The sequence below is a fragment of the Dermacentor variabilis genome, chromosome 1 (genome assembly GCF_050947875.1).
Source record: "Dermacentor variabilis isolate Ectoservices chromosome 1, ASM5094787v1, whole genome shotgun sequence".
Taxonomy (NCBI): Eukaryota; Metazoa; Arthropoda; class Arachnida; order Ixodida; family Ixodidae; genus Dermacentor; species Dermacentor variabilis.
The window spans coordinates 128,300,372-128,372,460 of record NC_134568.1 but is presented as its reverse complement, the minus strand read 5'-3'; the positions used below and the strand labels follow the sequence as shown (position 1 = coordinate 128,372,460).

General features: G+C 47.0%; 1 protein-coding gene across 1 annotated transcript; it reads left to right on the top strand.

Annotated features, from left to right (window-relative positions):
* The first annotated feature begins 17,627 nt into the window (after positions 1-17,627).
* LOC142584709 (glycosyltransferase 25 family member-like) lies at positions 17,628-63,212 on the top strand. The gene is made up of 6 exons (XM_075694940.1): positions 17,628-17,653; positions 18,116-18,190; positions 51,172-51,229; positions 58,653-58,774; positions 59,421-59,624; positions 62,020-63,212. Exons 1-6 carry the CDS (start codon positions 17,628-17,630, stop codon positions 62,246-62,248), a joined length of 714 nt encoding a protein of 237 aa, XP_075551055.1. The 3' UTR covers positions 62,249-63,212.
* Positions 63,213-72,089: the final 8,877 nt, after the last annotated feature.

The following is a 72,089-nucleotide window of genomic DNA, read 5'->3' as shown; positions in this document are numbered from 1 at the left end:
TGTAATTACTATGATATACACTGACTGGTTCGGTTACAAGCTTAGCCAGAATCTTGGCCAAAGTTAAATCTATTCACGACCGTGGTTGAGGAACTTGGATTGGTGTGTCACTTCAAACCAAGCTCTTCTAGCACTAACTCGGTCAACCATTTCTTATCTGGTTTGGAAATGTCCACATTGAAGTATCCAACTATGATCACAGGGTTACTGTTATCACGGCTAACCCATGCAAAGTGCGTGGTCAGGAGCCTCTCGATATCACACTTTGGTGTGCCTGAATATATATAGACAGTGGATATCACAATTCCGTCTTTCGTTTGTACGGCACAGGCATCCGCGCAGTCGGTGGCATTGTCCTCTTGCGAGTCAAGGGTGTATGGTTTCACACGCATTTTCTCCTCTGCGTATATGGCAATGCCTCCTGCTCGTGAGTCGATGAAAACACTGAAACGGGAAAACCTACGTAAAAAAAAAAAAATGTTAGAAACTTTGAAATCAGACTACTGTCATACGGGTAAATATTCCGTTTCAAATATTTTTTTGCTGTACGAAAAGAACAAAATGTAATTTTTTTCTATTTCACAATTTATTAGTTCGTCCTTGTTGAGCCCTACCAACCAGTGATTCTGCCGCAAGACGTGGCGAGACTATGCAAACCCCCTATTATGTTGTGCGGAATGGCGTTGCTTACTTGAACGCGGCGGTTTCATCCGGGTTTCTTTATTATTATTATTTCCTTGCGCGTTTGTTCAAGGTGTGACTTGCGCTTCAGTTCAAATTTTGCGTAACCTAAGGCACGGCATTCATTGGCGAAAGGTGTGAATGCAGATCTTTTGTTATCATGCAAGTTTTTTTGTTATCGTGCAAGTAAACGCTGCAGCATCAGACGCTCTATGTCTCGCCGTGACGATAAATGCGGAATGCTCCGCGAAGAAACGTCGCGCTATGTTCCTTGACTCTCCGTAACATAGGCCCTGAGTGTCCGACGGGCCGCAAAATTAGTGCGTTGAATGTTTTCTAAACAATAATGTGGGGCAATGTTGTCTGATAACTGTTAGTTTATGAATAGATGGTGTCGCACGGAATTACGAATGATTCTGTGAAAAGCTTTCACATATGTTGCTATTTATTACGACTGTGTGCTGGCCATAATGCCTTTCATCCATTGAAACATGTTTTGTCTTGTCAATGATATTGGTAGCATTATTCTAGGAGAATAAAAGTAAAGTTGCTTTTGAAACCTCTGTGCCACTGTCCATTATTTCCATCGTATTCGCTCGCCTTCCTAAGGAACCTACTAGAGCAATAAGCGCCAATAACAGCCTAATTATGTTCGCATTAAGACATACCCCATTCTTATATTTAAATGACACGCTGGTGCTTCAGCTGAGGCTAGTCGCAAGCTCGCTTCAGGCTCAAAAGAAAAACTGCTGGTGCAGCGGTCGAAATGCCGGACGCTAAAGAAATTTAAACACACGCGTCAAGCAGCCTAAGATTTTGACGTCACAGTTATTTCCGGTTGTGACGTCACTCTTTATTTTTATTTTCAACTTCCTGTCGGAAACACCACGGAGGCACGCAGCTCGTACACTGTTATGTGAATGTTTGTTTGTTTATTAAATGCCTGCAACGTCGTTCTGGACGAAGTGTCTGTTAAAGCAGTTTGTGGCCGCCTGGAACTGTTGCAGCGCCATTTGTGGATCAGGAAGAGACACGTCTTCCATGGCGGTGTCGGGGTATAGTTGGCCATCCTCATCCTCCACTTCGCTTGAATGACTTGTACTTGCTCAACTTGCCGCGGCAAGATGGCGGTCACGGCGCTTCCGAGCTTCATTTGCCTTGGTACCCGGAGATGCAGCGAGTCGCTTCAAACGCATTGCCTCTCTTGCGTTGGCTCGTCGCGTCCCTGGACTCTGTGGTGTCGGACGCGCCTCGCCGCCCTGATGCATGCAACGTATACGCTCAGCCTCTCTTGAGCGCCGCTTGCGTTCAGCGGCTGCCGCACGCCGCTTGTTGGGAGACACTGGTTTGGCGAGACGAGGCATCCTTCCCACACGATACCACAAACTGCCGCCACCGCCGCCGCCACACCACACCCAAGCAGGCGGTCGCCACGCGTGCCTCGCGGCAGTGATGTCATGCCACACCGCGCCCAATCGGGAGGCCACATCAAGCGCCTGACGACAGTGACGCCAGGGCGCACCGTCGAACACACGTACTCCACGCGTGCCGATGTGATGAGTCATCCCGCGTGGCGCCGAACCACCCCGACATCCGCACTTGACGACAGTGACGTCACGCACGAGAGCCAATCAGGAGGCGCACACCTGTGCCTAGCGACAGTGACGTCACGACACAGAGGAGACCAGTCAGGAGGCCGGAAAGCTGTGACAGTTTCTGCTAACGGCAGATGTCCTTGGCAATGAGCCATTAAAGGCTTCCGCCTTAATACCCGGCCCCGGTGGCCGCATTTCGATGCAGGCGAAATGCAAAAACGCCTGTGTCACGTGCATTGGGAGCACGTTGAAGATCCCCTGGTCTTAAAAATTAATCAATGAGTCAAATTAATCAAATCGTGGTTTTGCCACGTAAAACCCCAGAATTAATTCATTCACTATTCGTAAAGGCCAATATTTTTCTAATACTTTTTGAATATTTCTAAGCATGAACTGCGCGCAAGGAAACATAAAATTCTTGCGAAAGTATGGTAAGGTTTCAGCCACGTGGGCACAGTATAGACATAAAACATGAGAGCTTGCTTAGTAAAGGTGGCTTCGTCACTTAGGTAGCCATACTTTACAAGCTGTGCAGGGATCATTCGTTTCTCTGGAGAACCATGTACTTGTAGATAAACCACTGATTTGCTCTTAATGCTACATTTGTGCTTTTAATAAACAACGCTTCATAACGTACTAATTACAGAAACTTGCTAACTTTAAGAATACTGGAATGTGAACATCGCTTCATCGCTTTGGCCATTCATTATCCGAAAACTAACCGAAAAGTATTCGATATTTGATTCGATTCGCTTCTGGCGCCGTTCAATTCGTATTCAAATCGCTCTCAAAAACCACTATTCGCACGCACACCCCTACTCTTTCGCGGTAAAATGTTTGACATCATTTTGGAAATTTCGTATACGTGCATGCGCGCCTAAAGCCAAAGAATAATTTTGTAACGAAACTTTAAGAAGGGTCACTGAGAAACGATTGAAAAAGAAATGCAGTACAGCCGCTTTAAATATTAGCTGGAACATGCCCGAAGGGGCCCCCAAGACAGCGCTGCGGCACCCACATACCAAGTATTGAAAAGATGAACACTGTTTCGATTAGTGGTAAATAATAAACCAGCATTTCGTGCGCCAATGTAGCCGTGCGGCTTTGGGGCTGCTTCCACCATTAGCGCCACGTCAGCGCCCATATTTAACGCGACTGTACGTATGTTAGTGTTGTCCCAATATCCCTGTATTTTCTTCTTTATGTCTTAACATTAGACATTCAAAATATATTCCGCAAATCACTCATCACAATACTTCTCGTTCTAGCGCACATGTCTGTGTTGCTCCACCTGTTACAAAGTACTGAAAAAAATATCCAATGCTTTTCCCCAGGCAGCTTTTTTTATTCCTGCTAACGCCAGGAAACCGAGCCTGACGCCACCAACGCTCAGAAATCTAATTGGGAGCGCGCACAATGTTCTCGCACACCCTGTGTGATGTACCCGCTGAGGTGCTTCTTGTATAATGTAAGAGAATCAGTTGTATAGGTGGAAGAGCACGGTTGCATGCACATGCGTTTAAGCTGACTAACTTTATTTGCGCCAAGATAACATGCCCGAGCTTTCACACTTGTTCTGTAAGGCGCTTACAACAACATCAACACGCCGGCTCTTTGTAACTGCACCAAACAAATATATTAAATCCATGTAAATCTCGGTGACATCATTTTATATTCGAGTGTTGAAATTATTAACCTCTATATACGGAGTAAGTTGAGCAGTTGTTTGCGTAATAAACGAAGCTACGGTAATGAAGTTTTCAATAATTGATCTTAGGTGGCTAAAGCAAATGAGTAGTTTGGAGCCAGTCCTCGAGATTCTGTAGCTAAGCAAATAAATTTTTATTAGGCATGCTTCTGTAAGAGCCACACGAACAAATATGTTGCAAATCACCTCTTTGAACGCATGACTGACGCAGAAAGACGTCTGTAAGGTCGACCTGAAAGCGCCCAGCCTTTTCTGATTTTGTCATAAGTGGTATGGTACCGTGAGCATGTTCTTTGAGGCTAGCCCACTTTCGATTTTTAGTGGCACGAGCATCGAGTGGCACTCTTGTTTCTTGCACAGCACTTCCAGTTCACCTCCTGAGGCGACCGGGAACGAAATACAAAGTAAATCAGAAAAAAATAGAAGAAATATTGCAGTACAAAATTGAAGGGTTTCATTATACATATGATATCAGAGCATAAGTCTAGTTACAAGTTGAGTTACTGAAGTGTCTGGAATAATTAGAATTAATTAAAAGTCACTGATTACCGCACACCAAAGCACCGAATCGTAGATTTCAGAGACCCGCCAGGTGAGCACGACTTTGGCGAAATTCCTGGAAACCCGGAATTAGAAAATGGTAGTAATGACGTCACTAATCACGTTGCATACAAGAAGGTGGCGTGATATTTAAACGGCTAATTAATGGAAAACTGTAACTTGTCATGGACTGAACATATGCCTAACAGAGCGCACGTAACGTCACTCCCTCCTCTCTCTCTTCTCCTCCCCCGGCGCTCACCTACTCGCTCGCTCGCGTTCTCGCAACAGCTGCGCGCGCGCGCTCGTTACTTGCTCTGACGTCAGCACCGGAGAGCGCACGTAATGCACGCTACGTGCGCCGCTGGCTAGGAGGCTACGCCCCGCAAGATGGCACGCGCTGCGCTTCCTCCTCGCCCTTCCTTGATCCTCGCCCGCATATCGTGCCGGGGGAAAGACCTTCGCTAGCTTAACCTGATGAACACCAACGCCCAGGTGCGAGTGCCACTGAGAGGCACCTAAGTCAAAGGCTCGGGTCGCCTACAACTTTTTTTCATTCATGTTGTTGTTTGGAAGGCAAGCAGTTTAAAATTCTTATATCGATATAGCAGAGAACATGTGCCGCCGAAAGCTTGCTTGGTCGCGAAGCGATGCACGAGGCAATGATGCTGCAGATTTGGCGCGTCGCTGGCATCAAGACAATGCGCTGCCGCCGAGGGAAGGAAGTAGCGAAAGTGAACAGCTAGACAGCGCCGATTGTGATTCTGCCATTGTGACAAAATCTGAGGCCGCGATTTTGACGCCTCAGGTGCTTTTTTCGCCTGGGTTTCGCTTTAAGAAAGAGATTATGTTTCAAGTGCAGTGTGATTTGTTGTCTCGTGGAATTATGTATGGGTTCAAATAAACTCTATAAACTGCACAATTTGTATCGGAGAGTAGTTATAAGAAAGAAAGTGTACATATACACAAACACACCCTCACACACACGCACAGATACGCACGCGTAGGCACACACACACACACTCTCCTCTAGAACGTACTCATGCACACTTTCTCTCGTACAAACACACACGTACGCTCTCTCCCTCGCACGCACGCACACTTTCTCCCTCCCTCACACATAGATGTGAGCCAGCGGTCTGCATGTTCCATTTGACAATGGAGCTATCTATGTACATTGTTCTCGCTTATTTGAGGTTTTGATGTGCTATGCTTAACGTGGGGGTTTCGGACATTTGCATTTATTATTATTATTATTATTATTATTATTATTATTATTATTATTATTATTATTATTATTATTATTATTATTGCGATATAAATTATACGGAAGCGCTAAGGGCACTTGCGCCACCTTTGTCACGCTGTCCCGTTGACGGCGCATGCGCCGCTCTCCCGCGGAGGTTTTGAGGGTCTTGTGTGGAGAGGGCAGAGTCCGCCTCATCTCTTGCGTGATCGAGCTGCGGTTCCTGCAACCCCACCAGCGGCACTCATCACGCCAGCGTTGTGAGAACGCCTGGCAGCCGCCAGTGCGCTGGTCCTTCTGCCCAGCAGGAGGCTGCCTTACGTGCTGCGTCGCACATATCGCACCCGCATATACCGTCCGAGGTGTCCAAGCGCAACACTAAACCTTTCTATCGTTATCATCATTTTTGCTTCGGCTGTCGGGCGAAATTGCCATTTTTTTTTCTATATGTATTATTCAGCAAGCGAAAAGTTTACCAACGTGGAAGCCGATCGAGCTGCTAAAAGGGCTTGCGGGGCAACTTTCTCTGAGCCAGTCGTTCCCGCCGTGTGCGAAGCCGAAAATCGGCACACGAGCCCCTTTGCAATGCTGATCAAATCTGTGACTTTCGCATGCTGCGTATTCTCGACAACCGCAATCGCGCGCGCTGCATTGCAATTCGCCCTTAAAGTTGCTCTCAGCGAAACTTTTTATGTAAAACCCAGTGCACACAGTGGCGCACTTCCCCGCATGTCGATATGATATATATATATATATATATATATATATATATATATATATATATATATATATATATATATATATATATATATATTGACACGTGTACTTACATTTATCGGGCGACCACGTTTCGCCACCTAACAAATGTTATCGCACAGCGCGGGACGCGTCTGCAAGTATCCGAAGTTTCTGGAAAGTTATCCATGCTTCTATCCGCTGTCTGTTGTCGCCGAACCTTGTGTTATCTGATTTCATCGCGTGATTGGGATGGTGTGGAACTTTTTGGAAGGCATGCGGGTCCCAACGATTAGTCTGGAACGTTCGATGACTGCTGTATAAAAGCCGACGCGCTTGACCCGCTGATCAGATTTTCGACGATCGCCGACCGTGTTCGCCGCTATCGTTGTGCTATAAGTGTAGCCTGTTTTTGTGGGCACAGATTCGCCCACTAAGACTTAGTTTTGTCTTTCACAGTATTGCTACTGTGTTCTTCAACGTCAGCACCATGTGACAATATGACAATATATATATATATATATATATATATATATATATATATATATATATATATATATATATATATATATATATATATATATATATATATATATATATATATGTGTGTGTGTGTGTGTGTGTGTGTGTGTGTGTGTTTTAATTCGAAGCGATTTTTGTAAAAATTGCATGGAGCATAGCGCAATTAAGCCTGTTCAGGTGAATTACGCCTATTCAGGAGGACACTGCAATTCGCGACAAATCGGGATATGCATGTAGCTGCATAAAACAAATTAAATTTAACTTAAAATATTAACTTTTAGGCACATGTTCAAGTTGCGAAATTGAAGTCAAGTAGGCGGGAAGTTATATTTGCTTAGTAGAAATGCTAAGCCTAGCATCACTGCCACTTGCCGGTCTTCGTCGGGCAATTAATTGGTCAGGAGCCCGCGCCGTGGACTCTGTAACGGTACGCTGTATCACTTGAAGTGACTCTGGCTCTGACTGTGGCTTTGGCTGTGGTTTTTGAATAAGCTCTTTAATAAGCTGAATACTCCGTCAGTGCGAAATGCTGTGCAAGTGCTGGATGTTCTCAATTAAGCGCTTGCAATTCTTGAGTAAGCACCATGGCTCACCCGCAGCGTTCTATTCGCGCTGAAGTTTAAAAGGCCACGGTTTGCTTCAACGATATACTGCCACGTACTGCAACGTACTGATAACGACCACTGGTCCCTGGGTCATCCATTGGGACTTGAACGAGCATCACCTGCTATGGGAAAGTACCAAAATTAGCTTCAAGCTGCAGAATGACTGCAGCCCAATGTATCTTAGGGGCACTTGCTTTTATTTGACTTTGGTTTCAAGCTGCTTTGCTGCACGCAGTGCATCGTGCGCACACAGTTTTCACTCTCTCCGCTTTCCCTGTTTATATTCACCTTTCCCTTCCCCCAGTGTAGGGTAGCAAACCGGACGCTCGTCTGGTTGACCTCACTGCCTTTCTTCTCCTTGCTTTCTCTCTGTAGAGCTAGCCCCACTTTGGGCATATCAGTCCTTAAAAGGTGCTACGAAATAGGTTTCAGTTCCAGTTCACCTTTTTCAAAGTACCTCTCTATCACTTTTGTACGATATTAGCTGTAACACCATTGCATATTTTAGCAGATTTTAGAGACGGATGTCCTGAAAGTGGTGCTTCTCTGTTGAGTTCCGCTAAGCAGACATGACTTGACTGTTCTGAGCTTCAATCTCGCAACTGAACCATCCAACCTAAAGTGAACAAGGAAGTAGTTCATTAATGGTTCATTTTTAAGCAAAACCAATCCCTTCACGTCTTTACGTCGATTTCCTCCTACGTTGGCTGACCGAATATTTGCATCTCCTGTTCCTTAAACCCTGTGAACCAGAGACAAAGAAGGCAATGCGTCCGAAGGGCGTGCGCTCGTGTTTTATGAACTATTCGTGTGCGCGGTCGCAGATGTGAAATCTATTACTGCTGCTAACCAGACTGCGCTAACCAGAACGAATCACAAAGGTGGTTCATCACGAAGATAATGTAAACCCGCACGAAGATGCTGCACGCAATAAAGCTAGAGGACGCAACATTGACTAACAGTTGACATATTCTTTTCTCTACGTCGGTAGTCGTAATACATACTTTAGAAAACAGAACAATTGGTAGAGGAAGAGGGAGAGAGATACTCGCTTTAATCAATCTGGAGATGTTAGCCTGGCTAAATGGCTGTCACGCGACACGAAACCACTTATATTTCCGGCTCTTGCGTTCCATACCAATGCGGCCGGCCTGCACCAAGTCTGGTAACGAGACTGGCGGGATACTTCGCTCTCTCGGAGTTTGATGCGTGCATACATGCGCCCGCTGAAGTGTACTAAAGAAAATTAATAGACAGCGTGCTGGAATTTCAACAAAAAGGGGAATTACTGCACTTAAACACGGAGCCGAGGGCGAAAGATCCCCTGAATCTAGCGAAAAGAACAGAGTGAAGCTTTGAGCGCTTTTGTGTCACCGTGGCTTTGCATTGCGGCTCACATGAGTCATATTTCTGTGCACCTTAATCCGTGCGTGGAACTGTGCCGAACACAATTTTACGTGTGGGAGCGCAGTACGGAAGCGTGTCGAATATCTGACGCGTCACCTGACCGTGCTTTGTCGTTGTGCGCCCCGTGTGCAACGGCCGCTGTTGCTGTCGCCGAGCTTGACGGTCAAACCGGGTCGTCGTTAGGCTCTCGGCTGTTTCTTTTAGTCCCATGAATACGGTTCACCACGGCATCCTCGGCTACACGGAAAGTCGCTAGCATTACTCATATATACGGCCTTTCAAACACCGTATACAGGCTTTTGCTGGCTTTCCGAAACGCACAGTGCCTTGAGGCAGTACTGTTCGGCAAGAATATTTATTGCAGTTGAGTATTATTAGGGAAAGGTAATGAGGCGGCGCCACGTCCCCATCCATAATGGAACTGATTGACTGCATGGCTAGTGTGCAATCAGAGAAGGGATGTATGTATTCCTGCAAGGAAGGACTGGCACTTTCATTACATTCTAGAAAGGACGCAATTAGAATATATACAGCGGGCCTACAGTGCAATAAATATGGCCTTCAACGCGTTTTTTAAAGAAAGTGTCAGGGCATTATGTGACATGATTGCACGACTGCGCATTGTGTCCTCCTCCAATATGTTTACACGACGAAAGTCGTTCAGAGCTCGCAAAATGGGTTTGCTTTGTCCGTCCGCCTGGTCCTTCCTTTTACGTACACTCTTGAAACTGTTGAACCCTTTGGGGTTTATACTTGTCCCACAACTATAATCGTCATTTTGAAAACTCCATGCTCTTTCTTGAAAACTCGGTGCTCGCTACTTTCCTGTCGAGAACGCTGTGTCACACTGATGCCGTGCATCATAAGAAGCCAACAAACACTGACACCAAGGACAACATAGGGGGAATTGCTTGTGCTTAATAAATGAAATAATGAAACGATAAATTAATGGAAATGAAAGTGGATGAAAAAACAACTTCGCCGCAGGTAGGGAACGATCCAACGCCCTTCGCATTTCGCGTGCGATGCTCTACCAATTGAGCTACCGCGGCGCCGTTTCTCCGTCCGTTTCTCCGGCGCGAGCCGTTCGTGACTAGGAAGTACCGGGCGCGCAGCGTTAAAGAAAGGAAACGCGGGCACGACAGAAGACCATTATCGTTGCTGGACAAGATAAGCCCCAAAGGGTATAAATTTTTTTAAGAGTGTGGACGTCGTGATCGTCTCCACCGTGCCTGATGACCGTTACGGGATGCGTCTGTCACCGAAATCTGCAGGGCGGTTCTTATCGTGACGCTCCGTTTTCTCTTGTCGGCTGCTCAAACCTACGCTTATACACTGATTCCCACAGCGCGTAAGATGAGCACGACGTTTTTATTTATTCATTTTTAAACCATGTTATTTCAAAATTTATTCTAACTCTATTCTCATTTATTCATTTCTTTTTAATTTCTCACCCAAGTATAATTTCGGTATAACATTATTCATTTTCAAGGAAACACACTTGCAAAATCGTCTGCTTCTTGGCCAATCCCCCTTAGTGGGCAAGAGCTATTGTTTGCAAACAAAACAAAGCAAACATTTGATCTTGACGAGATGGCGGTGTCTGCTTTGAAAGCCTGCTTGATTCGCAATAAATGAGTTCAGAGCACTATGAATCGCTGAAGTGTGTAGTAGCGCTTTGAATATACTCACAGTATTATTACGAACGCTTGTGACAGCGGAAATTCTTCGGCGAATGTGTTCGCAATTACTGACTTTTTATTATTGTTCTTCTCTTTCCTTCTTGTCTGTTCTTTCCCCCTCTGCATGTGTAGAATAGCTAACCAGGCACATCCTTGGTTCACCTGCCTATCTTTCCCTCTCGTTTCCCACCTGCAACATGTGACTTTCACGCAGCGTTAAGACAGTAAATTTAGGTTGATACAGAGTAAGGTGAAGGTTTCCTTCTGGGGGGGGGTCTAAGAACTTCGGTTTCTTTCGTTATAGTAGAAGAGTGTTTTAGCTTCGCGTGATACGTGATACGTTATGCTCACTCCGCAAGGGCGCTCCTCTCAGCGAAACCGCGACGGACATGCCGAGTCTAAAGAAACAGCTGATCTCAATAACAACTATAAGACGTCGCTAACACTTTGTCCTCAGCGTAAGGTATGGCTAAGTGATCGCTGATTGTACAATTTATTTCTTGCTGTCACGACGGAGTGCAATATTCGGATTGAAGTGGGTGGCTTGAACGCTGCGAGGTTGTTACGCAGTTATTGTAACCAAACTATCTCCGCTACCGCCTCGCGGGAATGTATCGTGCTGGCATATCACGTACCACGAAAAGCTAAAGCTGTCTCATGATATGGCAAAGCCATACGTGTCATATTACAGAAGCGTTTTCTGAGGGGTCGATGCACGGAACTTCATTGGACGAATATATAATTCGTAGGAGTCTAGTGGAGACCAAACACACCGAATTTGGGGGTGACACGGGGCCGGATTCAGCTCGCCTTGTTTTTGCCTACTTCTCTTACGAGCTTTGTTCTATGTTCTTTATTTTTTTATTATTTTATTTTATTTTATTTGCGTTCCAGTGGCTGTGTGAATTTCACATATTGAATTGCATTCGTACTATGACGTGCCGATGAGAAATGTGTTAAACGGTGCTTCTCTATCGTTGCATCCAAACAAGGCAAGAGTTCACAGGAAGAGGCTTCCAGTGATTAACGGTGGCATGGAACAAGGTGTGTTGCTGGAGCCAACGTGCCAACAAGGGGACTTGCCTTCGTAAAGGCCCCAAGAAGAAGAACAAAACTTTATTAGTAGAAAGAACTTCGTTGCCCCTAAAACGGGGTAACGCCGTGTGGTCGGGCCCCTATTCCAAGGCACCGCTGGCCCTCGCCATCCTTTCTGCCCTCCGAACGAGCCTGAGCTGATCCCCGAGGGCGGAGCTGGATAGCAATGCCTCCCACCTTGCTCTCGTGTTATTATCTTCCTGTTCTTCTGTGTGAGCTGTGCACTCCCATGTGATGTGGTAGAGCGTTGGTGTGCTCCCACACCACGGGCATATGTCCTTGTATGCTGTTGGGTAGTATATGTGCAACTTATGTAGGTTTATGTATGTGTCCGTTTGGAGCCTGCGTAACGTCGCTGAGTCCACGGCTGAAAGGTTCCTATGCGGGGCTGGGTAGAGCCTTCTGAATTCCCTGTAGTGTTGCAAGATCGCTTTATAATTTGGATCGATGGGTGTCGGGTCCTCTACGATGTTGCCATGGGCAGCTCGGCAATGAGTGAAACCTCGAGCCGCCTCATCTGCATGGAGGTTCCCAGTAACACCCTCGTGTCCCGGGGCCCATGTTATCGTTTGGGTATACCTGATGTCAAGGTCTCTGTTGATTTCGGTAAGTATCCGGCGTGCCTTCGCGCCGATTTGTCCCCTCTGATAGTTCCTACATGCGGCCTGAGAATCCGTGACTATTGTTAGTGGAGCATTGCGCTCTATGCCTTCTCTTATAGCTAAGGCGATGGCTATCTCTTCGGCTTCTAAAATGGTTGCTCGGGAAACCGAAGCACAGGCCGTGATTTTCCCTTTACGGTTTACGACAACTGCCAACATGTTCTTTGCGTTGGCCTGATATGGTGAAGCATTCGTGAATCGTGCAGTGTCCAAGTATTTTGTAGTTTTGTCTATGTATTCTGCTCTAGCTTTTCTCCTTCCTGCGTGTAATGTCGGATCCATGTTTTGTGGTATTGGTGATACCCCATATAAAGCTCTAATCTGGCAGGGTAGAACTTTGGCGTTTTGATATATTTGTATGCATTCTCCAAGGCCGATTCTTTGAAGAAGAGCTCTGCCGACTGTCGTTTGCGCCAATCGACTCCTCTGCGCTATGAGTTGGGCTTCAGCCAGCTCATCAAATGTATTGTGGAGGCCGAGGGCTAGAAGTTTCTCATTTGAAGTGTTGCGTGGCAACCTCAGGGCTGTCTTATATGCCATCCTTATCATTTTATCAGCCGTTTCTTCTTCCTCCCTGTTCATGGTATGGTAAGGTAGAGAGTACATTAGTCTGCTAATGACCAGGCTTTTCACAAGTCTGAGGGTGTCTTGTTCCCCCATTCCTGTCCGATTATGAGCCACACGGGCTATCATCCGGTTAATTTGTTGCGTTGTTTTTCTGATCGTGTTTAAAGTGTGTAAACATCTGACATTAGACTGCAGCCACATCCCCAACACTCTTACTATTGACCTCTCAGGAATAATTTTCCCTTCCAGCCTGATCTCGAGTTTGAGTCTCGGGTCAGTTCTTTGTTTTTTGGTTTTTGTGAGGCGAATGAGTTCTGACTTCTCCGCAGAGCACTGCAGTCCTCTTTGTTGCGTATAGTTTTCTATTATATTGGCTGCCCGTTGGAGCTTTTCCTCCTTCTCTCCCAAGTTGCCCTTGGTTATCCATATCGTTATATCATCCGCGTACAGGGAATGACGGACGTCGGGGATTTCTTGGAGTTTTTTAGCTAGTCCAATCATGGCTATGATGAAGAGTGTAGGCGAAATCACCGCACCCTGTGGCGTTCCTTTGTTAGGAGGATGGATGACTTCAGATTGATCGTTTCCTACTTTGATAACAGCTGTTCTCTGGTTGAGGAAGCTTCGGATGTATTGGTACGTCCTTTGACCGCAGCTGGTCTCTGCAAGTCCATCCAGTATCCCTTTGTGACTTACGTTGTCGAAGGCCCCTTTTATGTCGACAGCCATGACAATGTGTTCTCCTGCCTTGGGGACGTTCGTCAATACTTCCTCTTTTAAAAGCAGGAGTATGTCCTGTGTTGACAGATGTGGTCTGAAGCCAAACATGGTGTCAGGCATTAAGTTGTTTTCTTCAAGATGACGTTGGAGTCTAGTGTTTACTAATCTTTCGAACACCTTTCCTAGACATGATGTAAGAGAGATGGGCCTAAGGTTGTCTAAAGTAAATTTCTTCCCTGGTTTCGGAATCATGATTATCACAGCGTGTTTCCATTGCTGTGGTATCGTTCCTTTGACCCAATGGTCATTTATAAAGTTCGTAAGGGCTGTTATGGTTTCATCATTCATGTTTCTAATCATGGTATTTGATATTTGGTCCGCCCCTGCCGCTGTGTTCCGTTTTGTACTGGCGATCGCTGCTCTAACTTCTGCCACCGTGAAGAGTTCATCCATTTCTGGGTTTGGGTGTCCGGTGTAATCAGCTTGGTATGGGGGTATCGGGGCTTTGTTACCGAAGCATTTTCTATGGACTGCCTGAAGGAGTTCTTCTTTTGTGCCTGGGTACGAGTGTAGCAATCTCTCCAAGTTCTTTTGTCCTTCGCGTCTGGTTTTGAGCGGGTCAATCATTCCTCTGAGGATGTTCCACGTTTTTGCCGTCCCTAGGGTTCCATTAAGTGATCCGCAGAAGCGTTCCCAGTTGGCCGTTGTGAGTTGATTAGCGTATTCCTCGGCCTTCTGGGTTATTTCTTTGATTTTCATTTTGAGTTTGCGGTTGCATTTCTGTCGCTTCCATCTTTTGGTCAGGCTTCGTCTTGCATCCCACAGATGCAATAGGTGAGGGTCCACTTCAGGTGTTTTGTCCGTCCTGGTGATCGTTTTGGTATGTTTCTGCTTTATATTTCGTATGCGTTCGCACCAATTATCTAAATCATTTATGTCCGTGGTTTGTTCTTTCAGCGATTCTCTGTACGCCCGCCAGTCTGTTATTTTAGCTGTACCTATTTGTTTGCGGATTTGAGCTGTGCGGATTGTGGTACTTATAATGCAATGGTCACTTCCTAGATTTTCGAGGGTGTTGCACCACTCCGCATTTGGACAATTTTTGGTTATTGTTAGATCCGGACTTGTGTCTGCGGAGATACTATTCCCTGTTCTTGTTGGCATTGCAGGGTCTGTTAGAAGTGTCATTCCGAGTGCTTCTATTTGTCCCATAATATTTTTGCCTTTATTGTTCTGGGTTGGATACCCCCAGCTTGAGTGCCTGGCATTAAAATCCCCAACTATCACTAGAGGTCTCCCCTTCGCCATTTTTGCTGTCTCTTGAAATAGTTTGTCGAACGTTGCTCTTTTCTGACTCGGCGGGCTGTAGACATTAATTATGAAGGCACTCTTTCCTCTGGTGCCTTTATATGTGATTTCTGTTATTATATGCGGAATGTCCGTTCCTTCTATGGATTTGTGACATATTGCTGTGATTTTCTTGTCGACCAATGTTGCGACCTTCCAGTTTTCACCTTCGGTATTGAAGGTTTCGTATCCCTGTAATTTTGGGTTTGTTCCGGCTTCTTGCAATGCAATGATAGCTGGTGACCTTTTTTGTGTCATCACCAGCTGCGACAGTTGTCCCATTTTACGCCGGAACCCGCGGCAGTTCCACTGCCATATTTCGCACTCTTCGGAAGCGTGCTTTTGATGTTTAGGCATTGTGTGTCGCCTGGGTCATGGCCGACAGGCCTGGCCTGTTGTATACTTTCTCTGCTTTTTCTCTTATGCTACTGCCTGTGGCATGTTTTCTCAATGCTTTCGTAAATTCTATTTGTTGTGCCTGGATTTTCTTGTCCAGAGCTTCTAGTTTTCGATCTACCTGAATCATCACCTGCTCTATGATTGTGGGTATAACTTCTTTTATGGTTTCTTTCAATATCGACAAGGTAATTACGGTGTCGCCTTCTAAATTCGGTAGTTTTTGTCCTTTCTGTCCTGTCTGGACTGGTTTAGGTTCTTGTTGTGGTTGCTGCTTTTGTTGCTTTTTTAATTGCCTATTTTCTCTTTCTAGGTCTCCTATTCGCACTCGCATTAGCTCTAGTTCGCGTTCTAGGCGTGTGAGTTGTGTTGTTTGGTGTGGGGGTTGGGAGGCGATTGCTGCCCAGCTCACCTTGGTTTTGCCTTCCTTGTTCAGCGTCTTCTTGCTCTTCTGCTGTTGTTTTGTTGTTTGGCCCCTCTCTTGGCCACTGTCCCTGGAGTTGGAGTGGTCTCGGGAGCTGGACCTGGATCGGGAACTGGATCGGGACCTGGAACGGGCCCCGTCTGGTGATGCAGAGCCCTCACGGTCCGTGCTGAACCAGCGTCTCTTGAGGATTCCGTTGGCTTGTGGTCGGCGTAGGCGTTGCGACAGTGGTGGCCTGCCCCTTTGGGGGACCCGTTTGAGTTTCTTGGTGCACTCCGATGCCGCCGTGGGATGAGCCCCCCCGCACAGGGCACACTCTGGCTCACAGGTGTGGTCCTCAGGAGGGTCCCTTAGCCAACAATTGCTGCACGCCTTTGCCGTGGGCGTTGGACAAACGTCCGTTCTATGTCCCTTGCTTTTGCACAGTTTGCAGTATTGTCTCGTGGGCTGATAAGGCACACATGGCATTTCGCCACCGTAATAGTAGACGAAGCGTGGCACTATCGGTCCATCGAACGTTATCATTGCGGTTTCAGACTTGCCAAGCATCCGGGCTTGGACAATTGTCACTCCTTGAGTGCGCACTCGGAGATGACTTAAAAGTTCATCTTCTGGGGTTTCGCGTTCCAGTCCGTGTACCACTCCTTTAAGGTACCCTTCAGGGGTGGTTATGTAGGTGTTCATCGGATGTTTAGTGCCATTGAGCTCCAGCGTTTTGATCTTCACGATCTTCTCCGCCACTTGTTCGTATGGGGTACTTACAATGATTATGTTTGACCCGTTGCGGAGGCGAAGCAGAAATTTATCGCTCCTGCAGGTCTCCGGGTCGCCGCTTGCACGTTCTATCGCTCGCGCAACATCGTAGATTTTAAGTTCTTTTACAATTAGCCCTGGCTTGGGACGCATGATAATTTTCATGTCATTTCTGGGCAGCGGCGCGGCGTGCGTTCGACGTCGGGCTCTTATAGACGCTACTCCGCGTTTAGCTCGCTCTCCCGCAGGCGCCTTGGCGTTGCAGCTGCTGTTGCCCTCACCGCCGCCTCGAGCTCCGCTGTCATCAGAGGCTGCTCGCACTTGTTTTCTTAAACCTTTTCGTGCTCGCAAAGATAGTGCAAGTTGCCACTGACCGTTCTTGGCTTAGTCGTCTTCCCTTGCTGATTCTTTCTCCTCGTTCTCGTCGGCGTCGCTGGTTGATTCCCCCTGTATCACCTCGTCAGGTGAGAGGAAGTCCTCTTCAGCGTCGGCCGCAGATCTCGCTTGGTGTTCGATGGCTTGGTCATCCGTGTCCATGGTGTCCGGGGCTAGTTCCGGGTCGTTGTCCGTTGGAAGTTGGGCCGTGGCGGCGCTACGCTTGGGCCGGGAGCTGACTGCCGGGGGTCCGCGCTCCGCTACGCCGTTAGGCTTAGCGTGGCGGGCCGGCATGCTCGGGCGATGGTCTTATCTTCTTGGAAGAAGCCGGGTCCACTTGTCAAAAAAGGGGGTATCAGCGTGTTCCCGGTGTCTTCCTACACAAATCCTGGGAATTCCGTGGTGGTCACATTATTTTGACCGCTACTAGGCAAGATTAGTGACGGAGCCGATGCGAACACGTCTGTACTCCTCGGCGCCACCTGGCGTCTCCAGGCCCCAACAACTTCTCAAAGACAAATCAGCTCGGCTGCTGCTCTGACAAGTTGGTCGCAGACCCCAGACTTCATGCAGCAGCAGAGGCACGGAATACGGCAGGCAGTAAATTAAAGAGAAATTGCGATGAAAAATGAACATTGGGCATGCTTTTTGCAGGTCTGATGTACTCCGATGTGCACGTTCAGCTTGAGGACACTGCATCGGAGCTACCCCTCTATGCCGTACCAATTAGTTGAACGAGCAATACGAGCAGCAAATGTTGAATGAAATGCGTTTGCTTTGGCGTTAGCGCTGTTTGGCGCGATTATGCTGAAAAACCGTCGCTGAATTTTTAAGAGGATAGATCGCTTCCTATGGGTTTTTTTTTTACCTTCTCCCTCTTTCTCTCGCTGCAGCTTCGCACACAATGTGACCCTTAGCAGCTCGGGCAAAAGCGCAGAGGGAGTTGAGTGATCGCTGCTACATTGTTGCTGCTGTGACGTCATGTACCGATCTATGGGCATTTCGGTTTCTTTCTGCTCATGTTGTTTCTTTCGCTTGTTTTTTTTTAACTCCAGGAAACTGAACGAGAGCTACATCAAAGAACACGGCATCCGTATGCTGCCCGAGTACGCAGACCCCTATCACAACAGGTGAGCTCTTTCGTTTATACCCTTGCTGTATTTTTCTTTTCCTTAATTATAAGAAATGCGGACGCGTTGTTGTGAAAGCGCGCCCGTAATCGCGGAGCATATTTAAGACAAGCCATCTTACCATGTTTTTCTGAGGAATGAAAGGCAAGGAAAAAAGTAGATCGCTGAAATTGCTCTGCACGTTTTCGTTTTGTTTCTCACTGCTGTGAGGCAGCATAGTAATGCGAAAGCGCGTGCCTACCGTTGAAAAGTGCTGAAACACGATGAAGGCAAATATAGCTAATCCAGCCACCTACATTCCGCAGGGAATTGCGACATTAAATACGGAGGAACGACAGTGTAAATACCACCTACTCATTGGAAACGGTGTTCTTCAGTAACATGGCTTGGTGGGTCAGTTGGTAACATGTTGATTTGAATACAGTGAAACGAAGACTAAAAGGAGCCAAACTGGGACAAGCACCGTATCCTGTTGTGTTCTGTGGTTTCCAAGTCTTCACTTGGCTGGATTCCACTCAGGCGGAGCTCTATAGAAGCTGCAACACGCTGCGGTCAACAAAGGGCTTATTTTCGGCCATTATTAATTCGGCCTTTCACGATGATTTTGTGGTTATCTGCAGCAACCATGCAAACTGCACTATCTGGCAGAGTGGAGAGCCACGAATTAATTTTTACGAAGCGTGGCGTCCTTTAGCAGGCACGGAAATCATTTGGATCGGGTATACAGTTGCATCCTGCTCCATCCGGATGCTGACACCGGGGCCGGACAACGAAATTGGGCGCAGTTTGTGGTTACCAAGTTTACAACGCAACAAGTGATTAAAATAATTGAGGAATAACGTTGTTTAATTACGAATTTTGCAGGTTATGTTGCAGTGCTGGAGGAGTCGACTTTTCCGAGGCAATCTCGTTTTGTAGAATTCCAACGAGCCAGTGCTTCGAAATATCGTGTGTCACATTACGCAGGCCTTATTATGAAGTTTAAAGCGATGGTAAGCTTTCGGGATGGGTCCACACGTGGGCGCAATCTCCGAAATAGCAAGGGAAGGCACGCACGCTTTGATCCGTCACATCGCGCGGGTAAACCGAGAGCCCATTATGTGGTGGCCCGCTGAGGACGCTGTCGACTCCTGGCGCGAATATAATTTTTGTTTGCTTTCTTTTAAAGCATGGTTTTTAATAGGAGCGTCTGCCTTCCTAGTCTGAGCGCTCAGGTGTTTCATTATATACGAAGGAAAACACGGGGAAGGCGGGGGATGGAAATTCAAGACGATGAGAAAAACGAGAACAAGATAAAAGCGGGAGCCAATGTTTCGACAAGTGGACTTGTCTTTTTCAAGGCGACATGTGCTTTCCTCGGCATAGTATATATAGGTAGGGTTCTTCTAAAGGGGAGCGGGGGTGAGGCGTGTGCGCCAGCCAACAACCGAAGGTGTGTTAGCGGCGAGGGTGTAGAATTGAAAAAGAAAGGTGTGCAATGTGTGCAATTCAACGTCGGTGGAAGAATGTGAGGCACCGCCGTGTGTCACCCAGTTGACGTGTCCCTGTAGGTTCCTCTTTTCATGGAAAGGGCTTGGACGACGGGGGAGGGAGATTATCTGCAACGCTGAAGGCCAGTGAACTAGCCTCTCTGCAAATGCGAATGAAAGAAGTAGCAGAAAATTGGGCTCGTGGATAAAAAGGAATAAGTATATAAATAAAAGATCGAAAAAAAAGGAGGAAAGAAAAGGAAGACCAAAACAATAAGCAACCCAATGAAAAATAACTAAGTGATGTTGCCTATAGCTTGAAATTTAGCAGAGCGAATAAATTCTAAAGCTCCATTTGAAACGTCTATGCATATTGCTTGCAATCTCGTGAAATTATGCATGGGGTATGTTTGTCTGTATTTTGTCTCGCACAGAAGGGTAATTTTACTGTAGGATGCGGAGTTTTTCGTCAATGTTATGACCTGGTTGGTTGAAATGTCCGGCGATGGCTTCGGGAAGCTTTTTAACTGTGTCCATGCGATGGCCGTTTAAGCTGACGTTAGTTGATTGTCCCGTTACACCGACATATTGTTTCCTTATACAGAAGGAACATTCAAGCGTACAAATCACATCGTAACTAGTACAAGTATAGCTAGTTTTCACTTCGTGCGTATAGCTATATACGGTGCCTTTAACTTTAATGTTGCTTTGAAAGTGCCTGTAGGTTTTGCAGCTGGGGCGACAGCATGCTTTCATTACGGGGGAATGATGTTGGCTGACTTTTGCGTGCACTAACACGTCTTTAAGATTTCTGTTGCGGCTATAGGTCACCCTTGGTACCACCAGGACCGCTTTTCACAGAGGCTCGTTACTTGATAATATTGGCTGGTATTTTCATAGGACGTTTACGTTTCGGAGGGCATTAGAATACTTTCTTATGAAGGCTGCTGGTCTCTCAGATTATGGTGTAAGCTGTTCCTTAGCTAATTCCGACTGCCTCTCCAATCGTGACGCGACGTCATAAGCTCTGTTAAGAGAAACTTATGGATAGTTTCTTTCTGCTAGTGTTGCATTAAATTCGTTTAGGTGGTGGATATAATTGTTGTCTTCCCTGAAGGTTCTTCTTATTCGTTTCGCTTGTCCGACAAAAATTCCTCGCTTCCAGCGTCGCGGGTGATGGTTGCTGTAATCTAAATATTGCTGGCTATCCGTAGGCTTCCGGTAAAGTGTCGTTCTCAGTTTTCCATTTTCTATATAGACCGTTGTGTCGAGGAAGTTGATGTGACTTGGAGAGGGGTGAGCAGTAAGTATAATACATGGGTGAAAGCGGTTGAAATGGTTAATTAGGTCGCTTAGCGCGCCTGTGCGGTGTTCCCATATTATAAGTATGTCGTGTAGCGCAGATAGGCGTGAGGTTTTAAAGGGTATGATTTTATCTGGTTTACGTCAAGCTGTCCCATGAAAATGTTGGCATACGTGGGAGCGAATGGTGTTCCCATACTAGTGTCGAAGGTTCGCAGGTAGCGAGTAGACTCGAATTCGAAATAGTTGAGCGTGAGAACTAAGCTAAGAAGTGACAGGCAAACTTCAGGAGTGTGCGTTTGGGGAAAGACTGCGAGGGACTTCAATACGGCTTTAATTCTTTCACTCGTGGGTATGTTAGTGCAAATGGCAGAAATATCTGAAGTGACTAGAATAGCACGGTCGGAAAGGATTTGGTTGGCATTGATGCCGTCGATAATTCGATGGCATCACAAGGAAGGCGGGAGATGGAGCTTCAAGACGATGAGCAAAGCGAGAACAAGGTAAAAGCGGCAGTCAACATATGCATTCCTCGGCGCAGTATATAAGGTGTGTCTTCTAAGGAAGAGGTGGTAAGGTGGGTGGGCGAGGCAAAGACCGAGGGTGTGTTAGCGGCGAGGGTGTGCAATTGAAAAGAAAGGATTGCTATTCAACGTCGGTGGAGGAATGTGAGGTAGCGCCGTATGTCAGCCGGTTTACGTGTCACTGAAGGTTCCTTTTTTCGTGGACGACGGGGGAGGGGGATTATCTGCAACGCTGAAGGTCAGTGAACTACGGTCACTCTGCAAGTGAGAATGAAGGATGTGGCAGAAAATGGGGCTCATGGAAAAAAACATTAAAATGGAATAAATAGATTATATATATATATATATATATATATATATATATATATATATATATATATATATATATATATATATATATATATATATAGGGAGGAAAGAAAAAGAAACTAGGCAACCCAATGAAAACCAATGCAACCAAGAAGCATAAACGTTTCCAAGAAAGCTTTAGAATGTATTCGCTATGCTAAATTTCGAATTATAGGCAACAACACATAGTTATTTTTCATTTGGTTGCTCAAGACTTGGCAACATGGTTGCTCAAGACATGCCACAGGCGATTTTTAAAATTCCATAGAACTTAAAAATGATAACCCTGTATATGGTGCCTTCTGCTTCCTTGCAGCGCACACAGAATGATAGGGACATGGAAAGGCAAGTTAGACAAACAGACAGCGCAAACTTTCAAAAACTGATTTATTTCCAGTTCTTTCAGGCGTACCTATGCTCCTCAAGACGTTGTAAGAGACGTATACATTGCTCCGCAAATATGAACAAAAGCAGGAAAAACTACACGAAGATACTTTTGTGGCCACACTGATTATTTAAGAGGGTGTCCGTTCAAGGGGAACAGATATAATCAAGCTCTTTTATTGATAAAGAAATTTATTGCTTACTGACGCATGTGCTTGAATTTTGCTGCCATAACGCCGGACGGTCGTCTGATTTTACGGGCCATGAACCATATATGGTCTTCGCCTTAAGAGGAAGCTTTAGCTCGGGTGCTCCTATTTAAGTATATGTAAAAGGAGAATTCGTTTTTCTCGGCAACCACAGCACCAAGTTTGGTGAGGTTTGTTGCATTTAGGAGAAAAACTTAAAATCTAGTGACGGTTGGTTTCGAATTTTTTATTTGGGTCGTCAATATTTTATTGAAAGTTCGCCAAAATCTAGAATTTTCAGAAAACGAAGCTATCAAGTTTACAACTGTGTAACTCTGCAATGAAAAATGACATCGAAATTATGTGAAATGCATATGATGGAACATCTAAAGCGGACGAAATTGATACGTTACACGTGAATCTAAAAAAAATTGTAATATTGTTACGGAAGGATAAAAGAGGACAGAGGAAGAAGATCCCGACACGCTGGCTGGTTGCGTGTCGTTGGTGGTCAGTCGTCTTGAATACTCTGACTCATCGTATATATATATATATATATATATATATATATATATATATATATATATATATATATATATATATATATATATATATATATATATATATATATATATATATATATATATATATATATATATATATATATTGTAAATACAGTCTCTTTCTACAATCTCAACATCCCCGTAACATATTGGTGGGAGGTGCGGGGTGCCACGGCTGGAAACGGAGCTCCGCAGTGGGCGTCGCATCACCGTCCGCACCATGAATGACGGTGAGCACTCGGGATCAACGTCGTTGCCGCCTCCTACGTCACCGTCGCCAGCTGTGTCGCTGTCACCTTCGGTTGTGGTTGTGCAACCTAAGGGTCCTGGAACTTTCTGCGGGACCGAAGGCACCGACGTTGAAGAGTGGGTGGCTATGTCCGAACGCGTGAGTGGAATCAACAGCTAGGACCTTACGCTTATGCTAGCTAACCTGTTGTTCTACCTAAGAGGCACGGCAAAGTTGTGGTTCGGAAACCACGAAGAGCAGCTAACCAGCTGGGACCAATGCAAGGAGAAGTTGACAGAGTTGTTTGGCAAACCAGCCGGCCGTAAAATTGCCGCAAATCAGGAACTGGCCTCCCGTGCCCAATCCCCCACGGAGTCCTATGTCTCGCACATCCAGGACGTGCTGGCACTTTGCCGTAAAGCTGATCACTACATGACAGAAGCTGAGAAGGTCGGGCACGTGCTCAAGGGCATTGCTGACGACGCCTTTAATCTGCTCATGTGCAAAAGCTGTTCTACAGTTGATGCCATTATTAAAGAGTGCCGACAATTCGAGCAGGGAAAAAGCCGATGCGTCTTGCAACCATGCGCCAGACTTCCCAATACTGCCGCAGCGTCGACGTGTGAAGATCAGCCCACGCAGCAGCATGCGTCGCCATCAGAGGACGTGGTGCGAATCGTTCGACGTGAACTGGACGCGTTGGCGCCCGCGGCTTTCTGTTCGCGTAGCCCTGATGCTACCCCTTTTTCAGTTCCCCTCGTGCAAGCCATCGTTCGACAGGAACTTGAAAACATTGGCCTACATTCTTTCTGTGCTGTCGCCAACGCCAGAGCCAACGAACGCCCTTCTACCATTTTCGCTCCACCCCTACGCTTCTCTCCGCGTTATCGCAACCCGACTTAGTGGAGAACTGCGGACGACCAGCCGATATGTTTCACCTGTCGCCGCATTGGTCATGTCGCTGATACTGTCGCAACTCGTGGCCCTCAACACCTCGCACACCGACCAACCTGAGCCGTTTTAATGGAAATGCCCGCAATGTTTCGCCCACCGCCGAGACTAACAGCGCCGACAACTCTGCTAGGAAGACGTGGTACAGTCGCTCACCATCGCCGCGTGGACACCAGTCTCGTTCACCGCAAACACGTAGCCCATCTTCCCGTTCGCCACAGCCACGTCGCCTTTCGTCTCCTGTGACTTTTGGCTGCACCATTTCGGAAAACTTGAAATGCAGCCCTCGGAGGTGCTGCTGCATTGCCTAACTGCATTAACTCCTTTGTCTGTGCCCACAAAGAGAAGTGTAATTGAGGTTAAAATAAACGGCTTACCTGTCCAAGCACTCGTCGACACTGGAGCCCACATATCTGGGATGAGTGCTAGCCTACGTAGACGTTTGAAGAAGGTCCTCAACCCAGCAGCTGCCCGAGGTCCTCGTGTGGTCGACGGCGGCGTGCTGGTTGTTCTTGGAATGTGTACTGCGCGTTTAAATATAGCCGGCCGCCCTACTTCTGTTCTCTTTGCTGTGATCGACAACTGCCCTCACGACGTTATCCTTGGATTGGGCTTTTTATCCAATCATTCCGCTCTCATCGACTGCGCAACCGGCGTTCTTCAGGTGGAACTGCCTCAAGTCTCCGATACTCCGAGCACCGCCCCACTGCACTTGTGCACGCTTCAAGATGTGCGTCTGTCACCTGAGGCAGTCACTTACGTCGCTTTGACCGCACAGCCACAGATTCCCGACGGTGAATATGTCCTTCGCCCCATCATTGACGTGCTTTTGAACCGGAACGTTGCTCTTCCGCATACGCTGGTGACGATTATTAATAACAACGTCATTCTTCCGCTTTTGAATTTCAGCCTGCGCCCTCAAGTGCTTCCAGCCGGCATGTTCTTGGCCAGCGTTTCTAATACTTCGGAATTTGACATTGAAAGTCTAAATGCCGAGAGCGGTTTCTTAGCACCAATTGCAGGTCACAACTCTGGTTCCCTAACGGCTGACTTAGCGAAGATGATTGCTCCTGACCTCACCTCGGCCAGGCCACGGACATACGTCTCCTCCTCGAATCGTACCGTGACATCTTTGATTTCGGCGACAGGCCTTTAGGCCAAACATCTGTTGTTTACCACCGTATAAAGAATGGAGACACGAATCCTAGTCGTCGGCGTCCCTATCGTGTATCGCGTGCTGAACGTCGAGTCATCCAATCAGAAGTGGCCAAAATGCTCCGCAAAGGGGTCATCGAGCCATCAGCCAGCCCTTGGCCTTCGCTTGTCGTCCTCCTGACAAAGAAAGATGGTACCTGTCGTTCTTGCGTCGATTAAATAAAGTTTTCATCATCATCATCATCATCGCCACTTAAACAAGATCACGCGAAAAGACGTCTACCCACTACCACGCATCGATGACGCCTTGGACTGCTTGCACAGAGCTAAATACTTCTCGTCCATCGATCTTCGATTCGGCTGCAGATTTCAGTTGATGAAATGTACCGCGAGATGACGGCCCTCATCACACCGGACGGCTTATATCAGTTCATAGTCATGCCCTTTGGCCTACGCAATGCTCCTGCGACATTTGAACGTAGGATGGACTCTCTTCTGCGAGGCTACAGATGGACCACCTGTCTTTGTTACCTTGACGACGTTGTTGTTTTTTCTACCATGTTCGGCGGCCACCTTACCGAACTCGCTGCCATTCTTGCGGTCTTCCTAAAAACTGGCCTCCAACTTAACTCCATGAAGTGTCAATTCGGACGCCGTCAGATTATCGTGTTGGGACACCTCGTTGACGCATCCGATGTCCAACCAGATCCGCCAAAAGTTCCCGCCGTACGCAGTTTCCATGTGCCACGTTCTGCTTCTGACGTGCCCTGTTTCGTCGGCCTGTGTTCTTACTTTGGCCGTTTCGTCAAAAACTTCGCCGACGTTGCTCGGCCTTTGACAGATCTTCTAAAGAAGAACACGCCATTGTCATGGGGCCCGGAGCAGGCTAACGCGTTCGCCGCTCTCATTGGGTTTCTGACCCCCCTCCCATACTTGCCTACTTCGATCCATCTGCACCGACCGACGTACAGTCAACAGCAAAAGTTTGCGGGATGAGCGAGCGCGTGTCAAAGCGAGCCTCCTCCCCTTCTAGCGGTGACCCCTGGTGTAGAGACCGACTCCTACACGCATGCGCCTCCCTCCCAGACTGCAAGCGTTTATGTTTCCGTGCTTCCTCCATGCGCGCCGGCGATATCCGAATGTAGCCGCGAGGTAGCCCTCTTGCGATATGCGCTGTGGCGGCTTCGACGGGCGAAACTGTGTGAAACGTGTTTAGAAGCGTGAACTTGTGGGCGCCACTGCGGCCGCTTTTTGTCGAGTCACGAGCGCTGACGCATAGGGCTGGCCCGGTGGCGAGCGCAACAAGTCATTTTTTTTTCTGGGCTGCACCTTCTCGTGGCCAATCTTCGTTGTTTCTTTCTTTTTACGAACGGTGCGTTCTACCGCAGAAGAGCGTGGCAGAAGACGCGCTCTATAGAAGGAGACCTGCAAGACGAAAATGGACAGTTAATTTCCGTTGCATAAACGAAGTTCTGCCCACGCGCTCGTGCATCCCGCAAACGTTTGCTGTTGACTGTACACACTGACGCAAGTGGCCATGGCGTCAGCGCTGTTCTCGCCCAACAGCAGAATGGTACCGAGTGCGTGATAGCTTACGCCAGCCGTCTGCTGTCACCTGTCGAGATAAATTACTCTATCGCCGAGCAGGAGTGCTTGGCTTTAGTTTGGGCTGTCGCCGAGCTCCCGCCATATTTGTACGGCCGCACGTTTTCGGTCATTGCAGACCACCACGCACTCTGGTGGCTGTCTTCCCTCCGGGATCCGACAGGACGGCTTGGTCGCTGGGCTTTGCGGCTCCAGGAATTCCTATTTATTGTCAACTATAAGTCTAGACGTCTGCACAAGGACGCTGACTGCCTCTCTCGTCACCCCGTGGATCTTCATGATCCTGCTGCGCATGATCTTGTGTCCTGCGTGATGGCTTTGACTGACATGACCGACATTCGCGCTGAACAGCAACGCGACGCATCCTTACAGTCCATCATTGCCGGAGTGCAATCTGGCAGCACCGACGGCACGTGCCGCATGTTCGTGCTGCACGACGGCATCCTCTACCGCTGCAATATCAACCCTGACGGCGCTGAGTTGCTCCTTGTCCTCCCTCGTCATATGCGATCTGTCGTTCTCCAACAACTTCACGATGCACCGACGGCGGGACACCTTCGAGTTTTGCGTACATACGACCGCGTACGACGCCGCTTCTTCTGGCCGGGTCTCTGCCGTCTGTGCGTCGTTATGTCGCAACTTGCGAATTGTGTCAGCGCCGGGAGAAACCTCCCCTGCCACCTGTCGGATGACTCCATCCATTTGTAGTTCCCTGTGAACCATTCTTTCGCGTAGGTCTTGACCTGCTTGGCCCTTTTCCGACGATGACTAGAGGGAATAAGTGGATCGCCGTCGCTACTGATTACGCGACACGCTACGGGATAACAAAGGCGTTGCCGACTATTTGCGCAACAGACGTCGCTGATTTTCTCCTCCAGGACGTGATTCTCCACCACGGTGCACCTCGACAGTTACATACCGCGGCCGCTCTTTCTTGAGTTGTCGACGACCTCCTCCGCTCTTGTGCCACTGAGTGCAAGCTGTTCACCGCCTACCACCCACAAACGAACGGTCTTGCGGAACGTCTCAACCGAAAAATCACAGAGATGCTGTCGATGTACATCTCCAATGATCACCGCGACTGGGACGCCACGCTGGCCTACGTGACGTTCGCGTATATCTCGTCCCGACATGACACCGCAGGATTTTGTATGGTCGCCACCCCACATTGCCGTTTGACATCATCCTCCCTTCTTTGCCACGTGTTGCAACTGAGTACGCTCGTGAAAGTATTGATCGCGCTCACATGGCACGTCAAGTCGCCCGATTTCGTTTATTAACCTCGCAGCATATACAAAAAGAGCGTTAAGACCGGTGCCATCGCGATGTTAAGTTTGCGCCTGGTGCTTGGGTGCTCCTTTAATCACCATGTCGTCGGGTTGGCCTCTCCCAGAAGCTTCTCTCTCGCTACACAGGGCCTTATGAAGTGTTACGTCAAGTTAACGACGTAAATTACGAGATTTCGCCGCTACAGTTTGATGCATCCTCAAGTCCGACGCCTGTGGACGTCGGGTACGTTTCGCGGCTGAAGCCATACTTCGCTCGCAATTCTTCGCCTATCATGCGCCGAGACGGCGGTTCACCACCCGGGGGCCCTATTACGGAAGGATGAAAGAAGAGAGGGGAAGAAAAAGCTCGCGGGACGCTGGCTGCTGCGTGTTGTTGGTGGTCAGCCATCTTAATTACTCTGACTCATTTTGTATATACATTGTAAATACATTCTTTCTATACTTCCAACATCCCCGTAACAATATGTTTTAAATGTTTTGAAAATTAGAAAAAGGTGGCACATACGCAGGTGGCCGAAGCTGGTGTCAAAAGGTTCACTGAAGAGAGGCACAAATCCAATGTCACATATCGAGTGCTAGGAAGCGTGCTAGGAAGCGTGCTAGGAAGCGAGCTAGGAAGCGAGCTCTTCACCCAAGGGCAACGAAAACTCGCACGGGTGCTAGTTCCATGTGAACCAAGTTGGTGTGAAAGATTCATTGAAAAGCAGCACATACCCAGTGACGCATACTCAGTGGCACATATCCAGTGGCATATAGCCAGTACCTAGTGACCCAAGTTGACGTGAAAGAAAGTCGACTAGATCCATAGATTCCGCAAAGTATGAAAAGTTTATTGCATGTGCAACACAGCACATGAGTAGCTAGAGAGAAAGCTGAATTTAGGCTGATTGACGAAGCTCTCGGTGACTGTATATTGGACATCGGTCAGCAGTAGGTCTTATACCTATTATGTGTGAGAGGTTTCCTAAAAATGCTAAACGCGTTAAAACAAACTCTGGTTGGTCTTACGTACCAAAATCACGATCTGAGTCCCCCAGCCGCAGTGGCCGGGGTACTCCGCATTGATTTTAACCATGTTAGGTTCTTTACCGTGCTCCTGAACCTTCGCATACGATTTATTTCCATTTCGCGCCATCCAAATGCGGCCACCGCGGTCGCGATCCATCGCACGACTCCGAGCTTAGCAGCACGACGCCATAAGGGCTAAAGTACCGCGGCACGTCGTAGCGATATCTAGTGCCGCGATTTGCTGCCTCCAGGGAAGATGCCGGCGTATAGCGATGGACCAGCTAGTGCCCAGGCGTCCTTGGTCTCTCGCGGTGGAGCACCGCGCTATGCTAAGACTTTGTAATGCAAAGGCAAATTATGGTAATTATGTTAATTACGATAATTATGATAAATTATGGTAATAAGGTAATCAAGGAAATATACGTCAAATTAGCGAATGGCGACATATGGGCCAAGGCGACGCCGTAATTTGTGAAGTGTTGTTAGCGAAGAGAAAATAGAGATAAACGGAGATTCGTATGAAGACACGGTTGCCTTTCGTGCAATCGCGCTTCATGGTCGGCTAACCTGAAATCGATGCCAGTGGGAGTTTTTGTGCATTCGCGGCAGGCATATATGTATAATCGATGTGGCTGAAAGACGGCAACCCCGAATCCTATTAATCGCGTATTTCACCGCTGAAGTATATATACCTTGTATCAGGTCTTGTGTTGGCGTTAATCACTATATCATTACCGGAGTGCAAGCGAAGGTGCTTGAGAAGAAGCCTAAACTGAACGCTTGTTCTAATTGTCTAGATTAAATACTGCTCTCCGCTCTTGTCTCAAGTGAGCCGTGACACTGGTGGACGTGCTGGATATCGCATCATCGCCTAATGATAGGGACGACTCCTGCGAGTAGCCCTGCATCCAGCCCTTCAAGACATCATCCACGCGTCGAGACACCTGTGCACCGCGCAAGCCGCCGCCTGCAAGGTCTGTGCCCGGAATTCGATCTCTTGCAACGAACTTCGTCAGCGACCTCACCGACTCAGGAAATGGCGCTTGCAAGTCCAACACAGGTTACTGTCCAAAACAATCTAGTCCCCACAAGCTTCCACGGTGACGCGTACGAAGACGCCGAAGACTGGCTGGATCAGTACGAACGTGTAGCTTAGGTCAATCAGTGGCGTCCGGACCAGAAGCTTTCCAATGTTTACTTCGCTCTTGAAAGTTGCGCAAGGACGTGGCTCCAAAACCGCGAGGCACATTTGGCAACGTGGGACGAATTTTGCCGTCGGCTACTTGACACCTTCGGAAGCACTGATCGCCGAGATAATGCACAACGCCTTCTCGAGTTGCGCATTCAGAAGCCCAACGAAAGTGTCTCCATGCTTGCCGAGGACATGTCTCCTTTGTTTCGCCGCGCGGATCCCAACATGCCGGATTCGAAGAAGCTGAGCCATCTCATGCGCGGCGTTAAAGAACAGCTATTCGCTGGTCTCGTGCGTAACCCGCCTACAAGCGTGGAAGAGTTCATTAAGGAAGCCACAGCAATCGAGCGGGCGCTCCAGCAGCGTTGTCGGCAATACGAACGCCTGACTAACGATGCGCCTGCAGGAGCCGCAGTACTCACAGTGATAGACGAGACCTCGATACGTCAACTCATAAGAGACATTGTGCGCGAGGAGATTGCGAAGCAAACTGTGACACCGAAGGAGTTTACTGTGGCTTCGGTCGCTGAAGTTGTTCGCCAAGAAATTCGGCAAGCATTAGCATCTCCTGAGCCACTCCCTGAACCGTGTCCCGAGCCGCGCTTCGAGCCGCGCTTCGAGCTACGCGAATATAGCTACGCAGACGCTGTCCGTTGCCCGCTTTCTACCGTGCCGGTACAGCAGTACCACCAGCGGCCACCTATTGCTGCCTGGATACAGAGGGAGCATTTCAGGTGACTCCAGCTTCGCAGGACCGACGTGTGGCGCAATGCTGATAGCCGACCATTGTGTTTTCAATGGGGCGAACTAGGGCACATTTATCGTTTTTGCCCTCATCGCAAGGGTGGCATCCAGGAAATGTCACCTGCCACTCCGCGATAGTTTCCAGAGAGACATCGACGCTTCGACGACAGTGCAACTCGGGAACAAGGCAGCCCAGCTAACCTCCGGTCGCGCTCGCCGTCTCCGTTGCGTTATTCTTCGCCGAACCGTCGCAGTTTCGCCGACGTGGTGAGAGGCCGCTCTCCAAGCCCACGGCGGGGAAACTGAAATCGGCGACCTCTGGGGGCAACGTTGCAAGTCGTCGAACCGCCGAAAGTCCCCCAACGTTACAGAGAAACGAGCAGAACAACCCGGAGAAACGGAACGCCGACGAATTTGTGAGTGCCGACCTACTCTTAACGATTGATGGGCACGACGTGACAGCTTTAGTTGATAATAGCGCAGACTTTTCGATAATGAGTGAACAGTTGACAGACCGGCTTAAGAAAGTCAAAATGCAATGGACGGGCCCTTATATTCGAAATGCGGGGGACCAGATAATGACACCTACAGGAAAATGTAGTGCACGACTCCAGATAGGAAATACAGCTTTTGGCGTCACTTTTATGATTTTAAAAGAGTGCTGCAGATCACTCATCCCTGGAATGGACTTCTTGCGGGAGTACGGTGCTGTGTTTAACATACGGGACGGCGAGATAACCTTGTTAACTAGTACAGAGACGAGCCACGACCAAGAGCGCCAACGTACATCATTACGTGTCGCTGAGGACGACGTCTGCATACCACCACTATCATGCAGTCTTGTCTCCGTCAGTTGCGGAGAACAGTTTAACAAGGACGGTGTAGCCGAACAACTAACTGCACTTCTGTTCCATCAAGGTGTTGCCATCGCTCGCGGTATCGTCAGACTAATCGATGGTCGCACAGAGGTACTTCTGACAAATTTCACCAATGAACGCCGGCAGATCAGTAAAGGCACCGCTGTGGCATACTTCGATGAAATTGACCACATTCAACACTGCTTTGCTGTAAAAAAGGAATCGACCACCGATACGATGCCACATGCACCCGTCGTCGACGTTGACCCAGGTTTAGCGCCGCAACAGAAACAAAGTCTCAAGCAACTGCTTGACGATTTTAAGGACTGCTTCTCTACAACGTCCCGAGTGCGTCAAACACCACTGACGAAACACCGCATTATTACGGAGGAAACAGCAATACCCATCCGAGAGCAACCGTATCGCGTGGCTGAGAAAGAGCGTGAAGCAATCCAGCAGCAAGTCAAGAAAATGCTAGAAGATGATGTCATCCAACCGTCAAAAAGCCCTTGGGCATCGCCCGTGGTACTCGTTAAGAAGAAGGATGGTAGCCTGCGGTTTTTTATCGATTATCGCAAGCTCAATCGGGTTACAAAAAAGGATGTGTATCCCTTACCACGCATCGACGATTCCCTCGACAGGTTACGGCATGCACGGTACTTCTCATCGATGTACTTAAAAAGTGGACACTGGCAAATAGAGGTCGATGAGCGGGATCGCGAAAAGACTGCTTTTATAACGCCTGATGGGCTCTATGAATTCAAAGTTCTCCCTTTTGGTTTGTGTTCCGCCTCAGCCACGTTCCAAAGACTAATGGATACTGTTCTCTCAGACCTTAAGTGGAAGACTTGCTTAGTCCACCTAGACGATGTCATTGTTTATTCTGCCACACTTGATGAACATCTCAGACGGCTGCGGTCGGTTCTTCAAGCCATACGGTCCGCTGGGCTTACTTTAAAATTTGAGAAGTGCCACTTTGGCTATGAAGAACTACAGTTTTTGGGCCACGTAGTAAGTCACACAGGTGTCAAACCTGATCCTGAGAAAATCGCAGCCGTCGCAAAGTTTTCAAGGCCTACAGACAAAAAGGCAGCCAGACGCTTCCTGGGCCTATGCGCATATAACCGGCGATTTATTGCGGGTTTTGCACGCATCGCTTCACCACTCACCTGCTTAACCAGAGAAGATGTCACGTTTGTGTGGGGCGAGGAGCAGGAGGCGGCATTTAACGAGTTGCAGCACCGTCTACACGCTCCGCCTGTTCTTGCCCACTTTGACGTGGATGCGCCGACAATGATCCACACCGATGCCAGCAACGTAGGTCTTGGCGCAGTCCTTGTTCAGCGGCAAGACGGCGCTGAGCGAGCCGTCACTTACGCGAGTGGAACACTGTCACGTGCCGAGTCGAACTACTACACCACAGAAAAGGAATGCTTGGCTGTAGTATGGGCAGTTACCAACTTCCGCCCGTACATATACGGCCGCCCATTTCAAGTTATAAGTGACCGCCGTTCTCTCTGTTGGTGGACCAACATGAAAGATCCATCTGCACGTTTGGCACGCTGGAGCGTACGGCTTCAAGAGTACGACATGACAGTGGTCTATAAATCGGGAAGGCAGCACTTAGACGCTGACTGCCTTTCCAGATCGCCGATCGAGTCGTCAGGCGGAGATGATGACGAATCCGCAGGCTTTTTAGGAGTTGTTGATGCGGCCACCATCTCTCAACAACAGCAAGAGGACCAGGAGCTCGCGTCACTAATTGATTTCTTAGAAGGCCACACCACAAACAAGCCTAGATTGTTCTCAAGGCGTCTGTCATCATTCTGCCTACGCAACAGTGTTCTTTTTAGGAGGAACTTCTCTTCAACAGGGAAGAGATATCTACTAGTCGTCCCTAAAACTCTCCGCAATGAAATTTTGCAGGCCTGTCACGATGAAGCTACCTCAGGTCACTTAGGCTACACAACAACATTAGCACGGATCAAAGAAAAGTATTACCGGCCACGGCTCGCAGCACAGGTGAAGCACTACGTTCGAACGTGCCTTGACTGTCAGCGACGAAATGTGCCACCTACGAAACCTGCCGGACTATTACATCCCGTTCCAGTGCCGGAAACACCGTTTGCACAAATTGGGATGGACCTTTTGGGCCCATTCCCAATATCTGCTGCCGGAAATAAGTGTATCATAGTCGCGACAGATTACCTCACGCGATATGCTGAAACCAAGGCACTTCCTAGCAGCATAGCCGCCGAGGCCCCACAGTTCTTCATCGAAAACGTCGTCCTGAGGCAAGGTGCTCCAGCGGTGATCGTAACCGACAGGGGAACCGCGTTCACGGCTGAACTTTTGCGAACTGTACTCACCCTCAGTGGCACGGCACACAGAAGGACGACAGCCTATCACCCGCAAAGCAGTGGACTTACGGAGCGCCTCAACAAGACTCTCGCAGACATGCTGTGCATCTATGTCGATGTGGAACACAAGTACTTGGACCAAATATTACCCTACGTAACGTTTGCTTATAAACGGCTCGGCAAGAAACAACAAGAATGACGCCGTTCAGTCTCCTCTCCTACACGGTCGAGAAGTGACTACAATGCAGGATGCTATGCTTCCTCATGATTCAAGCGATTCCGTGACTGACGCCTCAGATTTTACAGAGCGCGCCGAAGAAGCAAGGGAGCTCGCGCGCGTTCGCATAGCTAGCCAGCAAGACCGTGATGCCCGACGTTACACTCAACACCACCGATGCGTCGTCTACCAGCCCGGCCAAAGAGTCTGGGTTTGGGCTCCAGTACGCCGCCGAGGCCTCGCGGAGAAACTTCTGCGCCGATACTTCGGACCGTACAAGGTACTACGACGCCTTAGCGACGTCAACTATGAAGTCGTTCCTGACAGCCCATCCTGCTCGAGGCACCGTCAGGACCTGCCAGGACCGCATACACGCCCGGCGCAAAGACGCTGGCGCGGTTGCGGGCACAGAGACTGACGCGACGGCGGGCGCGCGCCGCTTCATCCCTGGCGTGACGTCACATATCACGTGATGCAGCGATGGTGGCGCCGTCGCCGCGTCGCGCGCGACGGCGCGAACCGAAGCGTGGAGGCCTCCGCCGGGCGACGTCCGACGGCGCGATATGAGGCCCCATCGGCAGCCGGTGTGACGTCATCACGTGACGTCACATCATGTGACCCCACTTCAGGGTCAATGGTGGCCACCGCCGGGCGTCGCGCGAAAGCCCGAAACCTACGTTAATATGCTTCGCATAAAAAAGGTTAGGAATATACGTCCTGATCCGGAGCCCTCCACAACGGCGTCCTTTACACCCATAGAAACCGGAATATTAGGCAAAATGCTTATTTTTTTCTTTACGTCCATATCGTGCCTATTTGCATGAACTATGGGTCTAGAAAAGTTTTATTGGCATTTTTATTGGGCCTATATATGTCAATTTTCATGCTGGTTCCCGCATTGAATTTTCAGAGCATAAATTCAGTTTACCATGTTTTCTCTTATCCTTATTTTGTTTATAATGTTATCACCCGAAGGGGGACTTGACTGAAGGCAGCCGATTATTACCACAAACACTTTGCTGGTGTACAGGCTGTTTTAACATTTTCGCAGCAGACGAGAGCATCGCTGTGAACATCGCTTTGTTAAAGGCTCTAGCTACGCTGCGTGACAGAACACTCGAAGGTGACTAAGCGAACTTGTGCCCTCACTTCAACTTTCTAGCCTACATCATCTGTAAATCTGAATGCTCGGGCGCAACTCTCACCCGGAAGGACGGACTCATTCAGGACGGTGAGAAAAGTTCGCCATCATCCCCAGTGGACCTGTTGCTGATAGAGTTAGTTCAAAGCTTTAATCTGCCTCGGCCAGAAATCTCGGCTTTTCGATACTTAAAGAACTGTCAAACATTCTGACCAGCGAGCATTCTGGAATTCCATGCGGCGTTGGATCATCGAGGGATCCGAAGTACAAATATGTGCCTTTAATTTCGGTGGATCTTGAACGTTCCTTTTTTGTATACAAACCGATACTCAGTGAAAAGAAAAGCGCAACATGAAGTCCGAAAATTTTCAGGTGGTACTTGTTTGTCGGTGCTTTAAGAACTTTTCTCGTCGTGTCTACGCACACAGAATTTCAGATGAGTCAATGACTCATCTATACCCTAAATTATATGTGAGTGATGTGTGCCGCGTGTGCCAGCGGGAGAGGGCCACCCTGACGCTCATCCTATATATGGGATTGCACCAAGTTACCCAATGAGGCTTCGACGAGTACAACGATTCCGCCGCGACTCGCGGCTGCGGCGGAATGCTACGACCACGAAAGTCAAACCTAGGCCGTCCAGCAGGTCTCGGCGGCTCTTGAAAGACAAAGGCCGAGCGAAACCGACGGAACGTTGCCCCACAGGGCGACCAACCGCGGGAGTAACGTGCGCTGGAGTTGAGTAGAGACCACCCGCTGAGAAGACGTCAGGGCCCGCGTCACGGCGCCATTTAGTCATGGTGTCGTTCTGCAGGCGACTACATGAAGTTGTCTCTCTCTCTCTCTCTTATAACCTACGCAACTTTCCTCATTCCGTTTTATCGAGACAAGCAAGTAAATTTCATTAAACAGAGCGTTAGTCGGCTGTGTTCCTTTAAAAAATAATAATTTGTCCTGCGTTCATTAGTCTATTGTTGTTAATTAGCCAATTATGCATTTCTATTTCACGTCCAAGTACCGCTTCTTTGAGTAATCCAGCTCAATGAATAGTCATGATATCTGCCACAAGCAATTTTTTAAAACTCTGCATGGTCCAAAACGAAAACGGTATATGTCTTCAATGAAAGCTTTCATTCCTGTTATAGGCGTCTAATGCAACATTTCTTGGTGCCTAAACATCCTATCTCTACTTATAACCCACTATGTAGTTTCGGAAGGTTAAACACTGCAATATTATTTCAAGACGGAACGTTAATTGTGTAAGCTACGGCCTGAGTAGGAAGCGTGCCGAAGAGCGTAAAAACCCCTTCGATTGCGTCTCACTGTGTGTGTCGCGCTTAAATTACCCGCCGTCCGTGTTGTGAAGTGCCACTGATGAATACACAAAGGACGGAGACCTTCCAGCAAATATTAACATCGCCACGCAAATTTGGTGAACTAACGAAGCTCTCAACAGGATAAAAAAACATAAACAAGTCGACGTCTGGGAGGCTGAGACACTGAAGACTGCATATCACAAACCTTCAAAGGCTGTTGGCCTCCAAACCGCCGTGCCATTATTCAGCCAATGGACTTTTCGCTTCTCCCACTGCTGTGGCCGCTCTTGAATCGCTGTTTTTATTGCGATATCAATATATGGACACTCCAGGTGCACTTCTGCCGTCGTCGTCAGGTTTCATATACGCCATGCGCAAAACGCCGACAACGCCGCCTGTCGCCAAGGCTGCGAATCATAGGCGGGCTCGGGCGAGCACTGTTCCCGTCAGCGCTAGCGTTCTGTCATGTTTGCGTTCTTGATCGTAATTCAACGCTTCTGTCAGCCTTCAGCGATGTCTTAAAGCAAGTGTTTCGTAGTTGGGCGCTTTAACACGTTCAAAAAATCGCCAGGCACACACTTAGTTTCCGGTGCTGCTTCGCGAGCAAGAGCGATAGCGGCGGTGGATCGCGGCTGTTCGACGGTGAAGATAAGCAATCGCGCTTTGTTTACTTCAGTTTTAGAGCGATCAATATGTTTTTTATTTTTTGCTTGATCTCGGTGCCCCTTTGGTGAGTGCTGCCACGTTGAAACTTAGATTAGATTATTAGATTATGGAGTTTTACGTGCCAAAACCACTTTATGGTTATGAGGCACGCCGTAGCGGGGGACTCCGGAAATTTAGACCGCCTGGAGTTCTTTAACGTGCACCTAAATCTAAGTAGACTGGTGTTTTCGCATTTCGCTCCCATCGAAATGCGCCCGCTGTGGCCGGTATTCGATTCCGCGACCTCGTGTTTAGCAGCCCAACACCTTAGTCACTAAGCAACCACGGTGGGTCGTTTAAACTTGGTCGCCTCGTCTACAGTCCAAAAGATACGATAAACATTAGGTTGTTGTTACTGATGTAAACGATGCCCCCCTTTGAAAAAAAATATGCGAAAAGCTAAGCCAGAGAATGCGGAGCAAAGCTGTCAAGCTCTCATTGTGTTCAGACGTTCTGAGCAAAGGGCTCGGTGTTAAAAAGAAGGCGATGGCGCCTTCAAAAAAATGTCACGCAATCACCCGTGCGTTGCACGGAATCGGCTGTTGCTAAACCTATCGGTGGCACTGAAATGCGACCTGCGGCGTATAACGTTCGGTGTACGCTCGCCTCAGCTATCTGCATATTGACTGCACAAGCTGGCGTTTGTGAGCATTAAAGGCTTTTGACAGGGCATTCAGCCTCGTTTTGAATGCCCTTTAATATATCACTTCGCGGTTATGGGAAACGTCTGATGTTCGAAGCCCTGATGTATGCAACTAATGCATATTCATTTTACCCCGGGTGTGTCATGCGTTCTGGTCAATACTGAACCTTCATGTTTCTTTTTTTTGTTTTTTTTTTCTTGCTAGTGGTGGTAGCGAGTACTTATTCTCTTTTTCTTCTTCTGCATGAAATGGGCCTATATATGTTCACGTTGCTTCAGTGTAATTGTCTCTGCTTTGAAAATGATTTCACTGTAGCACGTGGGTCACAAGGATTATTTATTGCAGTGCTTTGTATTTGCTTTCAAAGTGTTAATATTGTGTCAACGTACTCTTTTAATTAATTAAAAAGCACTACATTGGCTATTCAGGCTCGGGGTAGTACAACAGGCGATACAACGTGCGCTTTAATTCTGCATTTGGGTGCGAGGGTGATGCTAGTAAAAATGGGGATGACACTAAAAAAATGACGTAAGATATAAAAGCAATGTGCTGTTGACTGACCAGGGAGGCATATTTTCAGCTATGGCGTCTTCCCACATCTTACTCGCATGCTCCCGTGAAATCATCGAAACGCTCTGCTTGTTTAACGGTGGAACATGTGAAATCTATGTAATTGTAATTATGGGGGTTTTAGGGGCCAAAACCACTTTCTGATTGTGAGGAACGCCGTAGGGAAAGACTCCGGAAATTTTGACTACCTGGGGTTCTTTAACGGGCGCCTAAAATAAGTACACGGGTGTTTTCGTATGTCGCCCCCACTGAAATGCGGCTGCCGTGGCCGGGATGCGATCCCGCGACCTCGTGTTCAGCAGCCCAACACCATAGATGTGAAATCTATGCTGTGCAGACAGTGGTAAGACGCGAGCATAAAAACAATCAACCCTTAATTCTTTCCGGAGTCGTTTATGTGCTATTTTTCTCAAGCTCATCGTGCTGGTTTGCAAGCTTTACCGTCGCTGGCTTCTCACGTGGCCGCACCTGTACGAAACATTCGCAGACCTGACGGCGCTCCCTCAACCTACTATAAAAATACACGGCATATAAACGAAGCAAGCGTGTGCATAAAGAACGTCGGTTTACGGCCCAACAAATGAAGCCATTGGCGGCTGGGGCGTTATAATGAAAGCGGCCTGATGCCGATGAGCTCGATCCACTTCGTAGGCAAGCTTGTTGATGCTCATCTGCGGCAAACACTTGGCGCAAAGGGAACAATGTCGTCCCAGACAGCCGTGAAGTCGGACATATGTCCACTATTGTACAGTGCGATTTCCTTGCACACACTGACGCCGCAGAAGAAACTATCTGGGACGCGCACAGCCGCCAAATTGCATGCACTCACTTCAGTCATCCCTGCAGTGGAAGGAGGCCTCTCCGGCGCGAGGCCCGCCGGCGGTTCCTACGGCCGCCTCTACGCTGCTTTCAGTGGCGCCCCTATAGGCGCTGCGCATGGTGGATAAAGTCCAAGGGCGATAAGGTCGTCGCCGCGTGCCGCATGCTGTATGTACAAATGAAAGCGAGCGAGGGTGAGCCGACGGTCCCGGCTCAATCTCGCGCACGCAAGGGAGGGAAGCGGGGAGGAAGCGCGCCGTCTTACGTTGCGTGCAAGGCTTCGGGGGGAGGGTAGGGAGGGCGGCGCATTCAACAGCGGGCGGCGCGGTCGCATTTCACAATTCCTAGTAGGCACAGCGGGACGTGGCGTTTCTCGCGGCGCTTGACGTTTCTGCGCAGGCGCAAGTAAGAGCGGGTGCGAGAGAGAAAATTTGGGTGCCTTTGCTCCTTGAATATGTGACTCTGCTTAGGCACTACGAAAGAGGTTTCTTAGGGCGTGTTGTATGCATTTGTCCCCTAGACATGCCGGCATTGCGGAGTTTGGTCGAATTTGTTTACGCTCCGCCGCTGGCTGCCCGCGCGGGGAGGCACAAGGCACGGACGCCTCATTTGGTGATAGCTGCGTCTGAAGGAGCAAGGTTCTGACTGGTGTTGTATAAGTCGCGGGTCGCTTTTTTCGTCGCGACGATAGATTGCATTTTTACAAGCACTGCTCCAGGAGGGCACGTGTAACCGGCAAACGGAGGCCTCAGGGGTACACCTGAGGTTATAATAAAGCCGGCGGCGCAGGATCTCCGGGGCACCCAAGGGGTAGCGCCGACACCAAAGCTAGAACTCGGACTGGTCCGTTGGTTGGGGCCGCGGAAGCCGAAGCCGCGCACCATTCCGGGTTCTAGCTTTGGTGTCCCCGTTGCCGCTTTGGTGTCCTGGAGGCGCCGCCAGTAATGCGAAATAATGACACGTTCTTTCAATTAGTAAAAGACACGATTGCATAAATATAATTACGTCCAGCCGCCAACTTGCGAAGGTAAGTAAACTCCTCCGTAGTGTCTAAGCAGAGTCATAATCCAAGTAGCAAGTCCCTACATTTCCTCTCCCGCACACGCTCTTACTCGCGCTAGCGCGCAAACATCCGGCGTCTCCGCAAGTGCCACACCCCGCTGTATCTATAAGCAATTGTAAATACGCGGCCTGGTCGGGCGCGCGCGGTCGCCCGGGCCGCTGTATCTTCAAAGCCATCTTCGACGAATACAGAGTCCGCGCTGCGCTGTGTTTTCGTGACTTAGTTCGCGTTGATGCGAGCGGCTGCACGAATTGGATTCGCTTGTTGCTGCTGCCGCGCTTCCTCGCTACAGCGTCTTGACACCGAGTTTCCGCAGTGATCGAGTGAGATGTGTTCGTGTTTGCTTGTGCGCGCGTGACACGATGTTTTTTTTTTTTTTTAGTGTGTCTGTGTTTACAAGTTTACACGGCCGACAAAATTAATATCCTTACTTCGGTTAGCTGCCCACTAATGTGGTATCCCAATCAATGTGTCCCGTTTCCGGCGAAAGCACCACATTTGTCTTTCTTTTTTTGCCAAGGAACTGCTAACGGCATTCAAACCGGCGCTTTCGAGAGTGGTGCACCGAGTCGCCCTTGTATCTTTCGCGCGGACATGCTGATCACCAGCGCGCTCTTTCTAGTTGTCTAATTTATACGTGTCACTGTTTTGTTAGTTTTGGCCGCGTTTCGGCGCTCGTCACTCGTTGTTAAAAACGCTTTTCTTCTTGTTACGTGTAGGTGCGTGCCGCTCGTTGATGGCTTCGTCCTAATGGTGGCCGGATCGTGCTCTGACACGCGCGTTAAGGCGCGAGTTTTCGTTCCTAGGAGTGCCGGAGGCCCTAACGACCTCTGGTGCATCGGCCGTAAATATGACTCGTGTTTAAGTGCATACTACCGAGGTGCCGTTACCGGTCACGTGGATGCTCTGCGCGTCCGGGAAATTCACACTAGATGGAGTTTGCAGTTGTCCCGCTTTGCTTTCATTAAGTTGTGTTTACTTAATACAAGGGTAAAAAGTATAAAAGGTAATTCAGATGAGGGGGGGGGGCGGTGTTACTGCTTAATGGCGCCTAAATTATCGAGGCCTGTACGTGCAACAAAGCTACTGTGCTTACACTCTTGGAATAAAGCTCGCGTCAGTTACTAACCAAAACCTAGTAACAACTTGTCACAAAGTTGACTAAGATTCTAGCAAGGGCAATTGGTAAGTGCGCTTCTGGTTGTATTTACTAACCAAAGCACGTGGTGGATACGACTGGCACGTGTAGTGAGTTTGCGAAGTATACAGAGTAATGGCGCCGGTGTAGTGCTATTTGCTTTCCGAGTAAGTTATTCAGGCCTGTTTTGTTTTCCAGCAGCGCTTTCATTGCCAAGAAATAATTAAGCTTCTGCTGTGCTAAAAATGTTCAACTTGAAGTTGAAGTTTATTTTTTACCGCCAACAGTACAGTGTGTTGTACACTGAACAATTGTGGCGTGAAGAGTGGGAAAAAAGCTGCGCTGATGCAGCTTGACTAGCCCCACCTCCCATCCGTACAAGGCAGCAGAACGACAGTACAGCAAACTTCATACAAACTTCATATGTTTATGTATTACAAATATGTATGCGAAAAAGAAAGTTAGGACTGCATTGCCACACAGGTTAGTATAGTAACATCATCAAATAATTTCACGTAAGTGTCATGGCAGGAATACTAGTTCAGATGTATTATAGTGCACTGTACAGAAAAGAACAAACGTCGAAAGGAAACAATGCACTGCGCGATAATAATAATAATAATAATAATAATAATAATAATAATAATAATAATAATAATAATAATAATAATAATAATAATAATAATAATAATAATAATAATGTGTTTGAATAACTAAACAGAGTCATGAGCCTATATTTCTATAACCTATAGTCTGCGCATTTGTGCGCAACAACGCAGCACATAAGAATTAATCGAACATAATGATAGAAACCTTAGTTTATCCAAACATGGCATGAATGCCTCCACTACACAGCTTAATACACAGCAGGTGATGGTGATATTACCTTTTGCTAACTTGTCTGTGAAACGTACTAACTGCTTCGTAAAGGCAGCTCTCAAGAAGAGTGCGCGCGTTTCCCCTTTAGCTCGGCCGTAGCTTGGACGTTTTCGTAATAGTAAATACCAGCCAGTCGTGATGGCTGACCTATTACTACAGCGAAAGCGACCCGCCAATGTCGGGAAACAGCACTTACCAACAACAACAAAAAGAATAAGACGCTCTGTGTATTAGGTCCTGCAGGGGCCGATTTCACAAAACTTTTCGTTCGTAAACGGTCTTTTGCCACTGGCTGGCCGCCTTCGCTAATGATATGCCCAGCATCGAGATCGACTGTAATTTGCTCTTACGAACACTACTATGCGTAACAGCATTTTGTGAATACGGGCCCTGAAGTTTGATTCCCTTTCTTTACACCCGCAGCCACGCATCACAGACAGTACCGCCTTCTCTCCTTGCGTCACCTACACTCTCGTTCCCTGCGCGCGAGCACTGAACGGACTTCGTTTTTTTTTTTTCACCTGGAACGTGATCGCTCCTCTGCTGCGCCCAACGGCATGTTTACAGACGCGCACGCGTCGTCTCAGCGTCGCCGTCCGTTGCAATTAGGTCCCCGCTCTGGGAGCACTGCGCAGCTGTCAGAGCTGCAGCTACGAGTTGCCAGGTAACGCTCGCTCACTGGTGCGGCAATAAACTGTGCTTCAAGCTGACACCCGTGAGCCGCGACAGAATGCGCTGATGTACTCGCGGACTTCCTTGTCTTCGCTTTCTGTTTACTTTTGTGTACGACGCGCGCTCTTTTTACGAAGCACGCACGGTCCTCATTATAGTACGCATCACTTAGGTTATTACAAATAATCGATGAGCGGGAACAATGGAGCCACTAAATGAACGCAGTGGTTAAGTGGGATAAATGATGACTTTGCATCATAGCCCGTGCCAAATTACGCGTAATATGAGTAATAGAAGAAAACTGAAATGTATCGCGGCTATAACAAAAAAAAGAACAAAAACGACACTGTCGAAATAAGACGATTTAGCTCGGGCACGCTCACTCTTGCAAGCGATGCCAGCTGCTTTATCGTACAGGCGTGAATATTTGCTTGTATGGTGTTGTCCTTTATTTTAGAGGTCCCACGTGTGAGATGGGATGCGGTGCGATAGTTCAAAAAGTTGCGTTACAGGTGCTCTATAGAAACTTATAAGCTCGTAAGTGATCATTCTCTAGAGCTTGGTAGCACTAAACACTTATCATAATGCGGAAATAAAAGTTCGCGAAATAACAATCACAAATATATTTTTAACGCTCTTCATTTCATTAGATACGTGATAATAACCAGTTTCGCATTCTCAGCTGTCAATATTGTGCCACGAGCTAACCACTTATAGTGGTGGTCAGTATGGGAAAGCTGTGTAAATGGATGACCACTTGTCACTGGTGAAAACTGCTTGCATGAGTACGTCGTTCGGTACGTGAGCTCAAGCGTAAAAAAACGCACTATATATACAGGGTGCTTCAGCGAATGCTTTCAATTTTTTTTAATTGCTTGTTGCAGACAGCGCAATTCTAGTCCATGAGTCGGTCTATTAAGGGGTGGCAGACATTACTTGCGGTCTCCGGCACTGGTACTCAATCGCCTAAAATTAAGGGGTCCGCCCTAGAACGGGAAATGACACAGTTTAGAAACATGTTAGAACAGATTACCTGAGATAATGCAACGCTTAAATATAAGATCAAGCAGCTTAGGGCAGAAAACACGAAGCTCCTGCAACAAAGAAAGAATGGCCACACACCCTCCGCCAGTACGAGGTCAACGCCTAGTCGAGCTCCAACACCCGTTCCCACACAAGCGAACAGGGAAGCACCACCACGCAAAAGGAAGGCGCAAGAAATGGTTGAGGAAAAGAGCGTCTTTGCAATCAGCGAGGTTATGGGAACGTTTAAAGAAATGTTCGATGGGTTGCAGCAACAAACCACAAACATGTATGTAGAGATTAAACAACGATTCGATGGATTAGAGAATAGAAAAGCGGCACTAGAAAGCACACCAAAGTATATTCGGCCAGCAGGCGCGGGACCGTCTAAAAGCAAACCGTATAGCAGACTGAATGCGGTAGAATATAGCAAGGCCACCAGGAAAGAACAGATAAATCAAAATGGCGCCGCGTAACCAATACGCGATTTGGCATTGGAACTGCCGCGGGTATCGTCGCAAGCGAGGAAACCTGCAGCAGTTCGTAACAAGTATGGAGATGCCAGATGTCATCGCCCTGCAGGAGACCGGGGGGAGGGCAAAATTATCGGGGTATAAATCTTACAGTGCTTCCGGCGAGAAGGCAACCGTCACGATGCTGATACACAGAAACCTCTCGGCTGTCGAGCACGATACCGGTATGCGCGACACAGACCACGTCCTGATTGAAATAATCCCCTCCCGGAAAGAGAATTTTGTTTTGTTCTCAACATATACAGTCCACCCCGACACAAGCCCAAATTCGGCCCACTCTTCCGCAAAGCGCTGAGCGTAGCGCACAAACAGGCGCTAGTCGTGGTCGGCGATTTTAACGCGCCACACGCGGCTTGAGGATACAGCATAGAGAAGGTTAGGGGCCGAAGCCGATGGGCAGACGCTCAGCACGAAGGACTAACGCTCATAATTGACCCTGAGGCACCAACCAAGGGTGCTATAACGTAAAACTGTTTTAAACTTTTCTATTCCAATTCTGCAATCAGCACTCCCCGATGGGTCAAAAACTTTTTTGGACCACCCCTACTTCACCTGCCTGTCACGCGACGTCACGAAAACCGCGATAACTCCTCATCTGATATGACGTGTACACTAATTCTGCATGATTTGACCGAACAAAAGAAAAATAGTTATTTCTGATTCAACGCCTTTTCCCCATTAGCCCTCGGCAATTGGTCAAAAGTTTTCGGGCTGCACCAACTTCCCTGCCTGTCGCGCGACGTCACAAAACCGCAAGAACTCACCGCGTCGAAGTGACGTGTACGCGTTAAGGATGCATTTATATGCCGAACAAAACTGAATTTTATTCTGAATAGTCGCAGGCTGCCTCGTTCTGAAAGGAATAAAAGATGGCTGCCGCCGATCGCTCAGGCATTTGCTACTTGCACCTGCCGGAGAGCATGGGTTTATTTGCGTATAATAAAACCTTTTGCGTGGCCGTGTAACGTTTTCGAGCCCTTTCGGCACGTTTACGACCTCGTTCTGCCAACTCTTCTTAGCTGAGAATCCATTTTAGCGTCATTCCTAAACTTCCCTAGCATGCCGCCGTGATTTTCGACCAGCCGCCGCAAGCTAAGTAAGGGAAAGCGGACCAGTCGCAGACGCCGGCACCACCCTATTCATCCGGTTATCGATTCTCAGTGCAGTGGCTCGACCCCATCGAATCCCTCTCTACTTAAAGGGGTTCCTCGCCTCTTGTCAGCCAGTTAGATAAGACAAACCGCTCAATGTGCGTAATGTTATTCGTTTTTCAAGCAAACAATAGTGGCCTCATACGAACGAGGAGAGCATTTGATTGGTCTGCTCAGACAACGCTGCGGGTGACCACCCGATGCTTGCGTCGGCGGTTACGCATATTTTACGTTAGGAGATTGGAATAAAAACATATTGGAATAGTTTTACGTTATAGGGCCCCAGAATAAGAAACAGCGTAACCAACGACATGACACCAGATCTCACATTTACGAAGAATGTAGCAGATTATCAATGGAGAAACTAACAGGAAAGCTTAGGTAGTGGCCACTACATCGTCGTCACAACGGTACAAGCAGGCCCAAGGAAAAAGAAGGGTAGAGAACTGAAACTTGTAGAATGGTACTCTTTACGTAAAATCCAACAAGAAGATGCAGAAGATACTATAACGGACATCGAGAAATGGGCAGAGAAACTACAAGAAAGCATTAAATGAGCTACCAAGCTGTTCTAGAGGAGGCAGGGATAGAGGAGATGGATAGCAGATTATTGCACATGTGGGAAGCGAAAGGTAGTATGCTGAAAAGATGGAAAAAGCAGAAACGTAATCGGAAATTAAGGAAGAGAATTGTGGAATTAAACAAGGAAATCGAGATATATGCAAATTGGTTATCCCAACGAAAAATGGTAAGCCACGTGGGACTTGATGTAAAGGCAAATAGGAATGTCCAAGACTTGGAACATTCTCCGATGCCTCTTGGACCCCGGCAGTACAAATACCATACAAAGACACAATCTACAGAAGGTTATACACAGCTACGACGGTACAAAAGAAGAGCTCTTTCGAGAGCTCCAAGAAATGGAGGTTGTAGATGCGGATAGAGAACGGCTCCCGGATTACCTAGGTAACGAGAATCCTGATCTTAATGCCCCTATTACGGAGGCAGAAGTCAGATATGAACTTACCACGTTCAACCCGAAATCTGCACCAGGACCTGATTGGGTAAGCAACAAAACACTCAGGAACCTCGACGATGTATCCATCCGAGCTCTCACGGACTACATGAATAACTGCTGGGAGCAAGGTGGTATTCCAAGTCGATGGAAATCAGCCCAAATCATTTTTGTACCGAAGCCTGGAAAGAAACCACAACTAACGAGTTTAAGGCCCATATCGCTAACATCCTGCGTCGGTAAACTCATGGAACATGTGGTTCACATACGCCTCACGAAATACATGGATGATGGAGGGCTTTACCCATATACCATGGTTGGATTTCGACCTAAGTTATCGACACAGGACATTATGCTCAAACTAAAGCATCAGACCATAGATGCGGATGAGAAAACTCTAGGCACCAAGGCAATACTGGGTCTCGATCTAACCAAGGCCTTTCACACCGTCACGCACAAGGTAATACTACAAGATCTTCAAAAGCTGGATGTAGGGCGTAAAACATACGCGTGCGTCAAATACTTCTTGACGGATTGTATCGCAAAGATTTCAATTGGAGAGTTCAAATCGGAGGCGCTCAAACTAGGTAAAAGGGTACCCCACAGGGTTCATTCGTGTCTCCCTTTCTCTTCAACGTGGCAATGATCGCTCTACCTGCGAGACTCGAAAATATAGAAGGACTCGGACACAGCCTCTACGCGGACGACATCACCCTTTGGGTGGCGGGTGGAAGCGATGGGCATGTGGAAGAGATCCTTCAAACAGCAGTAAACACGGTGGAAGACTACATCAAAGACAAGGGACTGAGATGCTCCTAGCAAAAACCAGAACTTCTGCTCTATAGGCCCACATGCAGGGGTCGAAAAAGCATTAGGGAAAGGCCGGGCATTGTGGTCACAGTAGAAGGCACCACGATACCGATAGTGGAGAGCCTGAGAATAATGGGATTCCTCGTGTCCGAACACGGCCATCACGGAGAAACAATTAGACTACTAGACAATAGTGTTCAACAAACAATCAGACTAATAAAGCGGATATCCAACAGGCACTATGGCATGAAAAAGCACAATCTCATCCGACTAATAGAAACATTCGTAATCAGTCGTATTGTATATGTGATCCCTTACCTCAATCTCTACGCTGCGGAGAAAGCCAAGATAGAATGCATTGTTAGAAAGGTGTATAAGCAAGCCTTTGGACGTCAGGCAAATACGTCAAACGAGAAATTCTTGGCGCTCGTCATGCGCAACACCCTAGACGAACTTATTGACGCCCAGAGAGTAGCGCACTGTGAAAGGCTTACACAGAGTTTGACGGGGAGACACTTCTTAGATGACATCGGAATAACTTACGAAGCACTGCACGGAGTGTGTAGAGACATCCCACGGAAAATAAGGGAACATCTATCGATACCCGCAATCCCCAGAAACACGCACCCGGAGTTTCACCAAGATCGAAGAAACGCAAGAGCGAGAGCTCTCCACAAAAGACTCCGTAGTGCCAGGGACGTGGTCTATGTGGACGCGGCGGAGTACGCTAATAGACAGTATGTCGATAGCTGGTACGAGTCTAGCGGGTGACTGCAGAGTTAGTGGCACGGTAAAAACAGGGAAGGTGTAGGTGGTGGAGGAGGCTGCCTTAGCACTGGCAATAGCCTTCACGGAGGCTAACTTCGCAGTAAGCGACTTCAAGACAGCCGTCAATAACTATGCAAAAGGATGAATCTAGCCAGAAGCGCTGAGAATTTTAAACAACTTTCGTGAAGATCGAGACATTCACATTATATGGGCACCCGAACACTCCTCCCTTCCCGGGAACGAAATAGTGCAAAACCTGGCTCGAGAACTGACCGGCCGAGCAGGTGACATGCAACAAATACTGGGAACGGAGAGAGACCGGATGACCAGCTCTAACGAGATCACCAAACACTATAAATTGGAAAGGGCCCATTTCCCCCCGGCACACTCCTCGCTGAGTAGAAGGCAAGCGACGGCATGGAGCCTCTTACAAACAGATACATATCCGAACCCGGTGGCCTACCACCGCTACTACCCGGACCTTTACACGGATAGATGTAGATCCTGTCAAGAAAGAGCGGACCTACAGCACATGGTTTGGGCTTGTCCTCGGACACGCACACAGAATAAAGTAAACAAGACCAGAGAGCAGTGGGAGACCGCGTTGCTCAGCTGTGCACCGGAAGACCAACTCAAGGCAATCCGGCAGGCCGAAGATGCCGCCAGGGCCCAAGGGCTCCAGGCCGTCATCTAGGTAGAGAGGCCTAGGTCTCAAATCTGCAGTGCACAAATAAAGTTTATTCCTCCTCCTCCTCATAATTGACTAATTGACAAAAAATTCATTAATTAAGTTTGTAACTAATGACCTTACGACACATATTGCAATTTACAAGTTCTATCGGGATTGGCTGCAAGGCATATCGACTTGAAAAGAATTGTTTGGATGACATAATTTACGAGATAGGCACCGTCAAACTTTTTTGCGTTAGAAATGCACTTTTGTCCCACATGCTTTCTTGTTAAAACGTCGGTTTACGCATTTAAGCACAAAGGTAACTAGAGCGCCAACGAATTTCTCTGCAAAGTTCGGGAATTAATATCTCGAAATTGGTGTAATCCTGAGAACTCGTTCCATGTGGATCCAATTTGCGAACTCTCCGGCTATAATTTATAAATTGCAATATGTGCCGCAAGGTAATTTGTTAAAATTTTAATTGGTGAATTGTGGTTAGTTAGTCGATTAGGAATTGAAATTTTCTGTCGATGTCTGCCCTTTCGAGTAGACCAGCTCATGGACTAGCATTGTGCTATCTGCTACGGGCATTTTTTTTTTAATTCGAAAGTGTTTGCTGAAACACCTGGTCTATACTATAACTGAAGGGCGACTCGGTGGTCTTTGTCTCTTTTTCGCCACTTTCGGGAAATGGCGAGATTACGCGCCGTGGTGACTGAACTGCGAACGATTCTACTGCCGCGCACGTAGTCGGCAGGCTAGATTACCGGCTCACAGCTTAGCCAAAGTCGGAATGCGAAAGCAGTACGTGTACACTGAGATTTCGTCGGAATATTTTGCACAGAACAGGGTCAGCTTTCCGTGTCATACTCACTGCGCCGCAACTTCGAAAAATAAAATCATTGAACTCTAACTGTAAACTGTGAAATCTGCCTTCTTTTGCACATTGCCTGCACTCTCAAAAACGCGGACAACTGGCAGCTCCTTGTTTCGGGAGTTGCAGCTTAGTACTTACTCCATTTTCAGTAGTTCTCGTATTACACGTGTGATGACCGTTTCGTTCTGATCGAGTGCAAGCTGCATTAACGTACCCATGTTTACACCTGCCTTCGTATGCAAGGAAGACCGACAGCTTTCGTCTCGGGTTTTTTTTTTTTCCTTCTTTACCGGTGTGCTATGAGAGGCGTCGGCCGTGCGTCTCGACCTTAACTCTGTGTGTTTAGGTGGCATGTTACCTGCACTAGTGGGATCTGTTTTCGTTTGTGTGCTCCGAGAGGCAATACATAATGTTTAATTCAGCATACTGAAAAGACCACTTTCATGGAATAGCACGGACATTTCTCTCACTTTCCTCCCTGCAAAGGCGAAAACACCCTTGCGCTTATGTTAGAAGCACGGTCCGCAAGCTTGCTGTTCAAAACTGCCATAACTTCCGGAGAACGCATAGATTCTACTTTGTTGACTCTATCGTTCAGGTACGTGGTGCAGGGGCGTTCAAAAGGTTTTTATCTTACACTAGCGTTCGAAATGGTCTATGCTGTTTTACTGCGTGCCATGGTGAAGGAGTCTTTGCTGTGTGTGCAGGCTGACTTGAGCTGTTTCGCGAAGGCTGCGTGTAGTGTGACTTCCACTTTCTGTTTGTGTTTCATGCAGGCTTGATCATTTCTTTTTTACAGACCCATCACGGCCGGTGAAATTGGGTGTTTTATGAGCCACTACAACATCTGGAAAGACGTGAGTTACTCCTCAGATAACCCCGTTGACACTCACCTGGGCCGGTATAATGTAGCGATTCCTTCCGCTCGATCCATAGCATCGAGCGGAAGGAACCGCCCTGACTATTCACGAAGCGCAAAAGTAATGACACTGGCACAGAATCGTTACATGACCTCGGCCTTGATTTCTTCTTCTTCGTCTTTGTCATGCTTTGGGCTAGCAACTGCAGTGTGGGTGCTACCCGCCGTTTTTGCTTAGTGCACATACGGCGTTACGCTGCTATAGGCACGAGGTCGCGGGATCAAACCCCGTTCACGGCGCCGCACTTCGATGCGGGTGAAATGCATAAACGCCCGTGTGCCGTGCTTTGGGCGCACGTTAAAGAACCCCATGTGGTCATGGTTAATTTGGAGTCCCCCACTACGACGTGTCTCAGCGGCCACATTTAATGTTACAACTCCAGAATTAAATTTTCTGTGTGATCGCTGCGCCATTATCTATGTTTGTATGCATGCGCGTGTGCACGTACGCACATTGCTGAGACCATCCCATTCAGAATTTTTTCTAAAGTGGTTGACTGGACTCCCCGTTAGTTTTGGGTACAGCATGTCGTCGTTTGCAACCGTCCGTGGGTTCGTTCGCCTTTTGTCTGCCCATCAGCACATGTTAAAAACAAAGAACGAAGCAGGTGGATTCGTACTAGACCGTTTTTGTGGGAAATCGCAAGATGTATGTTAAAGGCTTGCAAACGTCGGGTTTGGGCTCCAGAAGCAATGAAACGCGCTACCTTCTCATTTGGCTACTGCGTCAATGGCGGCAATCGTACATGGTGCATGGCAATGGCGGCAATCCGCCGGCTGCTCCCGGAGTCGTGCTTGTACTCCCGAATTCTGTATTCCTGTAGGACGCGCCGAACAATTAGAGCCACGCGTATACGAACGCAGCAGCGTGTGGTCGCTCGTACGAACGGACAAGTTCAGCTGAAGGTGACGGAAGTTTTCCAGGCTGCCGCGCAACCGCAATGCCAACATCTTTATTATTATTATTATTATTATTATTATTATTATTATTATTATTATTATTATTATTATTATTATTATTATTATTATTATTATTATTATTAAACGTATTTAAGGAGAGCTTGGTGCCTATGTGTGGCGCCGGCTACTCCTCTTCTCTTACAGAATAGTTATCGTCGGAAAGTTGTCAACGATCACAAAACTGGACTAATAAACACATGAACTAACATTCACGTACTAAGTCTGAGTAGTACAATATAAAGATATGTTCGTGCAACAGAAGAGTTCACGTAGCATAGATACTCACATAGCCGAAGTGTTCACATGCAACGCATGTGTTCACGTAGCATAGATGTTCACAAAACCAAGATGTTGGGCCCTTGAATATCGCATTCTAAATGCAACACATACAAAACCAACATGAATACGAAGACACAATGAACATGTAATTAAGGGTGCCTGTTAATAATAATGCTAGCAATAACTGTTGTATGACTTAGTATTCTTGTAATATTTCTGATTCCTCCAAAAATTGTACTAAGGCGCGCGCAGCGATGTTTTGAAGTTTTTCTGTTCGCCATGGACCTAAATTTTTCCTAAGGATAGTGGCCGTCTATCCAAGCCGTGTAGTTTTTCCGAAAGGATCTTGCGGGGAGCATCAAGATTTTTACAGTGTAGAAGAAGGTGTTCTATGTCTTCTTCGGTCTCTTCACATCAGCGTGTAGCACTTTTAGTTTGCTTATCCTATACATGGAAGCATTTAGTATACGCAGTGCCTAGCCGAAGCCTGTGAACTGTTGTTTCTACAGATTGACTAACTTTAAACGGAATAATGAATTATATTAGAGGATCTATATTATATAATTGAGAGTCCTGCGCGTCATTTATGAACCAAGTTTCCTTGAACAACCTACCACATAGTTTGTTCAATAGACATCGCGCAACACTCGCCGCGGGAGGAAGCAATGATAATTCATTTTCTTGTTGTGCTGCACGTGCCATGTGATCAGCTGTTACATTTTCTATGATTTCACAGTGACTTTGAATTCACTTGAAAGTGCGCCGTGTTGTAGATCTTTCGTTATGGCGTATGTCTTCTGTATTTTGTCTGTCAATGTGCTGTTTGCTTTTCTTAAGCTGATTTGATTTTAACACAACAATGAGGCTTGTGAGTAACTCAGAATTACCCAGCGAAGTGGTTCTGACTGCTGACATATGCAACGTAAAGCAGAAAGTATTGCGTAACGTTCTGCCGTTGTGGACGTTGTAAATTGACAAAGCTTACGAGCTCCTTTCTCTTGGTATGGAGGTATATGAAACGCAGATGTAGAGCTTTGTTTCCAGCATGATCCGTTGGTATACACGTGAATGCTATCTACGCACTTAGTGCAAAGATGTGATAAAGTTAATTGCTTTATCACAACTATGGGCATATTACATGTGCGACCTACTCCAGGAATTGAAGTGACTATTTCTGGAATCGCTAGTCGCCACGGGGGATGAGTTGCGCAAGTAGGCCAGTATTCGTAAGCAGGCAGTAAGTGTTTGCACCGCCGTATTTCTTCATGTATGCGTGCAGCGGTTCTTTCCTTAAGGTCTTGGCATGGTGGATGTTTAGCGTTTTGTGTTGCCAAACGAAAAAAAGTGACGACAAGTATGCGTAAATCTTAGTGCATGAAAAGTTGGTTGGCGGGACTCAGCAATTACCAAAGCACTGGCAGCTGCACGCGGAACACCAAGACATCTGTGCCCAGCGGCGCAAAAATTATGGTGGTTGATATGGAAAGCATGTGTGGCGCAAGTACATGGCGGCTTTCTGCCCCTTGAGTAGGCAGCCGTGGCGCTGCCTCTGCGCACGCCTGTACTGCTTTTGCATTTGCGTTGTTCAGTTGTTTAAGGCGTTACCCTTAGGTCTCTACACCATGATGCCTCGCGCCTGCACCACATTCCCCCACAAGTTGCCTAATATGGGTATACGGGCACATGGTAATTAAAACTTGTGCAGGAATCGTCACGGCTATAATGAATATAGCTTTGCCAAGTAGGAATTATAAGGAAAATGGGATGCAGAAGGTGTTTCGTGCCTATGGGACCGTGGCAAATGCGACTCGCTTAGCGCCGCGGGATAAGAGAGGGGATTCCAACCTGCGCGCCGCTGCTGGTGCCGGGACTCTCGTCACGGATGCGACGGTGTCACCGCTAGAAGTAAAGATTTAGTTTGCGGTGTCAAAAGTAACCGTTATGTTGCGTAAGTAGTATGCCTTCGTCTTTACTTTCTAGCCGATTCCACAGTATTCTTCGCGACCTGCACGTGGTTTCTTCACTAAATACGTCTTTCGTTAGTTTTTTATATTTTTTATTTTGATATTGCTCTCTCCCCACTGCAGGCTGTACTATATAATGAAAGGCTTACACACCACGGAATTCACGTGGTCTGGCCTAGACACACACAAAGTATCTGCATCGTGTGGCCCCCACGTACCTTAACGCGTAAACTCCGGCCGATAAATGGTTAAGCGTGAACAACATAAGATCTGCGCAATGCCGCAGAGGCTAACACGCAAACTTGTGACGGGTGTACCTAGGTGGAGGATACTTGTGGTTATGACAGGTCATAAATTCACTGGTGTCCTGAAGAAGGCTTTTCCTAATGTTTCGCGTCTTTGCTCAGCCATATGAACTTTCAGCACTATACAATTAGACGCACTCTGGTCGATTTGCTGTGGTGCGAGAGTAAGAGTTACTGTCGCGAATGGCTGTTAGCGGCGATAAGGTGGAGTGGCGCCCTCTCGCGAGTGACGTCACGACCAGAGCACCGTTCGCTCTCGTTAGCTTGGCTGCAGCGCGCGCTGGCTTAGCTTCGTGCAGAAGTAAGCACGCGCGCGAACCATGGTTCGGCCGCTTGCAGCTGTCAAACCTTAAGAGGAAGATTGAGCTCGCGGGCTAAATGCATGGTAAAGGAGAAATCATTATCGTTTCTTCAACCACTGTACCAAATTTGATGAGGTTTGTAGAATTTAACAGAAAATGTTAAAATCTAGTGACTGTTGGTAGCGAATTTTGGATTTAGGGGTTTAGCTTTAAAACTGGATCTCTTGAAGATCGCTAATTTTTAGTAAACGAAACTATAAGTTTACGACTCTGTAACTCAGCAATAACAAAACGATATCACAAAAACTGTGAATTACATGAATTAGTACATCTAAAGCGGAGAAAATCGATGTATTATGTGTGGCTCTGAATTTGACCACTAATATGTGAGTGGAACTTTGGCAATATCCTTGTAAACAATGCAACAAAGACGTGCAAGATATAAATTGATGTATCGAGTTTGTCCGGTGTCGGTTCTCTAGCGGATGAAGTTTACAGAACTGCGATATCTGTTTTTGGTGCAGGGCTACGAATTTGTAAACTTGGTGCTACTATATTTTTCAAGCTCACCAATTTTTGAGAATCGGACACGTGGAAATCTACCAGACATATACACCAATACACTACTTATGTAAGGCATGACCCAACTTGTCTCGCTTTTATGTGAACAAGAGACCCGTAGTGGACTCGAAACGTCATAAACTCTGTTTTTATTTAAACTTTGGCCAGTGTTTGTTTGCTGTCAAGAAGAAAATGTACACCCCTCGCCAGGCGGTGTTCCGTCGAACCCTGGACTATATTGGAAGCTATGTAGTGTTGCAGGGATCTACTGTTTTTGCATTGCAAGGGTTTCCCGTGTGTGTGGACAAATTTTGTTGAAAAAGAAAACCCGCAAATAAAGCGTGTGAACATTTGTACGATATGTCGCTCAAACTATAAGATTGCCTTTATTATTTAGCCCATTCATTTAGATTGGAATTCCTAAGCTAAATATTCCTATTAAGATCAAGAGCCGAACTATTAAAAGCGATCGACTGGATGTTTCATATAATGCAGCAGCCTTTATTCGACGATACGGCACACCCCTCTCGCAACGGCACCAACTGCCCGTCGTTATGGGGAGGTAGCTATTGCTCGCGAAACCAGTACGTTCATCACAACTTCGGATTGAAGCCCCGAAGCATGGCCTTTACAGCGCCAGTTCGAGTGCCTAGGTTATACTTTACACTCTTCACTCTAAGAACAGTTTACACCCTTTGGCGTGCCCCTTCTGCCACACGACGATAATCGTCATCTGCCTTGATGCGTTTCCTTTCTTAACGCTGCGAGGCCGGAGCTTCCCGTAACGAACGGCACGCACGTTATCAGAAGGGGCACTCCAAAGGGTGTAAACTGTTCTATGCCGATAACGCGCGTGCCGTTCGTTACTGGAAAGTTCCGGGCTCGCAGCGTTAAAGAAAGGAAACGCATCAAGGCAGATGACGATTATCGTTGTGTGGCAGAAGGGGCACGCCAAAGGGTGTAAACTGTTCTTAGAGTGTTAAGCAAAATTACATCCTTTGGGTCGCATCTTGCCACATAACGATAATTGTCATCCGCCTTGTTCGCATTTCCTTCCTTTAACGCTGCGAGCCCGGCACTTCCAAATCGCGAACGGCATGCGCGTTATGAGCATGGCAGAGCATTCTCGACAGGAAAGTTGCGGGCGCGGCGCTTTCAAGAAAGGAAACGCAAGCAAGGCAGATGACGATTATCGTTGTGTGGCAAATATACACCCCAAACAGTGTACATTTGTTTAAGAGTGTAGGTACTAGAGCTGAGTTTGTGCTGCGTTAAAGAGTAAAACCAAAATACCTTGAGCCGCAGGATGTTTGTAACAATTTTGGTTTAAGTGCGAAGAGAACTATTCACGATCGCCTGTCCACAAAGCACCGTCGCATAAAGAAGACAGACAAGCCTCCTATGAATATGCTTTATTTTGAACACGTAAGTGAATGATTAAACTTTCAGTGTATGCAGCGCGACTAATTACTTTTTATTGGCTGGAACCGTACGGCCTCAGAGGCTTGTCCAACCCAAAAAGTCCGGCCGAGCATCTGTGTCAGCTTTGCGAAACGAACCTGTCATAACTTTTCTTGAAGCAATATAAATCTGTAAATCACTGACCTCAGTTGAACATGTAGCGTTAAAAGTGAATAAGTATACTTGCAACTGTTTTACTGACTCAATCTCGATGACGGTGTTAGTTTTGTCCTCGTGCTACTGCCGGACGTTTCAGTCGACAAATGCGAAAATTGTGGCTTTTACCGGGGACTTCTAGTCGTCACAAAGCAAGATTTAACGGGTTAAAATCAAGGTAAATGTCGCAGAAGTTGGATGTAGCAGGCATATGTTACGTGTAGAAGGATCAACATTTGGGCGAGTTGGTACTGGTTGAACATCTTGAAGGGCAGCGCAATAAGACGGACAGAAGGCAGGAACACACAGGACAGCGCTGAACTCACAACTAACTTTATTCGAAGGCATACACAAACTTATGTACACAACCCATAGCCACGTGCTCTCCCATCGATGGCGTCATTATCATTGCGTAGGCAAAAACGCAAAACCCTGTAATCTAATGCTACACTATGAGTCGGCTTAAAAATTCAAACTCACTGTCATGCAAATTTAACCATGGCATGCTTACACAACGCGACCCTTTTTTTCTGATATAGTAGGCCTCAATAATCTCCCTCGTGGTCTGATTTTTATGCGCGCAAAGTATTGTGGTGTTTTTATATATTGGGGGAGTGCACCCATGCTCAGAGCAATGCCGCACGACATGCGAGTAGGCATTACCCGTTGGCGAGCGCCTTTGCTCAGACAATCTAATATTCAGGCAACGACCTGTTTGACCGATATAGACGTGACCGCAGGAAAATGGAAGCTCGTAAACAACTCCCATTCTACAGTGCACAAACGGGGAAGTATGCTTAACAGTACAGCCTTTCCCAGCATGAGTGGAGGTAGCCTGGGCCAATTTCCTATCAATCTTACTACAATTTTTTTCCCCAACAAGATGATCTCGCGGTATCGAATCCTGGCCATGGCCAGGATTCGATACCGCGAGCTCATGCTCAGCAGCCCAACACAATAGCCACTGAGCAACTACGGCAGGTGCACCTGTAATAGAGCAATGATCCGCTAGAGTGCGGTGTCGCTCAGCTCAGGTTGCTCACAAAACGCAAAATTAATCAGCAGCCCGCCAGTACGGCGTTTGCCGTAGACCACATGAATCATTTACTCAGTTTACAATTTCCGCTTTTGTACTTCAGAAGTGGCATTTCATATCAAAATGATTTCATGACAAATGCACGTGCGTAGCATGAACAGAATAATATTTCCTTTAATACATAGCGCATGGGCTAGTCATGTTGAGACTGAGTTATAGACGCGATTATTTATTTAATTTTTCTTGTTCTTGCGTGCCCGTCCCTCGTGCGTTACTTTTGGTGCACTTTTCTTTTTCAACGTTTTTTTTTGACACCTGGACTTTGCGCTTGTCGCAGATGATCGAGAATCAGCACCGCATCGCCCTTATCTTCGAGGATGACATCCGGTTCGAGCCCTATTTTCGGACAAAAATAGGGGAGCTTCTGGCTGAAGTTCGCCACCTGGACTGGGATCTCATGTGAGCAGATGTTCAAAATATCTTTGTCTTCGATGCACTCGAATCGCAGAACGATTAAACGCTCTCTTTTTCACAGCTTTACCGAATTTTGTAGTGTCGCTAATTTTAATGTTCTTCATCCATTCCACCCTGTCAGCGACCCACCCTTCCTTAACATCGTGGTGTAGGTGCTGAACAAAGAGACTGGCGCATTGTTTTGGCACTTCCGAGATCTATAACCGGTCACTTTAATCTAGCGAACGTTCCTCTGTTTGCTGCGTGCCTAAGAACGATGTACTGTCGTGAAACGTTCGGGAGTAGACTTGTCATTAAGCCGTGTGGGGGCACTGTGAATATACTGACGCCATACTTTACTCATGCAACAGTACAAACTCCGTCTTGGTTTCTCTACCATACTCTACATTCCAAAAGTGCACATTGCTAGCGAGCATGGCGCCGTCCCACGGCGATAGGTTATATCCGGCTTTGACCGGCAGACTTTTGCGACAGATAGTACATTCTCAAAACCTGAGCATCCTCACAGTCACAAATCCCCAGATTTCTTTCCTACCTTGTCATGATTGCGCACGCCATCTTATCGCGTTCAGATAGATTATCGTGGCCTCGAAACTGCACTGTGTCGAACTCGATGTCGTCTCCTGCGCAGATACCTGGGCCGCAAGCGCCTGTCGGGCTCCAAGGAACCTCTGGTGACGGGCTCCTCCCGGCTTGTCCACGTGGACTACTCCTACTGGACCCTATGCTACGCCCTGACGCTATCTGGCGCCCGCAAGCTCGTTGACGCCAACCCATTGCCCCGCATGGTGCCCGTCGACGAGTATCTTCCTATCATGTTCGACAAGCATCCTGAGTGAGACGCGCTTGTCTTTTTAATTCTTCGTTTTTTTATTGCGATAGCAAATATCAGAACACTCCAGGCGCATTTCTGCCGTCGTCGCCGTAACCGCGATGTTTCGTACAAAGTCCACGGGCGATAACATCGTCGCCGCGCACCTTATACTCTATGTGCGAGTGAAAGCGTGCCAGGGCGAGCCGGCGATGGCGGTTCAATCTCGCGCGCACGGGAAGAAAGCGGAGAGGAAGCGCGCCGTCTTCCGTCGCGCGCAAGGCACCGGGGAAGGGGAGGAAGGTGGAGGGGGGGGCGTTTATCTACGGCGGCGACTCCGTATGGCGTGGCCACCCGGGTCCTATATTAAAAGCGATCTACAATTTGTACAGAGTCTAGCTGCATCGAGGGATAATAGCTTCGTGTGCCTTCTGTTCTCGCCGTTTAGTAAACGTTGAAGCGAGAGGCGTGTGGCACGATGGTCAATTCGCTCGCTAGTGTGGGCGGTCATCGAGTGAGATATGTTCATGTTTGTTTGTGCGTGCGTGACACCGTACTTGTTAATTTAGTTAGTAAGCGAATGTTGACAAGTTTATACGACCAATAAATCTGCCATCTTTACGTCGTATAGCAGTCTACTAATTTTATATCACAATGGATGCTTCGCTTTTCGGATGAGGCTACGACTTTTTTTCCCGCCCATTTTCGCTGCTGCGGCTCTTGGTGGCGTGGCGCACTGCGATGTGTTTTAAAGAGAACGACAATTGATCTTTAAGAAACAGTCGTTTTGTTGCGCGATGGAAGCTTTCTCTTCCAAATTGTTTCGACAAGTGACGACTAAATTCAGGAATGACTGAAAAAGAATTTTAGAATTCTTCCATCTACGCAATCTCTCTATTAACTGTTAACCGACGCGGGTAACAGTGATGCCTTATAGCGATGGCAATATCACAGTGCAAAATCCTAACGAGGAGTCAGATGCGTATCTTTGGATGCGAATAAGCAAATGTTCACAAAACGACGCGATTAATTAATTAATTGAGACGCTGACACTCCTTGACAGCGCAGCACCTCCATAGAATTATAAGATATCCGCACCGCACATGCACAGCAACTCTGACATACAAAGCATCACGCGTACGTGTCTGTACAACAGCAATCGCGCGTGTCACCATGTTGGATAGGACATGCACGACCGCGGCGTTCTGTTTGTATTCGGTTGCGCACAGGACCAGGGACATTTTTTAACAAAAGCTATTTACATGGTGCAAGAACAGACTTAAGCACGCAAAAGTTATGCAGTAAACAAATCTTTTTTTAAAATCTAGATATGTCTCGTGAAATTTCTATTTTGCTTGAGAATTATTGATGCCACCAGGTATATGGTTACGTCCTGGTTCTGCCGTCCGACTTCACAAGTACAAACGTGCTCAGCTGTTAGATGGACAGACAGAGTATTTGGACACGTACTGGCAACCAGTTATTATTATTATTATTATTATTATTATTATTATTATTATTATTATTATTATTATTATTATTATTATTATTATTATTATTATTATTATTATTACTGGGAACCTGCATTTCACTAGACCTTTGACAGATACATTAAGTGACGGGCCCGCGTATTTATTGACTATGTTTCACTTCAGATTGACATCTGACGTCCCTCAGCGCAACGTCCCGTGGATATTTATAACTCATCCTATAAAGGATAAAATGCTTATTTCGTTTCCTCAATCTGATATATATATATATATATATATATATATATATATATATATATATATATATATATATATATATATATATATATATATATATATATATATATATATATATCGATACCACTACCTCATGCAAACCACGTGTCCGACTGTTGTCGGTCTCTTTAAACAACTCCAGTATTTCTTCTTGCCTTCAACATATACTTTTGTGTGCACTTCTGAGAAAATGAGCACTGCCCGTGTATATTGCGGCGAACCTCTGTGGCTCGTGTATCTCTACGCAGCCATTTTTTTATTCAAATCTTGTTCGCCTCCGTGTACCATTCACGTTTCCCAACGGAGCGCGCAGGCCATTTCGAAATCTAAACTGACAATGCGAACACGTATAAGGATTGTTTTACTCGTACTACGGCGCGGTTTGTAGCTCGCCGTGGTTTCCTTCAGGGCTTGAAACGCTTTGTCGTTGTCACTAATACGATGTTACGTTTTGGATGATAACTCCGTGATATTGACTTAATATACGTAGAACAGAGTTTCCGACGCTGAAAAATAATGACTTCTGTTTGAACTCGAAATGAAAGCTAAACAAGGACTTTGGTGTGGCTGCCTGATTCCTCATTTTATCCGCGAAGCAGAGTGAAGCAAGCCGGCTAAAATGTTTCTTTTCTCTTCGCTTATTGCTGCTGCAGGAAATCTTGGGCTGCCCACTTCCCTCGGCGTGACCTCAAGGCCTTCTCCGTGCACCCTCTGTTTGCGCACCCAACGCACTACACTGGCGAGGATCACTACATCAGCGACACCGAGGACTCGGTGGTGGTGGACACGCTAAACGCTACCGGCTCCGATCATGGTGCGGACAGCGTTCTGCCTCCTGCCGACGTAGCCAGCGAGCCCCAAGCTACGAGGGATGAGCTCTGAGAGCGCTCGCCCGCGCTTTCAGTTGCCGTCAAGGCGATACCTAACCATGGTCCACGTGTGCATGTGACAGGGATTCACACCTAAGGGGCATTAATTGCTTCACCGTTACCGCTCCACCGTTACCGTTACACGTCAAGCTTGATGCCAGCTTCGCGCGCGCTGAAACTGCACCGTGTCATGCGTCGGCATCTGGCCGGGACGGTAAACGTAGCGATAGAGCGGTACCGATGTTGCTAAAGCACTATTTTAAGGCGATGTCATCTGTGGGGCCGCTGGGGCAGCCTCCCTCGATAGGCAAACGTTCCGACAGCGCAAACGCGGCCGGATTTACTCGTAACAATTGCCTGGAACTGAGCGAAGTGTTACTGTGGGCTGGTAGTATACTTGTAATGCTTTTATACTGGGGCGACGAGTTGGAAAGCTTGCTTGCGAGGGGGTCTCTCTGCCAAATTGGGAAAGCATAAGATAGTCTGTTTTAAAAGACGCAGTATATTACTAAGAGGTGCGTGGCACTTAAAGCCAGGAAACTTCGCCAGCGTCAAAATATCGTATTCCGACGAGAACAGTGGTACATTCGCTCTGGGCTAATAAGAAAGACAATCACTGCTATTGAAACTTAATAGTACACAGTGACGGCTTGCGATACAGATAATAAAGTATTATATACTTGCTCTCTCCGAAAAAAGAAGTTGCTTTGTTTAAATGAATACCGCTACCGGCCAGTTGATAACGAAGCACATCAGCATAGCCCCTGAACGCTTTCCTGTACTGTAATTTCTTGCAGCTGACTTAGTTTTATTGAAATAACAATTGTATGCACTCTCCAAGCGAATTTTAGCCGTCGTCGTAGACGTCAGGTTCCGTATACAGGGTGTCCCAGCTAAGTTTAGCCAGAGTTTGAAAATATGCGATGCACTCTAGGAAGACGCGACCAAATGCATGTTGCTGACTATTGTATGTACTAAGTCGCAGTATTTTTATATACTGCTTAATTGCATAATTAGTCAAGGTTAATTAAGTAACTTCTGAATTAACGAAGTTAGGCAAAAAATTACAATTGATAGGTTGTAGGGTGGTTTGCAATACCTCCGATTAAACATTTTATAACGTTCTATCAAGTATTACTTTTTTTTCACTTACTGCAGATGCCCGCGAAATATTAAAAAAAAAAACACGTTACATGCCCGCTCGCGCGCCGTGATTGCAGTGCTCCCAAACGTTCCGCGTACAAATGAAAATAGCATTTAGCCGGGTGGGCTGCCGCGACAGGCCAGGGACCTGGGCGTTGGATGTGCGATTGACACCAGCAGCCGTTATCGCTTGCGTTGCTATAACGGCTGGCCTGCCGCCTTTTAAACGGGAGCATGCCCTCCTAAAGGCTATGTTCGTTTGTACGCGGAACGTTTGCGAGCACTGCAATCACGGCGCGCGAGCGGACATGTCACGTGGTATTCTTTTTTTATTTCCCGGGCATCTGCAGTAAGCGGGAAAAAAAACATTATACTTAACAGATAGAAAGTTCGAAACTGTCTAATCGGATGTTTTGCAAACCACTCTACAACTTTCTAGTTGGAATTTTTTGCCTAACTTTATTGCTTCAGAAGTTGGTTAATCAATCTTAAATAATTATGCAATTAAGGAGAATACAAATAATACTGTGACGTTATTGATACAACAGTCAGCAACATGCATTTGGTCGTGTCGTCTTAGAGTGCATTGTCATATCTTTAAACTCTGGCTAAAGTTAGCTGGGACGCCCTCTATAATTAGGTATATGTACGCTATATGCCACGTCATACTATATATTCCGTGAGGTATATGTGGGTTATATTGCCACACAATTCTATCACTGAAGATTCTCATACCAGGTCTTACATTCTTGGCAAAATTATTCCGCATAATTTTGAGAATGGCGGCCCACAAATAAATTTCATGAAGGAAAACACGGACAGCGCATGCCTTTCATCATAAATCTTCTAAGATTTAAATATTGAAATTGCGAAACAATAACAGAGCTCGAATCTGAAAATGATGTAATTTTACTGGCACGGCTGTGCACCACCCCCGGTATCGACCCGAGAAATAGGTTTGAAACATACACGATACGGAAAAATGGGGGTAACGTCGCTAAGAAAGACGTTGGCATAGGGCATAAATGAAATTGTCCGATGGCAGGATTCAAACCGAGGACCTCTAGCACAGCAGCTCGTTTCTACTTAGTCAGCGTACCTTTACTTCAATTCATACCGCCACTACAGCTACGAGTCCTACACTTCGTCCTCCATCGCATTCATTGCTTCGCTCTTAAGGCGGAACTGGGATATTTCATGCGTATTCACACATGCGCTAGCCGCTAAGCAGCAGCCCATAGACCAAAATGGCAAGCTAATCTTTTTTTTCCTGGTAATTTAAAATTCTAGCTGCTCGCTTTTTATTCATACGCTCGCAAGTTTCCTCGGTTCATCGAGTGGCATTACACGCTGGAGTCGCCAGAGGTGAGCTCATCTCGACCCGAGGTGAAGCTCTTCATTTCCTTTAAACAATGACGAGAGGCGGGAGGGCGAGGTCAGCTATCTGGCTGATGAGTGTTTGGTGGAGTGCATTTATAGCGCCTGTCGAAAAGGTGTCAACGCTGACGTGATTTTAATGGCGGATTGGTGAAGTAAGTTGCAGGAGAGCGACACAAAAGGCTGCGTTGGCACTTCAGAGCGCGTTCTTCTTTTGACAGGCTATCCATTATATCTCGTAGACTTGACGGGTGCTGAAATGTAGGATGGTATGGGCATAATAGGGGACACAAATAGTTGCTGCGCTTCGCCCTGGAATATAAAGAAGCTTTATGCGCTGCCTTTCACGTGCACAACCTTTGTTCGTGTTAAGTTTCAGTAACAAATATTCACGGATGAGAAAATTTACAATCGAATGTTTTCTATCTCTACACCTTCGCTATCTGGTCACTACTGATAGCACCGGAGGCGCGGAGGGAAAGCGCTAGCCTTGTATTGCTTGCTCTTTTCATCTGAACTGTGAATTGTGCGACCGCCTTTGACTGTTGTAGCGCGTAGCGTCGCGTTACTGTGTGCATTTTTCTCGTTTTCCTTTCTGTCCTTCCTCCTTCTATTCCTTTTACCCGTTTCCCCAGCACAGGGTAGCCAGCCGGTACTTACACTGGCTAACCTCCCTGTCTTTCCTTCCCTTTTGTCTCTCTCTCTGGGCGCTGCTATTACGTCATGCCTGAGGTATGTCCATGACACGTAGTGGCCTTTGTCGGGAGAGCAGTCTGTCGCCAAGCTGAAAAGAGGAGCACTCTGTATTCTTGAAAACCTTAGGCCCAGTTGTCCAAATCATCTGAAGTTTGAAGTATGTCACCATTATAGAAGGTAGACAGTATTGATTGCCTATAAAATGTAAAAACGTGCGCCTGCATAAAACTTACCGTGTTTATAATATGCCACGTGTACAGGAGGAGACTAAAACATGTTACTGGGGCTGTTCTCCGCGCAAAGGCCGTTACGCGCACGACAAGTGCCAAGTCAAGTCAAGCGCTCGCTATACGCAAGACAACGCGCCCCATTATTTCGCACCGCTTCCAATACTCGCCCTTCGAGCGGATCTTAAGAACTACGGCTGCTCGCTCGCTCGTTCCCTCACTTGTCTCGTGTGAATCCGGTTAGCGATGCCTGGCAAGGGGCGATATACATACAGGGTATGGTGGGTATCATCATGCCCACCATCTGTGGGTAGGGTGGTAAATATATGGACAATCGACGGTCTACGCGTGATTACGCGAAGCAAGGATATGTCCTGCCAAGCTGTATCTCTCGTCGTTTACCTGTACGAAGAAACCGTTGTTCTCGGGTTATAAGAATGGAGAGAAACGAAAGCGAAGATGCGCCACAAACCCGTTAGCTTCTTTTTTTTTTTTTTTTTTACTTCCTGGGACCATAGCATCTACTGGTTTTTGCATTAATTTTTTATTGCATGCTAAAGGACGCCTTGTTTCTCATATAGTCGCCACTTAGTGGGCATGTTACTTTCTTTTGTTGCGTTTGTGGTTCGTTGTTACGTGTAGTTGAAATTGTGCTGTAGGGCTTTAATAGCGTTCAGCGATGTGTACGTTTGCTTATTTGTTTGCTTTTCTTGTATTCTGACCGAAGGAGAGGAACACAATTTGAACGCGTATGACTTCGTCGATCTGTCTTGCCCAGTGATTTCGAAAAAAAAAAAAAGAATATCATAACTACTTAGTTTCGCCTCATTGAAAATCGCGGGCTTTATTCTGTATAAGACTGGTTCATAAGAAGCATTACTTTTAAAATTGCTTTTAAATTAATTTCTTTGTGCACAATACTCGCTGTTATTATCGGTGCTGCATAAGTAGCCAAAATATGGGCGCAAGCGCTGCGAAATTCCGTAACAAAATTTGCTTCGATTCTTTGAATTGCATGACGGCTCAAGTTATAAAATCGCTATTTTTCTTTGCGAGTTTCATTGCTATATGTTTTTCAGTGATCATTCCGCAGCTACACATGAAAAGGCGCCAGCTTGGTCTGGTGTTCAACATTTCTCTCGTCAGATTTCTGTTTTTCTTTAGTTCTTTTTTTTTTTGGAGGGGGGGGGGCTGCGTTTCGCACCGCGCGTTAGAAATGGTCACAAGAAGGCGAGCTGCTCTTTTCTTTCTCTTTCTTTCGGAGCGCTATTGCTGTGTGTGTTTTCTGTAGGCTTAATACTACTATTCTCGTTCAGCTGCTATCTTGTTTACATGTGACCTCTATGAGAGTAACCACACCAAAGAACTTCGTTTTATATGGCAAGAATTAGGTGCAGCGTGTATGCTATCTGTTCTCTTCTGTCGCAGTGTCACAAAACTGCGACAAGAAGTTTCCTGGGTAAAAATACAGCCTCAATATTGTAAGCCTAAACCAACCCAGTACTCACTAACGTCGCCTTTTTCCGCCACTCGTTCTGCTAGAGAGTACGTCAGTCTTGATTCTCAAATATTACTGACCAAGTGCCGGCAATATTTCCGTGCGGGAGTTTTGTGCAAGAAATTAAGATTGGGTGAAGGTGTCATACCGGCCATGCTTTGAGAAACGCGTGCCTTTTTTCTTCTTTCCTCTCGCTCTCTAAGCGCTGACAGATTTAATGGCTGGTTGTCTACAGTTCCATACGTATGTTTTTTTTTTAATAATGTAATCTGCTGCTCAAAATACTAGCGTCCGTTCTGCTCGTCGACTGCATGTAACGGTTCTGCTCATTTTCTCATGTACCAGGCGCTAACTGGAGTTCGGTCGTGATGATATGGGTGTATAGCGTTCGTAGTCATGCACGAGTTTGACTGTCGCTTAGTAGCGTTGATCTCCTGTCGTCAGAAGCAGTGAAGCAGTTATTCCGGGACCACAGAATTTCATATCGTAATCCACCTTGCCGTGATAACCGTGTATGTCTCCTACATTGTATGCGAGCGTCTTCAAATCTCATACATGCAAGTCTTCTTGTGTTCTCGGGTCTTTTTTTTTTTTTCTCGTTCGGCTGTTTTCCAAATAATTTGACTCGTTGGTAAATTACCCATTGTTAAACAGCTTCGTGCGAGTATTAGAGAACTGCTGCCGACTAAGCTCTCTGCAGAGGAGGATCAGAAGTTTAGCCCAAATATCCCCGCTGTATCACACGACGGCTGACTGTACCGCAATTTACTGTCGCCTGCGCGAAGAAACTCTATAACTGTGGGTAAATTTACAGACGGCTAAAATGCTTCATGGAAGCCACCTCAGGAATAGCATCGGCCATGCCGCTGTTTCATTCCCAATAAGGATGCTTTTCCGCTATCAGTAATTTCGTGCGCTTTGAATTTCCGATGCAGTTGAACCCAAATTTCGGCCCTTCCTGAATTTACAAGGTTATCAGAATGGCAGAACCGTGCAGCGTCTGTTCCAGCAAAAGCTCCCGGATCTATATGGAGGGTTTACTTGCTGATCGTCCTTGCAAAGTTTTGCATACTTGCCGAAAGCTTACGTTCCACAATAATGCACCGTTACTGTGTTTAAAAAAAGGAAAAGTTCATCGCTGCTCCGTATACGAGTGAGCGCGCTGATAATAACGGAAAGGTAGCCTTCTTGGTTGCTTCTTTTTAATTCTGTCGCCTAAAATCAATTTTCTCCCCAGCACGTTAAAAAGTGTTCCGTGCTTGGTTGTTTACTTCAATTGTGACGTATCTGCATTGCAGCACTTGGGCGCTTCCCGCTTTTCTTCCGCGTGAAAGGCCTCAAAGACAGCAATTGAAACAGAACGCACCGTTGTTTCGTAGCATTGCGTCAAGATAATGGCATTGCTTAACGCTGTTCTCAAGAATAGAAAAAGAAAAAAAAAGTTAACAATAATGCTGTTTTCTACGTCGTACTTTTGCAGATAATTTTGAAGCATTGATAGCCTCGTCGTATAGGCAGAGCGGAGGCACATTTTAATGGAATTCCTCAGCTCGTCGAGCCTCGTAGCTGTCTTACTGCATGTGTCGATCGAGAACACTTGCTGCGCCGGCAGTGTCTTACAATAAACTTGTGCGTTTACTTTCTTAATTCTGCAGTTCGTCGCGAATCTTCGCATTGTTTCGTGCGTCGATTTCTCCTTTCTTTTTATGTATAAGTTAGTCGTATGTGTTTATTAGTGGCAGCTGAATGCTTTGGTGTGTTTAGCACTGCGGTGGCTGAATGTGGCAGCTGGGGTGAATTTGTATTCGCTGTTCAATTTTGTTGTGCGTTGAGCGTCGTTAAATGGGCTCTGCAACACTTTTCACTGCCACAATTTCATTTCTTTCCTTCCCCCTCGCCGTTTATCCAGCCCTTGGCTGCTCGCTCGATCCGGCTACTTGCTCGACAACTCGCACGATTTGGCCCGCTCCAGCACATGCGGCATTCGGGCCGTCATGTTACTTCAAGTGCTACCTTCAAGCGCGTCTTCTGAGTGGCTGTGTTATTCTGCAGCTCAGCAGAAGGTCGCAGGTTCGGTACCCGGCGCCGGGGCTCGCATTCTCTGCAAGAGCGCTTGTGTACCATGCTTTAGGTGCGCGTTAAGTAACCCCAAAAGCTCCAAATTAATCCGAATGCCCACAACACGACGTCTCTCATAACCCACTCTGCAGCTTCGAGACGTAAATCCCTACAACTGAATATTTTCTGTCTCGCATATCACCTGGCCCAATGCACATCTTCTTCAAATGCTCCGACAAAGCCGCCAGCGGTTACTATCATGTTCAGTGTCGGAATGACAAATGAGGTGTGGTGAAGCGTTTTCTTCAGATGGGTAGTCAGATTACAAAAAAAAAAAAGAAAAAGAAAACCGTAGGAAAGGCGTTCGTGCAGTCGGGAGATGTTCTAGAGGCTCTTTAAAATAATTGCGCATTGCTCATTGCCCAACACATAATACAACAATCACGAAACGTCGTCACTAGGCGTCCCCAGTATTTTGAGCACACGCCTGCACTTATAAAGGTCTTCCACTGCAATGAAAGCTGTCCTTTCAAAGCCACTTACTGGCCGTGGTCCAAATATAGTCCCAAGTTACCACGGATAATTGCCCAGAGCCTGAAAACTGAAGCACAACTTTTGCCATTTTGCTGGACACAAGCCCAGCAACACAGGGGCTATGACCTCGTCCACCACTGCACCAGGCGTCAAAATTGAACCAGTGAAACTTATGTTTTGTGGTTGTTTGTGGTTCGGTTAACCAATACGCACCTTGTATACAGGATCATTTGTAGTGCATCTCTATTGCCTGCCATGCACTTTGTATCTCCTTCGTGGCCAAAAGTTTTTGACAAAACAGGGCATTTACTTCTGTGCAGCTTGCTGATAAAGCATTGTATTCGTGTATGTGTGTTGAGAATCTCTGTACCAAAAATAAATATACTCCCAAAGTAGTTGTTGTCTTGTCTATTCAGAGCACCACAGGAGTGACCAATTGGGAGTGCGTATTGCATCGCTTTCTTGTTGGTTGGGCTGTGTCAAGCATTTTCTTTTTCCTTTTTTCCTCACAAGTGTACTGCGCAACCATTGGTGTGTGTTACAATGACGTGTCATCTCAACTAAACGTCCGCTAAAGCTTCACATAAATTTCAATATGTGCCTTGGATCTGCTTATTTATTTTTTGCCATCGAAGTATAATCTTCCCAAATGAAAAAAAAATCGTCAGAGACACCTAAGACTGCTTACGTATGGGAATGCGAAAGCATTAGAGTCGCTTTTATGAAATGTTTGTTGCTACGCACTTCTTGTCCGTGCCAGCTCTCGTCTGCGTTTCAACTGCGCCTCGGTATGGCCAAACGAAAACGCGCCAAGCCTCTCAACGTGCTCGCTTGCCCGCGAGGAGTTCATAACTGGAAGGGCCGCTCAGCGGCGTTCCATCGGACGTTAATGCTTTTTGTTTTATGCACTGATGACGTGGCGCCACCTCCTACCCTTTGACTGCGTCGTCACGTGCCTAACGACGTACGCACTGGGCCCACATTTACTCAGCCAGAATCGGGGAGCCGATGGGGCGTCGGGGAAGCGTGCCCGTCTCGTGCCCCGGAGGTCCGGGTTCGATTCCCACCCACATCGAGATTTACCAAATTTCTTTTCGAAGGCACTGTTTTACTTTCTTTACAGTAACTCCCTAATGAATTTGACGTCAATTCGAGTACTTTTTGGTGGAGTTTTACTCTTTGCTGTCTGCTATTTAGTACCATCATTCGGTGACTCGGCCGACAACAACGCCGTCTTTTCGCATAATGGGGCACGTAATGCTTTCGCATTAAAAAAATTCAATTTTTTTGTGCACGCAGTATCCACCCTCTTGCGCAGTGACAGGAGAACCTAGATTACTATACGAGGTATTCCTCGTATAGTAAGGTATTCCTGGAGGTGTTCGTACGAGGCGAACATTAGTTGCACGAGAAATCGAAACATATATCCAACTAATTAAAAAATCACACATTAACTTTTCTATGTGGCTCGTGTCAAATACCAAAAAAAAACGCTTTTTTTGTGTGTGTCATATTACAGTCATTATAGGCTGTCATATTCAGTAGCATATTCTAGAGTGCTTCCGAGTATGCATTGGTGGCACCCCTCTGCAATAATTAAGGTATAAAAATACTTGCTCACCTAAGTGTTTCCAATAAAATAACGCAAAGTCCATGCAAGCGTGTTATCGATTCTCGCCATCGACAGCTCAAATGCAGAGACTCAGCCAGTATGGGCCAGTTGTAACAGCAATCTCCTCCAACATCAAGTGTACGCACGCCTACAAATTTAGAAGTGGTAAGAAGTTGAAAACTACATTAGAATTCTTATAATACTCACGGCTTGTTTAACAACAATGCAGTCCGTAAATCACGAAGCTTGAGCTTAATTGCGTACATTTTGTGATAAAAAGGGAAAGAAAAGTTAGGCAGTCATTTCTCAGACAATTTGTACCTAGTGTTTTACTTTTTTATATATTTTGGAAACTATTTTTTAGAGAACCTACGAAATTGACTCCCAATACGTCACTGCGGAATAATTATCTGCCTTGGCGCACATCATTTCCAAGGAAAGCCAAACCAATGAATCCACCATTCTACTGCTGAAATTCGTTCAACTTCTGACGAAAATCGAAAGTGTACAGATAATGCGGGTAATGTTTGCCACGGAATGTAATAAAACTAAATAAGTCAGTATTTGTATGTGTCATTATCGACTACGGCGACAGATCGCATGGCGTGTTCATATAATTCATATTGCAATAAAACGTGCTAAGTGTGTCAACGCACTGGATAGCACAGGGAAAACGTTTAAGGATGTTCGATTGCGCTTGATGGGACAT

What these genes read in the sequence shown, in the direction of transcription:
- LOC142584709 (XM_075694940.1), top strand. Translation starts at nt 17,628, where the DNA reads ATGCAGCAGCAGAGGCACGGAATACG. An exon ending in GCAGACCCCTATCACAACAG is followed by an intron (nt 18,191 to 51,171) that starts GTGAGCTCTTTC and finishes TCTTTTTTACAG; the next exon opens with ACCCATCACGGCCGGTGAAA. An exon ending in ACTACAACATCTGGAAAGAC is followed by an intron (nt 51,230 to 58,652) that starts GTGAGTTACTCC and finishes CGCTTGTCGCAG; the next exon opens with ATGATCGAGAATCAGCACCG.